This window comes from Pygocentrus nattereri, chromosome 27 (genome assembly GCF_015220715.1).
Source record: "Pygocentrus nattereri isolate fPygNat1 chromosome 27, fPygNat1.pri, whole genome shotgun sequence".
NCBI classification, from domain to species: Eukaryota; Metazoa; Chordata; class Actinopteri; order Characiformes; family Serrasalmidae; genus Pygocentrus; species Pygocentrus nattereri.
Window position 1 is genome coordinate 27,462,567 of NC_051237.1, and position 72,089 is coordinate 27,534,655.

A 72,089-nucleotide genomic window follows, 5' to 3' on the forward strand; every position below is an offset into this window, starting at 1 on the left:
CAGTGGTTCAGATGTAAACAGAGAGACTCAGAGGGTTTGGTGTGAAACGGTTCAGACGTCTTTACAGTGGTGGTGATGGGAACCAGGCGTCGCCATGACTACAACACAGATATAGACACTTTATTTACCATCCAGAACCACCAGAGAACCTACACGAGTCTTCTGAGTTCATATGGAATGTTGATGATGATAAAACAGTGGAAAATCTGGAATAATGAGTTTTCTTTGGGGACTATTTTGCCGCACAGCGCCCTGCATGTCTCCCTCCACCATGAATACACTTCATCACATTAGGCCGTGTATTCACAACCATGTTCCATGTAATAACTTTCTGTGAAGTAGCTTTTAGAGGCATTAAAGGTGAAGTCCACTGATTTGTTTTTAAATGTATGTATAATTAACAGGATACAATGTAAACAGAGCCGTTCAGAGCGGTTTGGTGTGAGATGCTCCGTTCTAGAGAAACTTAGAGTCAGAACCGTTCACAGTGGTGGTGATAGGAACCAGACGTCCCCCTCTAAAAGCTCCTCACAGAAACTGGTTCGTTAAATAACCTGTCGAGTCGAGGAGTCGAGGTCGACATCCACTGTGACGATCTTAAAGGTTCCACTCTGGTGACTTCATGAAGGTAAAAACTCAGGCCCATTCTGCCCCTCGCCCCTACTGCTTAGCCCCGCCCCTCTGAGGGACCGCATGCAATCAAAAATCCCGATAACCACTGTACTGTCTTAGTTTAATGTGGTTTCACTGTATTTTGCTCCTTTTCTTCATAACAAGCATAAAAAATCGCTAGTACTATGCTGATGTCTCAGTAGCTAGCTAGCTAACTTTCCCGTTCCACCTTAAATAGTCCAGCAGTTACATTCTGGTGCATCAGGTGTCAGAATTGCTGCTCCATTTAAGGTGGAACCAGAATATTCGAACCTGAATCTGGAGAATCTCCGACTTCAGCTTCACATCACTGAAGAATTAGGGGGGTGATAATAAATAACTGCCCCCTCTTTGAAGGCATATAACTTCCTAAATGTAACTAAAGCCCAGCAGTGAGGAGCTGAACTTTCCCCTCCTCTGCTGTCCCTGCAGACGGGCAGGGTCGCCTACAGAGCAGCGCTAGTAGCTGATAATGAAGTGATGCTCTTTTATTAGAGGGGCTCATTTCAGAGGGAAGATCTCAACCACTGCCCTGTAGCTCAGGAACAAGGGGCAGCACTCAAACAAGGGGTAGGGGTAAGAAGGAGAAATGGGACTTGGCCTCAATCACCTGGATGTGATTTACCATCTAACATGTTTCTTCTCACCTACACATAATATGATCGTCTTTATTGATCAGGCTGAATATAGTAGTTTGAAAACTCAGTTCTGCTCTGATATCATTTCTATATCATTTATGGCATTTGGCAGACGCTCGCATCCAGAGTGACTTACAGTTTGGTGAAGGTGGTGTTAGGAGTCTTGCCCAAGGACTCGTATTGGTATAGTGTAGGGTGTTTAGCCAGGCGGGGACTGAACAGCTGGATTGATCAACTGCCCCATCATTTTTTTCAGCTGTTTAATCAGCCTTTTTAAGGTCAGTCCATTAAGTCACATTCTCCAGATGTTTCAATGGTCATTCATTGCTTAACTATGATTTGAGCGCCATGATCTGCGAATGAGTCACAAACATGAAAGAACCTCTTAAGATGTGTGACTGTTTACTCTGCTGACCTCAATTAGCAAAGCTCCGTCGTGCATGAAACACACCGCTCATTACTTCACAGACTGTCAGAGAGGAAGAGTGAAGGAGATGAAGATGAGTTCTGCCTTTTGAGAAGCTTTAAAGTTGTTCTACTGTTTAGATTTTCCTCACATATGATATAATAAACTACAATCAGTCCATTAATCTACATGCTTATTAAATTATTTAATATCTAGTATGAATTATTCAGCATTTATTACAAATAATTCACAACCCCAATTCCAGTGAAGTTGGGACTTTGTGTAAAACATAAATAAAAACAGAATACGATGATTTGCAAATCCTTTTCAACCGATATTCAACTGAATCCACTACAAAGACGAGATATTTAATGTTCAAACGGATAAACTTTATTGTTTTTTGTAAATATTCACTCATTTTGAATTTGATGCCTGCAACACGTTCCAGAGAAGTTGGGACAGGGGCGTGTTTCCCACTGTGTTACATCACCTTTCCTTTAACACTCAATAAGCGTTTGGGAACTGAGGACACTGATTGTTGAAGCTTTGCAGGTGGAATTCTTTCCCATTCCTGCTTGATGTCCAGCTTCAGCTGCTCAGCAGTCCGGGGGTCTCCGCTGTCGTATTTTGAGCTTCATAATGCGCCACACATTTTCAATGGGAGACGGTCTGGACTGCAGGCAGGTCAGTCTAGTACCCGCACTCTTTTACTACGACGCCACGCTGTTGGAACACGTGCAGAATGTGGCTCGGCATCGTCTTGCTGAAATAAGCAGGACGTCCCTGAAAAAGACGCTGCTTGGATGGCAGCAGATGTTGCTCCAACACCTGTATGGACCTTTCAGCATTAATGGGGTCTTCTCAGATGTGCAGGTTACCCCTGCCATGGGCACTAACACCCCCCCCCCCACACACCATCAGAGATGCTGGCTTTTGAACTTTGTGCTGAAAATAATCCAGACAGTCCTTTTCCTCTTTGGCCCGGAGGACACGGCGTCCATGATTTCCAGAAACAGTGTGAAATGTGGACGCGTCAGACCACAGGACACTTTTCCACTCTGCGTCAGTCCATCTCAGATGAGCTCGGCCCAGAGAAGCCGGCGGCGTTTCTGGGTGGTGTTGATATCTGGCTTCGCTTTGCATGGCAGAGTTTTAACCTGCACTTGTAGACGGAGCGACGAACTGAGTTCACTGACAGTGGTTTTCCGAAGTGTTCCTGAGCCCATGTGGGAATATCCGTTACAGAATGATGTGGGTTTTTAATGCAGTGCCGCCTGAGGGGTCGAAGGTCACGGGCATTCAGTGTTGGTTTCCTGCCTCGCCGCTTACCTGCAGAGATTTCTCCAGATTCTCTGAATCTTTTGATGATATTATGGACTGTAGATGATGAAATCCCTAAATTCCTGCAGTTACACGTTGAGAAACGTTGATCTTAAACTGTTGGACTATTTGCTCATGCAGTTGTTCACTAAGTGGTGAACCTCGCCCGTCCTTGCTTGTGAACGACTGAGCCTTTCAGGGATGCTCCCTTTATACCCAATCATGACCCTCACCTGTTTCCAATTAACCTGTTCACCTGTGGAATGTTCCAAACAGGTGTTTTTACAGCATTCCTCAACTTTCCTAGTCTTTTGTTGCCCCTGTCCCAACTTCTTTGGAACGCGTTGCAGTCACCAATCTCAAAATGAGTGAATATTTGCGAAAAACAATAAAGTTTATCCGTTTGAACATTAAATATCTCGTCTTTGAAGTGTGTTCAACTGAATATCGGTTGAAAAGGATTTGCAAATCATCGTATTCTGTTTTTATTTATGTTTTACACAACGTCCCAACTTCACTGGAGTTGGGGTTGTATAGTAGATACTGAATATATGAAGTATTCCGCATTTACTATGAACTATCCAGTATCAACTATGAATAATTCAATGTTTATTATAAAATATTCAGTATCTTCTATGAATTATTCAGTGACATGGTTGTATTAATTGATGGAGTTCTTACATATTTCACAAGTTCAAAGTGGAACACCAACCAAAAATATCCAGACAAGAGTGGCTTTGGCATCAGACACTGACCACTGATGAAGGACTAGAGGATGGAGAACACAAACCGTGCATCAACGGATGAGCTGCAGTCTCTAACTGTACACCAGCAAGGTGGAGCTACATGGGAGGGGTTCTTGATGAAGTGGGGAGTGTACGTTTCCAAGACAACACATCCTGAGGAATGAAAGGAAAGTGTCAGTGTGGGAATATGGGTGCAGCAGATTATTGACACAGGCATATGTTGATAATGTGGTTTTGACGCAACCATAATTAGAGGCGCCATCGAGAATGCAGATCAAATAAACTGGCCAAGATGCATGAACTATGAATCATATGAACACACACACACACACACACACACACAGATAATATGCACAAGTATCTATATGTAATAAAATGTTCCACAAATATATATATAGATACGAGGTTTGGAGTTTTTTGATACATACTTTACTGTATGTTTTAACGTTTCTTTTGGTCTGTTCATCATGAAATTTACACACAATGTAAAGAACAACAGTATATATACATATACATATGTGTACAGTGGTGGACAGTAACTGAGTAAATGTAATTGGTTTCTGTATTTTAGTATTTTTGGTGTATCTGTACTGAAGTTTCTCCGTTCTGGGCGTCTTTCTCCTTTCACTCCACTACATTTCAGAGTCTAATATCCGACTTTTTCCTCCTACATTTTGAGAAATCTGTCGTTCCTTTTGGTTTCTGTGTGTATAAAAACGTAACGTGTCAAAACGAAAGAAGCGCAAAGCCAGAGCACCAATCAGGGCCCAGCGGTCACTTTGTTTAGAGCTGGTTTTGACCTGTTGGTCAGACCGACCCAGTGCAGCACGCGGTTCAACGTCAGCGCAGCAGCGTAAAACTTTGGGAGAGTCTGTTCAACATAAATGATGAACTAACCTAACTTTGTGTAAATAGAGCTCAATATAGAAATATGTCCACATATGCAGTCGAGACTGACGCGGCTTTTTTCTGAATTTCTACAAACACCATTTCATTTTATAGTAAATGAGTTTGGGCTGGTTTATGTTTATGAACAGACGCCTACAGATCAACATAGTAAAGGAGCTCATCTGTGATCCTGAGTTTAAAGCCAGGTTTTATTCAACTTAAACTTGGAACTAAGTTGTAAATAAATCTGAAACTGAAACTTTGCTTGTGTGTAAAAAGTGATTTCAGAGCCACTCGGTTCTCCCTGATGGAAACTGTTTACCTTCAGTGTTTTGTGCTTCTGATCATTTTAATAGACGTCAGCGTCACTAATTAATGACGTTCTATTAAAAGACTGGTTTACCAAGAGAGACGCTGGAGGACTTTCACCTGAAATGAGTTCATGAAGCCAGTCTGGTTATAAAAATGATAACAGGACATCAGAGCCAGAATTCCTCTTTTAGTACTTTTACTTTATACTTAAGTACATTTGAAGGGAAATACTTTAGTACTTTTACTCCAGTGGAGGTCTAAAGGGAGGAACTTCTACTTTTACTGGAGGAATATTTTACCTTGGGGGTCTCGACTTTAACTCAGGTACATGGTTTTTGTACCTCATCCACCTCTGTTCAGCAGTGCTTTTATATAGTTCAGTTGGTGTTTTGATGGTGGTGATGGAAAGTTCACGTTGTTTTAAAATCTCCTACAGGTGTCCTACAGAGATCTGATGACCATAAAGGCCATTACACATGATTTACAACATTTTCTTACTCGTCAGACCTTTCAGAGACCCCTCATACTCTGTGAATGGAGCCACTGCCATCCTGGAAGAGAGTCAGGATAGAAAAGTTTTGGCCCTGTAACCACAAATTCCACTGACCTCACCCTTAACCTGGCCAGTGTGACTGTAAGACCTTCAACTGTATAACCTAGTTGCACTTTTTCACCCTGTCCTTTCTTTCAAACCGTATATATTAGTGTTTTGGTCGCAATAGGTTTTTTCCATCTCTGCAATATTTCTCGTCTTCGCCTCCTGCTCTCCACTGAAGATACTGAAACTCTGGTAATGCTTTCATATCATCCTGTTTACACTACTGCAGCTCCCTTCTCAGTGGTGTTCCTTACAAAACTCAGCTGCTAGAATTCGCTCTCACTCCAAAAAAATCAGCTCACACCACCTTAGTTCTGCATCCTTTACACTGCTTACCTGTCTGCTCGTCCTGTTAACATACAAATCTAGCCCCATCCATAGATATACAAGCCTAGATGCTGCATTGAGTCCATTTTGGGGAGGTCAACGTCGCTGCTGGACCGCATTCAGCATCATTACAGAGCGGCAGTTTAAGAACGATGCTGTCCAAAATTCCAACATTTCAGGAATATTACTCTCAGAAAGCAGGATAGGATTATATAACGGAGGGAACGCAGGGAACGTGAAATTCACACACAATGTATAACCTGCATTATCTGTCAAAAACTGAAAAACGAGGAGATACGAGGTTTTGTTCGGACAACAGAGATACGTAAGTACATGTGATAAGAAAATGCCCCATATGTATTAGCATCTATACTTTAATCCTTTAGTTGGTCCTGTTTTTCTCTGGTTTTGCTTCAAAGTCAAGACATATTTTGCTGTGAAAATGTACAAAAGAAGAACATATTTTATTATTATTATTATATTATTATTTTTATTAGTAGTAGTAGTAGTAGTACTAATAGTTGTAGTAGTAGGAGTAGTAGTATTTGTAGTAGTAGTAGTAGTAGTAGTAGTAGTAGTAGTGGTATTAATATTATTATTATTATTATTAGTAGTAGTAGTAGTAGTAGTATTAGTAGGAGTAGTAGGAGTAGGAGTAGTAGTATTAGTAGGAGTAGTAGTAGTATTAGTAGGAGTAGTAGGAGTAGTAGTAGAAGTAGTATTAGTAGGAGTAGTAGGAGTAGGAGTAGTAGTATTAGTAGGAGTAGTAGTAGTATTAGTAGGAGTAGTAGGAGTAGTAGTAGAAGTAGTATTAGTAGGAGTAGTAGGAGTAGTAGTATTAGTAGGAGTAGTAGGAGTAGGAGTAGTAGTATTAGTAGGAGTAGTATTAGTAGTAGTAGGAGTAGTAGTATTATTAGGAGTATTAGTAGAAGTAGTAATAGTAGTAGTAGAAGTAGTATTAGTAGGAGTAGGAGCAGCAGTAGTAGTAGTATTAGTAGGAGCAGCAGTAGTAGTATTAGTAGGAGTAGTAGTATTAGTAGAAGTAGTATTAGTAGGAGTATTAGTAGGAGTAGTATTAGTAGGAGTAGTAGTATTAGTAGAAGTAGTATTAGTAGGAGTATTAGTAGGAGTAGTATTAGTAGGAGTAGTAGTATTAGTAGAAGTAGTATTAGTAGGAGTATTAGTAGGAGTAGTATTAGTAGGAGTAGTAGTATTAGTAGAAGTAGTATTAGTAGGAGTAGTAGTATTAGTAGAAGTAGTATTAGTAGGAGTATTAGTAGGAGTAGTATTAGTAGGAGTAGTAGTATTAGTAGAAGTAGTATTAGTAGGAGTATTAGTAGGAGTAGTATTAGTAGGAGTAGTAGTATTAGTAGAAGTAGTATTAGTAGGAGTAGTAGGAGCAGCAGCAGTAGTATTAGTAGGAGCAGCAGTAGTAGTATTAGTAGGAGTAGTAGTATTAGTAGAAGTAGTAGGAGCAGTAGTAGTAGTATTAGTAGTATTAATAGTAGTATTAGTATTAGTATTAGTATTAGTATTGGAATCATACTATAATCTACAGTCTTCACCACTCTATGCCCTTCCCAGCCACACCTCTCTCTGCATCACGGTCCCTTCATAAGGGCCAGGCCAGGTCTCTGCCCCTTCAGTCCTTCACTTGATAAATGACTTTACTTTCTTCATCACCACACCAGGACTCTCCCATTCACTCCCAAACTCCCACTTCACTCGGCTACTGAGCTGTGACTTCATCCTCAGAACGCTTGGAGAATATTATTCCGTATCCGAGATTATTCAGCTTCTTCCAGATGGAGCTCAGATTGTCCTGGATAATCCTGATCTTCACGGCATCAGGTAAAATATATCCTCACCTCACTGGGATGTTTACACTGCTTTTTATTTTATTTTATTTTATTCCATGTTAACAGCAACAACAGCAATAATAATAATAATAATAATAATAATAATAATAATAATAATAAATGAAAGGAAGAGCATTCTAAACCTATACTCGAAAAAGTGTTACTAGAGTAAAAGTTTCTTTTCACAAAACATCTTAAGCAGAAGTACCAAAATAGCAGCTCAACAAGGTCCCCAAGTATTGTGTTCCTTCATAGAACTTCATAGAACTTCCATCTGCGTAGGAACTACAAGGCTGGAATTGTCCTCTTGTTCCAAATTTCCAAACTTTCCATTCCAGCTTAAGTGGTGCAGTGACAGAATGCAATAGCTGCACCGTTTAAGGTGGAACAGAAAATTCCAATAAGAAGCTGGAAGTTGTAGGGAAGGAAGCTGTATAGGAATGGAAGATTATACGATTCTATTCTTCCGTTTTCAGATCCTAAAACATTACCAGTTCTCCAGGATCATTTTACTTCAGTAAGGCAAGGCAAGTTTATTTATATAGCACCTTTCTTACACAACGGTCATTCAAAGTGCTTTACAAATGAAAAAATACAGAAAAATGTAATTAATGTAAATAAAATAAAATTTATGTAAATTAAAAAAATTTTAAAACCTTAAAACAATAGATTTAAAGGAAGTTAATCAAATTTAAAAGAAGGAGATCAAAAATTAGAATAAAAATAAGAAACATGATTAAAACAATAGATATAAAGAAGTTAAATGAATGAGGCCGTTACAGGATAACAGTGGATTAAACTGAGCTAAAGGCTCAAACAGGAAGGTCTTCATTCTGGATTTAAAAGTGTGGAGTGTTGGGGCTCTTCTGATGCTCTGGCAACTGGTTCCATTTCAGAGCAGCGTAGCTAAATGCCGCCTCTCCGTGTTTAGTTTTTACCTTAGGCTGCACTAACTGACAGGAGTAAGGAGTAAATCATCACTGTCCGAAGAAAAACAAGTATCTCCAAAATTGTATCTTGACAGAAAAGGGCTAAAACACCCTTAACGTTCAATGTAAGTTAATGTAAAGAGATTTTGGGGCATTTCTATCAGACCAATCCTCACGAAATTATCACACAATGTGAGGGATAACTGCCACGTTCACATGATGCAGGAAAAAACCCGAGATGCATGTTTTTCTTTGGACAGCGATGAAATGGAACTACTCACCTCTGATATTAAGAGTTTTATTAAGGAGGCTTCTTTAAAAGCTGTCCTCCTCTCATTTCTGTGTTTGGGCCTGCAGTTATCTCCAAAACGGTGACTTTACAGGAGAAGGAAAAAACATACTTTACTTTTAATGTAAGTCAATGGAACCAGACGTCTTTCCAAGTCATTTTGGATCATTTCTTTTAGTCAATTCTTCATGAAATTCACACACAATGTAAAGAACAACAGGAATGTTCAAATTATGTCAAAAACCGAAAACCATCAGAGATGGAGATACGAGGTTTTCTTCCGACAGCAGTGATTTACTCCTCAATGAAGAGCAAAAGGAAGATAGTAATGACTGAATAAATCATTGAGGATGCAATTTCCAGAGAAAAAACTTGTGAATGTGGAAATTTCCTTGGTTACCACTAGATGACTTAATTGTATTTATATGTAAATACACTGACCGGTCACTTCATGTAGTCTACAACCTTGTTTCTACGCTCACTGTCCACTTTATCAGCTCCACTTACTGTATAGCTGCGTTTTTAAACACCTCAGTGTCGCTGCTGGACTGAGAATAGTCCACCAACCAAAAATATCCAGCCAATAGCGTCCTGTGGGCAGCGTCCTGTGACCACTGATGAAGGACTAGAGGATGACCAACACAAACTGTGCAGCAGCAGATGAGCTGTCGTCTCTGACTTTACACCTACAAGGTGGACCGACAAGATAGGAGTGTCTAATAGAGTGGACAGTGAGTGGACACAGTGTTTAAAAACTCCAGCAGCACTGCTGTGTCTGATCCACTCGCACCAGCACAACACATACTAACACACCACCACCACGTCAGTGTTACTGCAGTGCTGAGAATGACCCACCACCCAAACAGTACCTGCTCTGTGAGGGTCCATGGGGGTCCTGACCACTGAAGAACAGGGTAACAGAGTATCAGAGAAACAGATGGACTACAGTCTGTAACTGTAGAACTACAGAGTGCAGCTATACGGTCAGTGGAGCTGATAAAGTGGACATGTCACTCTTATTAAATGCATCCTGTATTCAAAATGCCACAGAATGTTTAAACTTGATCACATAATCTCAATTTTAGTACAAAAACCTAAAATTTGTTATTACTGGCATTACTGACATAAATGGTTCAAGTGCACTTCACATTTATTATGCATTTATTTTGTGATCTGAGGAGTTGCCTGTGTGTCTTTAACTCAGCTTAGCAGCAATTGACAGCAATTATCTTGTGATTTGTGATGATTCCAGTGTCAGAGAGTGAAATTATAATAACAACTAGAAACGGCAAACATTCACCCCTTTTCTGTAGAGGTCACTGATGTCTGTCAGATAGTGTTCATCACTGTCCGCTGTTAACAGGGTCTCCTGGAGGTGTTAGCCCACTGATGACCACACGATCGGTCACTACAACCACGACCGAGGCCATCCCCAAATACGCCTTTTACCTGGGCATGGAGATCACCAACCGCGTGTTCAACCACTCCCTCCGCGACCCCGAATCAGCGTATTATAAGAGCATGTATGCGCAGGTCAGCGGTGCGGTAAGTGCTCTGATCTTTTTAGTCTTTTGTCTACAGAAGTCAATAAATGCAGCACTGCATGCTTTTCAGTGATTTGTAGCACAGCAGTATCAAATTCAAGGCATCCAATAATATAAATATCACCTTTTGTTAATTATCCTCCTCCAGTTTTAGCTGCAATATAATCATTTTACTTCCATTGTTTACACAAAGCAAAACCATTGCAGCCTTTCCAGGGTTTGTTCTTATGTCAGTAGCTCCTACATTCATTACTTAAAGCCATGACTTTGTTGCTATGGAAAGCTCAGTGTAGTTGATGCACGGCTTCTGCTGAGAACAGTGTGGTTTTAACTTGCGTTAGTGGAGGCCGCAGCAAACAGTTTCGTGAAAGTGTTCGTGAGCTGATCCTCTCTGACTGGAGCTCGCACGTTCTCCCCGTGTCTGCGTGGGGTTCCTCCGGGTTCTCCGGTTTCCTCCCCACAGTCCAAAGACATGCAGTCAGGCCATTTGGACCTGCTAAATTGCCCCTAGGAGTGAATGTGTCTGTCTGTCTGCCCTGTGATGGACTGGTAACCTGTCCAGAGTGTATCCTGCCTTCCGCCCAGTGACAGCTGGGACAGGCTCCAGCTCCCCCCGCGACCCAGACGGAGAAGAATATGTGTGTGTGTTCCTGAGCCCATGTGGTGCTTATCAACACAGGAAAATGTGGGCAGTGTTTCTAAAGGAGTGAAGGTCACAGGCATTCAGCCGTGGTTTTCCACCTTGACCTTTACGCACAGAGACTCCCTGAAACTTTTTATTAATTTATTTATTTTTACCCAATATTCTCCCCAATTTAGTCCAATTGCACCTGCTAGTTAGGAGTCCCCCAAATCACATGGTACTACCAATGCTGGGAGGGTGAAGGCAGTACAGGCTTCCTCCGAGACCTGTGAAACCAGCCACCGCTTCTTTTAAACTGCCGCTCATGCAACGTCACGGGACAGCCGGACACGCTCGGAGGAAAGCGCCAGAGCTGGACGAAGTACACAAACCCCGTCCTCGAGTTAAAGTCGAGACCCCCAGGGTAAAATATTCCTCCAGTAAAAGTAGAAGTTCCTCCCTTTAGACCTCCACTTGAGTAAAAGTACTAAAGTATTTCCCTTCAAATGTACTTCAGTATAAAGTAAAAGTACTAAAAGAGTAATTCTGGCTCTGATGTCCTGTTATCATTTTTATAACCAGACTGGCTTCATGAACTCATTTCAGGTGAAAGTCCTCCAGCGTCTCTCTTGGTAAACCAGTCTTTTAATAGAAGGTCATTAATTAGTGACGCTGACGACTATTAAAATGATCAGAAGCACAAAACACTGAAGGTAAACAGTTTCCATCAGGGAGAACCGAGTGGCTCTGAAATCACTTTTTACACACAAGCAAAGTTTCAGTTTCAGATTTATTTACAACTTAGTTCCAAGTTTAAGTTGAATAAAAACTGGCTTTAAACTCAGGATCACAGATGAGCTCCTTTACTATGTTGATCTGTAGGCGTCTGTTCATAAACATAAACCAGCCCAAACTCATTTACTATAAAATGAAATGGTGTTTGTAGAAATTCAGAAAAAAGCCGCGTCAGTCTCGACTGCATATGTGGACATATTTCTATATTGAGCTCTATTTACACAAAGTTAGGTTAGTTCATCATTTATGTTGAACAGACTCTCCCAAAGTTTTACGCTGCTGCGCTGACGTTGAACCGCGTGCTGCACTGGGTCGCTATGACCAACAGGTCAAAACCAGCTCTAAACAAAGTGACCGCTGGGCCCTGATTGGTGCTCTGGCTTTGCGCTTCTTTCGTTTTGACGTGTTACGTTTTTATACACACAGAAACCAAAAGGAACGACAGATTTCTCAAAATGTAGGAGGAAAAAGTCGGATATTAGACTCTGAAATGTAGTGGAGTGAAAGGAAAAAGACGCCCAGAACGGAGAAACTTCAGTACAGATACACCAAAAATACTAAAGTACAGAAACTAATTACATTTACTCAGTTACTCAGTTACTGTCCAGTACTGGAGAGCGCCAACCACCAGATCGGTTACGTCAGCTAACAGACGCCTGCACTGACTAGTATTACACTGAGTGATGGGGGGAGAAGGGGGGTCATCCTACCCACCCAGACAGAGTGAGGCCAATTGTACGACTGCAGCATCACCAGGGATTGAACTTGTAATCTGATGACAGAGCCAAGGCTTAGATGGCTGTGCCACTCGGGAGCCACTCCCGGAAACTTTTAACGATATTTTGCCCTGTAGAGGGTGAAATGCCCGAAATCCTTGCAATCATTTATTGAGGAACATTGTTCTTAAACTGTTAGATTAAGCCAACGTGGTGAGCCTTGACCTATCCTCGCTCGTTACGGACTCTCCTGGAAGCTCCTTTTATATCGAGGCATGATTGCATCGCCTGTTTCAGACACTTTTTTATTTTAACGTCTCACAACATTCCTAGTCTTAAGGGGGGAGTCCACATTTTTTTTCAGAATCTCTAAATAATTCAGTGTTTGAGGTGTAAACAGAGTGGTTTAGAGTGCTTTGGTGTGAATTGGTTGATTGTAGAGACTGTAGAAATTTTCTTTGCAATGGTGTTGATAGAAACCAGGGGTCACCATATAGACATTTTATGTACTATCCAAAACCACCAGGGAACCTACGTGTGTCTTCTGAGTTTTTTTTATGGAATGTTGATCATGGAAAAATAGTGCTTAATCTGAAGAAACAAAAAATTTCTTTGGGGACAATTTTGCCTTACGACACCCTGCAGCTTTTAGAGGTGGACGCCTGGTTCCTATCACCACCACACTTTAAACAGTTCTGACTAGAACAAAGGATTTCACACCAAATCACTCTTAACGACTCTGTTTACATCTTAACCATTTAATTATACAGAACTTTGGAGAAGTCAAAAGGTGTTCCTATTTAAATTCTTCTTGTCCCAACTTTTTTGGAACATGTTGCAGACATAAGTTCTGGAATCAGTGTGTATTTTCAAAAACAATGAAGTTGACGAGGTAAAACATTACTAATGGTTAGGTTTAGACACAGATCGAAGTGCATATTATTTCCGACAGAGGTTTATAGATTGAGAAATTTTACTTTGGCCACAAATTGAGCGCAAATCACATTAAAACCAAATCCTATGAAGCAAACATTTGCCTGCCAGTTACCTGCTGATGTCTGCTTTTGATTGAAGCTGGGTGGGCTGCTCTACCTGGTTACTGACTGGAAAAGCTCTGGACCATCAAAACTTTCCCATGACGTTCCTTGTCTGAAATGTTCTCCTCTTCATTAGAAGAATCTCTAAATGTAAATCTGTTCTGCCTTCACAGCTAGCGGACGTCTATAACTGCTCCACCTGTTACACACAGCCATTTTACAAAGGGGTGGCAGCCATGACCTTCAGGTACCAACTTAACCCTTGATTTCCAGCTAAAAGTGCTGACCATAGGTGAACTGAACTTAATCACCATTCCTAACTGATTGTTCTGATTTCTTTGGTCCCTTTACAGAAATGGGTCTGTGATCGCAAACTCTACCATCATCTTCCAAACCGTGTTCATCAACGCTATCGTGGTCAAGAATCTCTTCGTAGCTGAAATCCCTTCCAGTAGTGAGATAAATGGCCTCAAAATCAACTCGAAATTCACAGAGGGTAGGCATGCATGGACAGGCAATTCACTTGAATCAATACATGTCAAATCCCTGAAGTAACTCTATACTAGCGTCCATTTGTCCAAAGTTTACTCTATTATGAGTATTAAATATCAAAGTGTTGAAGACTTAATGTGTGGAGATATAGAGGGCCAAATCTACTCCTGTGCATAATATTCATACATATATATATACACACACACATACACCGGTCAGGCATAACATTCTGACCACCTCCTTGTTTCTGCGCTCATTGTCCACTTTATCAGCTCCACTTACTGTATAAGTTAAGTGATACTTTTTTGATCCCACAACGGGGAAATTCCACCTCTGCATTTAACCCATCCATGAAGTGAAACACCACATACACACTAGTGAACACACACACTAGGGGGCAGTGAGCAGTGGGCAGCCCTATCCACGGCGCCCGGGGAGCAGTTGGGGGTTAGGTGTCTTGCTCAAGGACACCTCAGTCATGGACTGTCGGCCCTGGGGATCGAACCGTCAACCTTCCGGTCACAGGGCCAGATCCCTAACCTCCAGCCCACAACTGCCCCAGTATGGCTGCACTTTGTAGTTCTACAGTTACAGACTGTAGTCCATCTGTTTCTCTGATACTCTGTTACCCTGTTCTTCAGTGGTCATGCGTTTACATCTACAAGGTGGACTGACAAGGTAGGAGTGTCTAATAGAGTGGACAGCAAGTGGACGCTGCCCACAGGACACTGTTGGCTGGATCTTTTTGGTTGGTGGACTGTTCTCAGTCCAGCAGTGACACTGAGGTGTTTAAAAACTCCAGCAGCACTGCGGTGTCTGATCCACTCAAACCAGCACAACACACACTAACACACCACCACCACATCAGTGTTACTGCAGTGCTGAGAATGACCCACCACCCAAACAGTACCTGCTCTGTGAGGGTCCATGGGGGTCCTGACCACTGAAGAACAGGGTAACAGAGTATCAGAGAAACAGATGGACTACAGTCTGTAACTGTAGAACTACAGAGAGCAGCTATACGGTCAGTGGAGCTGATAAAGTGGACAGTGAGCGTAGAAACAAGGAGGTGGACAGAACGTTACGCCTGATTGGTGTATACCTTGTATTTTTGGTAGGCCAGCACATCTACCCATAAAGAATAATCCCTACAAACGTCATTCATCTAGCATCAGTAGTTCTACAGTAATGACCAATCAAATTTGCACTGTTTTCCTCACCTGCTTTTAAAGAGGACATTGTTTTTCGTGGTACTTTTAAGCCAATCTGGGATAGTCAGTTTGCAATTTGAGGTGGAATTACCCTCAAACTTACATCAGCTTAGAATAAATCTTCATTATCACTTTGGAAATGTAATAACAATAAAATCAATCACTCCACAGAGTTAAGCACACCCATACCAGCTGCATTGCCAACCACTGGCTACACCACCACTACACCTCTCACGAGATCAACCTCGATGACTTCAAAACACACCAACACCACCACGTTCTCTTCAGCTCCAACCAGCAAGAGCTCCAGCTACACTTCGTCTCCACTTACCCATACATCCACACACCCGGGGAGAGTCAACTCCACCACAACCAACCCCTCTTCCAACACCACCAGAAGCCACATCACCAGCAGTACCAGCAACTCCCAAAACCTTTCCTCCACCACCGCCAGACCCAGAAGAACTGAACCCATTCTGCTGCCCACCTCCACCGCTCCAGTGAGTGTAGGTGGGGACAGCCACTACAGAGGGGTCCCAGGGTGGGCGATTGCTTTACTCGTGCTGGCCTGCATCATCCTCTTGCTCCTCATCATCCTCCTCATCATCACGGTTAGCATGATTTTTGATTGAGCAACTTCTGATTTTTCAACATTTTTGCATAATCCAGTGTTTCAGATGTGAACAGAGTCAATCAGAGTGGTTTGGTGTGAAATGGTTGATTGTATAGACTCAGAATTCTTTACAATGAAGGTGATTTGTAGCTACTTTTAGCTACAATGAATAACCGACTCTAAATGTAGGTATTGTGATATAAACCGAGTCTGTTCTACAGTTTCTCATTAGACTGAATGAATAACCGACTCTAAATGTAGGTATTGTGATATAAACCGAGTCCGTTCTACAGTTTCTCGTTAGACTGAATGAATAACCGGCTCTGAATGTAGGTATTGTGATATAAACCGAGTCCGTTCTACAGTTTCTCGTTAGACTGAATGAATAACCGACTCTAAATGTAGGTATTGTGATATAAACCGAGTCCGTTCTACAGTTTCTCGTTAGACTGAATGAATAACCGGCTCTAAATGTAGGTATTGTGATATAAACCGAGTCCGTTCTACAGTTTCTCGTTAGACTGAATGAATAACCGGCTCTGAATGTAGGTATTGTGATATAAACCGAGTCCGTTCTACAGTTTCTCGTTAGACTGAATGAATAACCGGCTCTGAATGTAGGTATTGTGATATAAACCGAGTCCGTTCTACAGTTTCTCGTTAGACTGAATGAATAACCGACTCTAAATGTAGGTATTGTGATATAAACCGAGTCCGTTCTACAGTTTCTCGTTAGACTGAATGAATAACCGGCTCTAAATGTAGGTATTGTGATATAAACCGAGTCCGTTCTACAGTTTCTCATTAGACTGAATGAATAACCGACTCTAAATGTAGGTGTTGTGATATAAACCGAGTCCGTTCTACAGTTTCTCGTTAGGCTGAATGAATAACCGACTCTAAATGTAGGTGTTGTGATATAAACCGAGTCTGTTCTACAGTTTCTCGTTAGACTGAATGAATAACCGACTCTAAATGTAGGTATTGTGATATAAACCGAGTCCGTTCTACAGTTTCTCATTAGACTGAATGAATAACCGACTCTAAATGTAGGTATTGTGATATAAACCGAGTCCGTTCTACAGTTTCTCATTAGACTGAATGAATAACCGGCTCTAAATGTAGGTATTGTGATATAAACCGAGTCCGTTCTACAGTTTCTCGTTAGACTGAATGAATAACCGGCTCTAAATGTAGGTATTGTGATATAAACCGAGTCCGTTCTACAGTTTCTCATTAGACTGAATGAATAACCGGCTCTAAATGTAGGTATTGTGATATAAACCGAGTCCGTTCTACAGTTTCTCGTTAGACTGAATGAATAACCGGCTCTAAATGTAGGTATTGTGATATAAACCGAGTCCGTTCTACAGTTTCTCGTTAGGCTGAATGAATAACCGACTCTAAATGTAGGTATTGTGATATAAACCGAGTCCGTTCTACAGTTTCTCATTAGACTGAATGAATAACCGACTCTAAATGTAGGTATTGTGATATAAACCGAGTCCGTTCTACAGTTTCTCATTAGACTGAATGAATAACCGACTCTAAATGTAGGTATTGTGATATAAACCGAGTCCGTTCTACAGTTTCTCATTAGACTGAATGAATAACCGACTCTAAATGTAGGTATTGTGATATAAACCGAGTCCGTTCTACAGTTTCTCATTAGACTGAATGAATAACCGACTCTAAATGTAGGTATTGTGATATAAACCGAGTCCGTTCTACAGTTTCTCATTAGACTGAATGAATAACCGACTCTAAATGTAGGTATTGTGATATAAACCGAGTCCGTTCTACAGTTTCTCATTAGACTGAATGAATAACCGACTCTAAATGTAGGTATTGTGATATAAACCGAGTCCGTTCTACAGTTTCTCATTAGACTGAATGAATAACCGACTCTAAATGTAGGTATTGTGATATAAACCGAGTCCGTTCTACAGTTTCTCATTAGACTGAATGAATAACCGACTCTAAATGTAGGTATTGTGATATAAACCGAGTCCGTTCTACAGTTTCTCATTAGACTGAATGAATAACCGACTCTAAATGTAGGTATTGTGATATAAACCGAGTCCGTTCTACAGTTTCTCATTAGACTGAATGAATAACCGACTCTAAATGTAGGTATTGTGATATAAACCGAGTCCGTTCTACAGTTTCTCATTAGGCTGAATGAATAACCGACTCTAAATGTAGGTATTGTGATATAAACCGAGTCCGTTCTACAGTTTCTCATTAGACTGAATGAATAACCGACTCTAAATGTAGGTATTGTGATATAAACCGAGTCCGTTCTACAGTTTCTCATTAGACTGAATGAATAACCGACTCTAAATGTAGGTATTGTGATATAAACCGAGTCCGTTCTACAGTTTCTCATTAGGCTGAATGAATAACCGGCTCTAAATGTAGGTATTGTGATATAAACCGAGTCCGTTCTACAGTTTCTCATTAGGCTGAATGAATAACCGGCTCTAAATGTAGGTATTGTGATATAAACCGAGTCCGTTCTACAGTTTCTCATTAGACTGAATGAATAACCGGCTCTAAATGTAGGTATTGTGATATAAACCGAGTCCGTTCTACAGTTTCTCATTAGACTGAATGAATAACCGGCTCTAAATGTAGGTATTGTGATATAAACCGAGTCCGTTCTACAGTTTCTCATTAGACTGAATGAATAACCGGCTCTAAATGTAGGTATTGTGATATAAACCGAGTCCGTTCTACAGTTTCTCGTTAGACTGAATGAATAACCGGCTCTAAATGTAGGTATTGTGATATAAACCGAGTCCGTTCTACAGTTTCTCATTAGACTGAATGAATAACCGGCTCTAAATGTAGGTATTGTGATATAAACCGAGTCCGTTCTACAGTTTCTCATTAGACTGAATGAATAACCGACTCTAAATGTAGGTATTGTGATATAAACCGAGTCCGTTCTACAGTTTCTCGTTAGACTGAATGAATAACCGACTCTAAATGTAGGTATTGTGATATAAACCGAGTCCGTTCTACAGTTTCTCATTAGACTGAATGAATAACCGACTCGAAATGTAGGTATTGTGATATAAACCGAGTCCGTTCTACAGTTTCTCATTAGACTGAATGAATAACCGACTCTAAATGTAGGTATTGTGATATAAACCGAGTCCGTTCTACAGTTTCTCATTAGACTGAATGAATAACCGACTCTAAATGTAGGTATTGTGATATAAACCGAGTCCGTTCTACAGTTTCTCATTAGACTGAATGAATAACCGACTCTAAATGTAGGTATTGTGATATAAACCGAGTCCGTTCTACAGTTTCTCATTAGACTGAATGAATAACCGACTCTAAATGTAGGTATTGTGATATAAACCGAGTCCGTTCTACAGTTTCTCATTAGACTGAATGAATAACCGACTCTAAATGTAGGTATTGTGATATAAACCGAGTCCGTTCTACAGTTTCTCATTAGACTGAATGAATAACCGACTCTAAATGTAGGTCTTGTGATATAAACCGAGTCCGTTCTACAGTTTCTCATTAGACTGAATGAATAACCGACTCTAAATGTAGGTATTGTGATATAAACCGAGTCCGTTCTACAGTTTCTCATTAGACTGAATGAATAACCGACTCTAAATGTAGGTATTGTGATATAAACCGAGTCCGTTCTACAGTTTCTCATTAGACTGAATGAATAACCGACTCTAAATGTAGGTATTGTGATATAAACCGAGTCCGTTCTACAGTTTCTCATTAGACTGAATGAATAACCGACTCTAAATGTAGGTATTGTGATATAAACCGAGTCCGTTCTACAGTTTCTCATTAGACTGAATGAATAACCGACTCTAAATGTAGGTGTTGTGATATAAACCGAGTCCGTTCTACAGTTTCTCGTTAGGCTGAATGAATAACCGACTCTAAATGTAGGTGTTGTGATATAAACCGAGTCCGTTCTACAGTTTCTCGTTAGACTGAATGAATAACCGACTCTAAATGTAGGTATTGTGATATAAACCGAGTCCGTTCTACAGTTTCTCATTAGACTGAATGAATAACCGACTCTAAATGTAGGTATTGTGATATAAACCGAGTCCGTTCTACAGTTTCTCATTAGACTGAATGAATAACCGGCTCTAAATGTAGGTATTGTGATATAAACCGAGTCCGTTCTACAGTTTCTCGTTAGACTGAATGAATAACCGGCTCTAAATGTAGGTATTGTGATATAAACCGAGTCCGTTCTACAGTTTCTCGTTAGACTGAATGAATAACCGGCTCTAAATGTAGGTATTGTGATATAAACCGAGTCCGTTCTACAGTTTCTCATTAGACTGAATGAATAACCGGCTCTAAATGTAGGTATTGTGATATAAACCGAGTCCGTTCTACAGTTTCTCGTTAGACTGAATGAATAACCGGCTCTAAATGTAGGTATTGTGATATAAACCGAGTCCGTTCTACAGTTTCTCGTTAGGCTGAATGAATAACCGACTCTAAATGTAGGTATTGTGATATAAACCGAGTCCGTTCTACAGTTTCTCATTAGACTGAATGAATAACCGACTCTAAATGTAGGTATTGTGATATAAACCGAGTCCGTTCTACAGTTTCTCATTAGACTGAATGAATAACCGACTCTAAATGTAGGTATTGTGATATAAACCGAGTCCGTTCTACAGTTTCTCATTAGACTGAATGAATAACCGACTCTAAATGTAGGTATTGTGATATAAACCGAGTCCGTTCTACAGTTTCTCATTAGACTGAATGAATAACCGACTCTAAATGTAGGTATTGTGATATAAACCGAGTCCGTTCTACAGTTTCTCATTAGACTGAATGAATAACCGACTCTAAATGTAGGTATTGTGATATAAACCGAGTCCGTTCTACAGTTTCTCATTAGACTGAATGAATAACCGACTCTAAATGTAGGTATTGTGATATAAACCGAGTCCGTTCTACAGTTTCTCATTAGACTGAATGAATAACCGACTCTAAATGTAGGTATTGTGATATAAACCGAGTCCGTTCTACAGTTTCTCATTAGACTGAATGAATAACCGACTCTAAATGTAGGTATTGTGATATAAACCGAGTCCGTTCTACAGTTTCTCATTAGACTGAATGAATAACCGACTCTAAATGTAGGTATTGTGATATAAACCGAGTCCGTTCTACAGTTTCTCATTAGACTGAATGAATAACCGACTCTAAATGTAGGTATTGTGATATAAACCGAGTCCGTTCTACAGTTTCTCATTAGGCTGAATGAATAACCGACTCTAAATGTAGGTATTGTGATATAAACCGAGTCCGTTCTACAGTTTCTCATTAGACTGAATGAATAACCGACTCTAAATGTAGGTATTGTGATATAAACCGAGTCCGTTCTACAGTTTCTCATTAGACTGAATGAATAACCGACTCTAAATGTAGGTATTGTGATATAAACCGAGTCCGTTCTACAGTTTCTCATTAGGCTGAATGAATAACCGGCTCTAAATGTAGGTATTGTGATATAAACCGAGTCCGTTCTACAGTTTCTCATTAGGCTGAATGAATAACCGGCTCTAAATGTAGGTATTGTGATATAAACCGAGTCCGTTCTACAGTTTCTCATTAGACTGAATGAATAACCGGCTCTAAATGTAGGTATTGTGATATAAACCGAGTCCGTTCTACAGTTTCTCATTAGACTGATGAATAACCGGCTCTAAATGTAGGTATTGTGATATAAACCGAGTCCGTTCTACAGTTTCTCATTAGACTGAATGAATAACCGGCTCTAAATGTAGGTATTGTGATATAAACCGAGTCCGTTCTACAGTTTCTCGTTAGACTGAATGAATAACCGGCTCTAAATGTAGGTATTGTGATATAAACCGAGTCCGTTCTACAGTTTCTCATTAGACTGAATGAATAACCGGCTCTAAATGTAGGTATTGTGATATAAACCGAGTCCGTTCTACAGTTTCTCATTAGACTGAATGAATAACCGGCTCTAAATGTAGGTATTGTGATATAAACCGAGTCCGTTCTACAGTTTCTCGTTAGACTGAATGAATAACCGACTCTAAATGTAGGTATTGTGATATAAACCGAGTCCGTTCTACAGTTTCTCGTTAGACTGAATGAATAACCGACTCGAAATGTAGGTATTGTGATATAAACCGAGTCCGTTCTACAGTTTCTCATTAGACTGAATGAATAACCGACTCTAAATGTAGGTATTGTGATATAAACCGAGTCCGTTCTACAGTTTCTCATTAGACTGAATGAATAACCGACTCTAAATGTAGGTATTGTGATATAAACCGAGTCCGTTCTACAGTTTCTCATTAGACTGAATGAATAACCGACTCTAAATGTAGGTATTGTGATATAAACCGAGTCCGTTCTACAGTTTCTCATTAGACTGAATGAATAACCGACTCTAAATGTAGGTATTGTGATATAAACCGAGTCCGTTCTACAGTTTCTCATTAGACTGAATGAATAACCGACTCTAAATGTAGGTATTGTGATATAAACCGAGTCCGTTCTACAGTTTCTCATTAGACTGAATGAATAACCGACTCTAAATGTAGGTATTGTGATATAAACCGAGTCCGTTCTACAGTTTCTCATTAGACTGAATGAATAACCGACTCTAAATGTAGGTATTGTGATATAAACCGAGTCCGTTCTACAGTTTCTCATTAGACTGAATGAATAACCGACTCTAAATGTAGGTATTGTGATATAAACCGAGTCCGTTCTACAGTTTCTCATTAGACTGAATGAATAACCGACTCTAAATGTAGGTATTGTGATATAAACCGAGTCCGTTCTACAGTTTCTCATTAGACTGAATGAATAACCGACTCTAAATGTAGGTATTGTGATATAAACCGAGTCCGTTCTACAGTTTCTCATTAGACTGAATGAATAACCGACTCTAAATGTAGGTATTGTGATATAAACCGAGTCCGTTCTACAGTTTCTCATTAGACTGAATGAATAACCGACTCTAAATGTAGGTATTGTGATATAAACCGAGTCCGTTCTACAGTTTCTCATTAGACTGAATGAATAACCGACTCTAAATGTAGGTATTGTGATATAAACCGAGTCCGTTCTACAGTTTCTCATTAGGCTGAATGAATAACCGACTCTAAATGTAGGTATTGTGATATAAACCGAGTCCGTTCTACAGTTTCTCATTAGACTGAATGAATAACCGACTCTAAATGTAGGTATTGTGATATAAACCGAGTCCGTTCTACAGTTTCTCATTAGACTGAATGAATAACCGGCTCTAAATGTAGGTATTGTGATATAAACCGAGTCCGTTCTACAGTTTCTCATTAGGCTGAATGAATAACCGGCTCTAAATGTAGGTATTGTGATATAAACCGAGTCCGTTCTACAGTTTCTCATTAGGCTGAATGAATAACCGGCTCTAAATGTAGGTATTGTGATATAAACCGAGTCCGTTCTACAGTTTCTCATTAGACTGAATGAATAACCGGCTCTAAATGTAGGTATTGTGATATAAACCGAGTCCGTTCTACAGTTTCTCATTAGACTGAATGAATAACCGACTCTAAATGTAGGTATTGTGATATAAACCGAGTCCGTTCTACAGTTTCTCATTAGACTGAATGAATAACCGGCTCTAAATGTAGGTATTGTGATATAAACCGAGTCCGTTCTACAGTTTCTCGTTAGACTGAATGAATAACCGGCTCTAAATGTAGGTATTGTGATATAAACCGAGTCCGTTCTACAGTTTCTCATTAGACTGAATGAATAACCGGCTCTAAATGTAGGTATTGTGATATAAACCGAGTCCGTTCTACAGTTTCTCATTAGACTGAATGAATAACCGGCTCTAAATGTAGGTATTGTGATATAAACCGAGTCCGTTCTACAGTTTCTCGTTAGACTGAATGAATAACCGGCTCTAAATGTAGGTATTGTGATATAAACCGAGTCCGTTCTACAGTTTCTCGTTAGGCTGAATGAATAACCGACTCTAAATGTAGGTATTGTGATATAAACCGAGTCCGTTCTACATTTTCTCATTAGACTGAATGAATAACCGACTCTAAATGTAGGTATTGTGATATAAACCGAGTCCGTTCTACAGTTTCTCATTAGACTGAATGAATAACCGACTCTAAATGTAGGTATTGTGATATAAACCGAGTCCGTTCTACAGTTTCTCATTAGACTGAATGAATAACCGACTCTAAATGTAGGTATTGTGATATAAACCGAGTCCGTTCTACAGTTTCTCATTAGACTGAATGAATAACCGACTCTAAATGTAGGTATTGTGATATAAACCGAGTCCTTTCTACAGTTTCTCATTAGACTGAATTAATAACCGACTCTAAATGTAGGTATTGTGATATAAACCGAGTCCGTTCTACAGTTTCTCATTAGACTGAATGAATAACCGACTCTAAATGTAGGTATTGTGATATAAACCGAGTCCGTTCTACAGTTTCTCATTAGACTGAATGAATAACCGACTCTAAATGTAGGTATTGTGATATAAAACCGAGTCCGTTCTACAGTTTCTCATTAGACTGAATGAATAACCGACTCTAAATGTAGGTGTTGTGATATAAACCGAGTCCGTTCTACAGTTTCTCGTTAGGCTGAATGAATAACCGACTCTAAATGTAGGTGTTGTGATATAAACCGAGTCCGTTCTACAGTTTCTCGTTAGACTGAATGAATAACCGACTCTAAATGTAGGTATTGTGATATAAACCGAGTCCGTTCTACAGTTTCTCATTAGACTGAATGAATAACCGACTCTAAATGTAGGTATTGTGATATAAACCGAGTCCGTTCTACAGTTTCTCATTAGACTGAATGAATAACCGGCTCTAAATGTAGGTATTGTGATATAAACCGAGTCGTTCTACAGTTTCTCGTTAGACTGAATGAATAACCGGCTCTAAATGTAGGTATTGTGATATAAACCGAGTCCGTTCTACAGTTTCTCGTTAGACTGAATGAATAACCGGCTCTAAATGTAGGTATTGTGATATAAACCGAGTCCGTTCTACAGTTTCTCATTAGACTGAATGAATAACCGGCTCTAAATGTAGGTATTGTGATATAAACCGAGTCCGTTCTACAGTTTCTCGTTAGACTGAATGAATAACCGGCTCTAAATGTAGGTATTGTGATATAAACCGAGTCCGTTCTACAGTTTCTCGTTAGGCTGAATGAATAACCGACTCTAAATGTAGGTATTGTGATATAAACCGAGTCCGTTCTACAGTTTCTCATTAGACTGAATGAATAACCGACTCTAAATGTAGGTATTGTGATATAAACCGAGTCCGTTCTACAGTTTCTCATTAGACTGAATGAATAACCGACTCTAAATGTAGGTATTGTGATATAAACCGAGTCCGTTCTACAGTTTCTCATTAGACTGAATGAATAACCGACTCTAAATGTAGGTATTGTGATATAAACCGAGTCCGTTCTACAGTTTCTCATTAGACTGAATGAATAACCGACTCTAAATGTAGGTATTGTGATATAAACCGAGTCCGTTCTACAGTTTCTCATTAGACTGAATGAATAACCGACTCTAAATGTCGTTATTGTGATATAAACCGAGTCCGTTCTACAGTTTCTCATTAGACTGAATGAATAACCGACTCTAAATGTAGGTATTGTGATATAAACCGAGTCCGTTCTACAGTTTCTCATTAGACTGAATGAATAACCGACTCTAAATGTAGGTATTGTGATATAAACCGAGTCCGTTCTACAGTTTCTCATTAGACTGAATGAATAACCGACTCTAAATGTAGGTATTGTGATATAAACCGAGTCCGTTCTACAGTTTCTCATTAGACTGAATGAATAACCGACTCTAAATGTAGGTATTGTGATATAAACCGAGTCCGTTCTACAGTTTCTCATTAGGCTGAATGAATAACCGACTCTAAATGTAGGTATTGTGATATAAACCGAGTCCGTTCTACAGTTTCTCATTAGACTGAATGAATAACCGACTCTAAATGTAGGTATTGTGATATAAACCGAGTCCGTTCTACAGTTTCTCATTAGACTGAATGAATAACCGACTCTAAATGTAGGTATTGTGATATAAACCGAGTCCGTTCTACAGTTTCTCATTAGGCTGAATGAATAACCGGCTCTAAATGTAGGTATTGTGATATAAACCGAGTCCGTTCTACAGTTTCTCATTAGGCTGAATGAATAACCGGCTCTAAATGTAGGTATTGTGATATAAACCGAGTCCGTTCTACAGTTTCTCATTAGACTGAATGAATAACCGGCTCTAAATGTAGGTATTGTGATATAAACCGAGTCCGTTCTACAGTTTCTCATTAGACTGAATGAATAACCGGCTCTAAATGTAGGTATTGTGATATAAACCGAGTCCGTTCTACAGTTTCTCATTAGACTGAATGAATAACCGGCTCTAAATGTAGGTATTGTGATATAAACCGAGTCCGTTCTACAGTTTCTCGTTAGACTGAATGAATAACCGTCTCTAAATGTAGGTATTGTGATATAAACCGAGTCCGTTCTACAGTTTCTCATTAGACTGAATGAATAACCGGCTCTAAATGTAGGTATTGTGATATAAACCGAGTCCGTTCTACAGTTTCTCATTAGACTGAATGAATAACCGGCTCTAAATGTAGGTATTGTGATATAAACCGAGTCCGTTCTACAGTTTCTCGTTAGACTGAATGAATAACCGACTCTAAATGTAGGTATTGTGATATAAACCGAGTCCGTTCTACAGTTTCTCGTTAGACTGAATGAATAACCGACTCGAAATGTAGGTATTGTGATATAAACCGAGTCCGTTCTACAGTTTCTCATTAGACTGAATGAATAACCGACTCTAAATGTAGGTATTGTGATATAAACCGAGTCCGTTCTACAGTTTCTCATTAGACTGAATGAATAACCGACTCTAAATGTAGGTATTGTGATATAAACCGAGTCCGTTCTACAGTTTCTCATTAGACTGAATGAATAACCGACTCTAAATGTAGGTATTGTGATATAAACCGAGTCCGTTCTACAGTTTCTCATTAGACTGAATGAATAACCGACTCTAAATGTAGGTATTGTGATATAAACCGAGTCCGTTCTACAGTTTCTCATTAGACTGAATGAATAACCGACTCTAAATGTAGGTATTGTGATATAAACCGAGTCCGTTCTACAGTTTCTCATTAGACTGAATGAATAACCGACTCTAAATGTAGGTATTGTGATATAAACCGAGTCCGTTCTACAGTTTCTCATTAGACTGAATGAATAACCGACTCTAAATGTAGGTATTGTGATATAAACCGAGTCCGTTCTACAGTTTCTCATTAGACTGAATGAATAACCGACTCTAAATGTAGGTATTGTGATATAAACCGAGTCCGTTCTACAGTTTCTCATTAGACTGAATGAATAACCGACTCTAAATGTAGGTATTGTGATATAAACCGAGTCCGTTCTACAGTTTCTCATTAGACTGAATGAATAACCGACTCTAAATGTAGGTATTGTGATATAAACCGAGTCCGTTCTACAGTTTCTCATTAGACTGAATGAATAACCGACTCTAAATGTAGGTATTGTGATATAAACCGAGTCCGTTCTACAGTTTCTCATTAGACTGAATGAATAACCGACTCTAAATGTAGGTATTGTGATATAAACCGAGTCCGTTCTACAGTTTCTCATTAGACTGAATGAATAACCGACTCTAAATGTAGGTATTGTGATATAAACCGAGTCCGTTCTACAGTTTCTCATTAGGCTGAATGAATAACCGACTCTAAATGTAGGTATTGTGATATAAACCGAGTCCGTTCTACAGTTTCTCATTAGACTGAATGAATAACCGACTCTAAATGTAGGTATTGTGATATAAACCGAGTCCGTTCTACAGTTTCTCATTAGACTGAATGAATAACCGGCTCTAAATGTAGGTATTGTGATATAAACCGAGTCCGTTCTACAGTTTCTCATTAGGCTGAATGAATAACCGGCTCTAAATGTAGGTATTGTGATATAAACCGAGTCCGTTCTACAGTTTCTCATTAGGCTGAATGAATAACCGGCTCTAAATGTAGGTATTGTGATATAAACCGAGTCCGTTCTACAGTTTCTCATTAGACTGAATGAATAACCGGCTCTAAATGTAGGTATTGTGATATAAACCGAGTCCGTTCTACAGTTTCTCATTAGACTGAATGAATAACCGACTCTAAATGTAGGTATTGTGATATAAACCGAGTCCGTTCTACAGTTTCTCATTAGACTGAATGAATAACCGGCTCTAAATGTAGGTATTGTGATATAAACCGAGTCCGTTCTACAGTTTCTCGTTAGACTGAATGAATAACCGGCTCTAAATGTAGGTATTGTGATATAAACCGAGTCCGTTCTACAGTTTCTCATTAGACTGAATGAATAACCGGCTCTAAATGTAGGTATTGTGATATAAACCGAGTCCGTTCTACAGTTTCTCATTAGACTGAATGAATAACCGGCTCTAAATGTAGGTATTGTGATATAAACCGAGTCCGTTCTACAGTTTCTCGTTAGACTGAATGAATAACCGGCTCTAAATGTAGGTATTGTGATATAAACCGAGTCCGTTCTACAGTTTCTCGTTAGGCTGAATGAATAACCGACTCTAAATGTAGGTATTGTGATATAAACCGAGTCCGTTCTACAGTTTCTCATTAGACTGAATGAATAACCGACTCTAAATGTAGGTATTGTGATATAAACCGAGTCCGTTCTACAGTTTCTCATTAGACTGAATGAATAACCGACTCTAAATGTAGGTATTGTGATATAAACCGAGTCCGTTCTACAGTTTCTCATTAGACTGAATGAATAACCGACTCTAAATGTAGGTATTGTGATATAAACCGAGTCCGTTCTACAGTTTCTCATTAGACTGAATGAATAACCGACTCTAAATGTAGGTATTGTGATATAAACCGAGTCCGTTCTACAGTTTCTCATTAGACTGAATGAATAACCGACTCTAAATGTAGGTATTGTGATATAAACCGAGTCCGTTCTACAGTTTCTCATTAGACTGAATGAATAACCGACTCTAAATGTAGGTATTGTGATATAAACCGAGTCCGTTCTACAGTTTCTCATTAGACTGAATGAATAACCGACTCTAAATGTAGGTATTGTGATATAAACCGAGTCCGTTCTACAGTTTCTCATTAGACTGAATGAATAACCGACTCTAAATGTAGGTATTGTGATATAAACCGAGTCCGTTCTACAGTTTCTCATTAGACTGAATGAATAACCGACTCTAAATGTAGGTATTGTGATATAAACCGAGTCCGTTCTACAGTTTCTCATTAGACTGAATGAATAACCGACTCTAAATGTAGGTATTGTGATATAAACCGAGTCCGTTCTACAGTTTCTCATTAGGCTGAATGAATAACCGACTCTAAATGTAGGTATTGTGATATAAACCGAGTCCGTTCTACAGTTTCTCATTAGACTGAATGAATAACCGACTCTAAATGTAGGTATTGTGATATAAACCGAGTCCATTCTACAGTTTCTCATTAGACTGAATGAATAACCGACTCTAAATGTAGGTATTGTGATATAAACCGAGTCCGTTCTACAGTTTCTCATTAGACTGAATGAATAACCGGCTCTAAATGTAGGTATTGTGATATAAACCGAGTCCGTTCTACAGTTTCTCATTAGACTGAATGAATAACCGACTCTAAATGTAGGTATTGTGATATAAACCGAGTCCGTTCTACAGTTTCTCATTAGACTGAACGAATAACCGACTCTAAATGTAGGTATTGTGATATAAACCGAGTCCGTTCTACAGTTTCTCGTTAGGCTGAACGAATAACCGGCTCTAAATGTAGGTATTGTGATATAAACCGAGTCCGTTCTACAGTTTCTCGTTAGACTGAACGAATAACCGGCTCTAAATGTAGGTATTGTGATATAAACCGAGTCCGTTCTACAGTTTCTCATTAGACTGAATGAATAACCGACTCTAAATGTAGGTATTGTGATATAAACCGAGTCCGTTCTACAGTTTCTCATTAGACTGAATGAATAACCGACTCTAAATGTAGGTATTGTGATATAAACCGAGTCCGTTCTACAGTTTCTCATTAGACTGAATGAATAACCGACTCTAAATGTAGGTATTGTGATATAAACCGAGTCCGTTCTACAGTTTCTCATTAGACTGAATGAATAACCGGCTCTAAATGTAGGTATTGTGATATAAACCGAGTCTGTTCTACAGTTTCTCATTAGGCTGAATGAATAACCGACTCTAAATGTAGGTATTGTGATATAAACCGAGTCCGTTCTACAGTTTCTCATTAGACTGAATGAATAACCGGCTCTAAATGTAGGTATTGTGATATAAACCGAGTCTGTTCTACAGTTTCTCGTTAGGTTTTAAGGCAGATTAGAGAGTGAATTTAACCCATCTTCATAGATGCCCTACCACAGATACCTAAATGTGAGCCAGTCTATCTACTGTTGTAATTTGCTCTCTCTCTCTTTCTCTCCAGCTTATCCGATGGTGCTGTGCTGGTGATGACAAGCCAGAACCTGAAGACCCACCAGAGCCCCAGCACACTCCCTACGAGAGAACCACATTCAAAGAGCCACTTTCTACTCCCAGCTACAGCCCACTGACCCCACAGAAGAGCCCCGTCCTCTCACCCTTTGTAGGAAACAAACCTATTTAAACTATTTAAATTACAGTCTGTCAGAGCGACTGTGTGGATCATATGAACATTATAGAGCTTTTTAAATGAAACAGTAGAAGCCGTATCGCCCCCTACGCTTCCTGTAGTGTATTACAGTCTGTCAGAGCGACTGTGTGGATCATATGAACATTATAGAGCTTTTTAAATGAAGCAGTAGAAGCCGTATCGCCCCCTACGCTTCCTGTAGTGTATTACAGTCTGTCAGAGCGACTGTGTGGATCATATGAACATTATAGAGCTTTTTAAATGAAACAGTAGAAGCCGTATCGCCCCCTACGCTTCCTGTAGTGTATTACAGTCTGTCAGAGCGACTGTGTGGATCATATGAACATTATAGAGCTTTTTAAATGAAGCAGTAGAAGCCGTATCGCCCCCTACGCTTCCTGTAGTGTATTACAGTCTGTCAGAGCGACTGTGTGGATCATATGAACATTATAGAGCTTTTTAAATGAAACAGTAGAAGCCGTATCGCCCCCTACGCTTCCTGTAGTGTATTACAGTCTGTCAGAGCGACTGTGTGGATCATATGAACATTATAGAGCTTTTTAAATGAAGCAGTAGAAGCCGTATCGCCCCCTACGCTTCCTGTAGTGTATTACAGTCTGTCAGAGCGACTGTGTGGATCATATGAACATTATAGAGCTTTTTAAATGAAACAGTAGAAGCCGTATCGCCCCCTACGCTTCCTGTAGTGTATTACAGTCTGTCAGAGTGACTGTGTAGATCATATGAACATTATAGAGCTTTTTAAATGAAACAGTAGAAGCCGTATCGCCCCCTACGCTTCCTGTAGTGTATTACAGTCTGTCAGAGCGACTGTGTGGATCATATGAACATTATAGAGCTTTTTAAATGAAACAGTAGAAGCCGTATCGCCCCCTACGCTTCCTGTAGTGTATTACAGTCTGTCAGAGCGACTGTGTGGATCATATGAACATTATAGAGCTTTTTAAATGAAACAGTAGAAGCCGTATCGCCCCCAACGCTTCCTGTAGTGTATTACAGTCTGTCAGAGTGACTGTGTGGATCATATGAACATTATAGAGCTTTTTAAATGAAACAGTAGAAGCCGTATCGCCCCCTACGCTTCCTGTAGTGTATTACAGTCTGTCAGAGCGACTGTGTGGATCATATGAACATTATAGAGCTTTTTAAATGAAGCAGTAGAAGCCGTATCGCCCCCTACGCTTCCTGTAGTGTATTACAGTCTGTCAGAGCGACTGTGTGGATCATATGAACATTATAGAGCTTTTTAAATGAAACAGTAGAAGCCGTATCGCCCCCTGCGCTTCCTGTAGTGTATTACAGTCTGTCAGAGCGACTGTGTGGATCATATGAACATTATAGAGCTTTTTAAATGAAACAGTAGAAGCCGTATCGCCCCCTACGCTTCCTGTAGTGTATTACAGTCTGTCAGAGCGACTGTGTGGATCATATGAACATTATAGAGCTTTTTAAATGAAACAGTAGAAGCCGTATCGCCCCCTACGCTTCCTGTAGTGTATTACAGTCTGTCAGAGCGACTGTGTGGATCATATGAACATTATAGAGCTTTTTAAATGAAACAGTAGAAGCCGTATCGCCCCCTACGCTTCCTGTAGTGTATTACAGTCTGTCAGAGCGACTGTGTGGATCATATGAACATTATAGAGCTTTTTAAATGAAGCAGTAGAAGCCGTATCGCCCCCTACGCTTCCTGTAGTGTATTACAGTCTGTCAGAGCGACTGTGTGGATCATATGAACATTATAGAGCTTTTTAAATGAAACAGTAGAAGCCGTATCGCCCCCTACGCTTCCTGTAGTGTATTACAGTCTGTCAGAGCGACTGTGTGGATCATATGAACATTATAGAGCTTTTTAAATGAAGCAGTAGAAGCCGTATCGCCCCCTACGCTTCCTGTAGTGTATTACAGTCTGTCAGAGCTGTCCCATGAAGAAACTGCATTCACACTAGTAATCTCCTTTCACCCTGAATGAAAGTAAAGGTGACTGCTGCAGAGAGTTTTGTGATTAGTTTGATAAGACGAGCCAAAGAATCCCGTTATAGAAGCTCAATGCATTAAAGTTTCTGTGAGGGGAAAACAAGGTTATCAGTTCTCAGAGCTGGCTGAGGAACACCAATCTAAAGCTGGATTTAGATCATCAACAAACTGTGCAGAATAATAGAGAGGAGAGAAAGCACTGCTTGTGTGGTGTATAATAGAAAAAGTCAGATCTAATTATTGACTAAAGTGACAAACAAATATAAGCCAGTGTGCTTAGAAGCCACAGGCCCATCGATTTTCTGTTCACTGTACACACAGCTGTAGAAAACAATGTTCAAGACTTGATAACAAAAATTATATAAACAGTACTGTGCGAAAGTCTTAAGCACCAAGGCACATTTTCAGAATCTATTTAATTGTGTAGTTTGTGTTAACATTTGAATAAACAAATATATATATATATAAAATGAACAGTGATGTTCTGGATGTTGGTGTGTGTGTTTCCCCATCTCCAAGCGTCTCCTCCTCGAGGAAGTCCAGTATTATATGTAGTTAAAAAGCTCCTGGTTTGACCAATCAGTGCTCAATAAATTGAGCTCATGATGTAATTGATGATATTAACGAGTCTCTGTGGCGGCTGTGAAGGTGTCCAGGAAAAATATGGAGCCGAGAAATTCTTGTTCCTGTTTATTGTTTTTCTGTTTATCTGAATTATGAATACGACTTTATTCTAATGTATATTGTGATAAACTCACTGCTGAGGTCAAAAGTTTAAACATTCGCTCAGACGCCTTAAACTTTCCCACAGCGCTGTATATATATATATATGATAACTTTTAGTGCATATATTATTTTTTTTTTTTATAAGAAATCCATTTCATTTCCACAAACAAGAGCATCAAAAGGAGAACCCATCCTCCTCTGGTCTAGACAGCAAAACAACAACAAACCCAGAGCGATGAGTACTTAGAATTAGATAACAGAGGAGATGATTTTACAATTAATATACGATTTGGAAAAGAAATGAGCACAGAAGTATTTATATTACTGTAGAATTTATTGAGTTGAATATGTTTCATATATTTCATTATATTTGATATATATATATATCGTTGCTGTGTCACTGTTCAAAGAAAAACAAGTATCTCCAAAATGGGAACTAAGGGCAAAAACACTCTTACCTTTTAATCTAAGTGGATGTAAAGAGATTTTATTCTAGATTTTGGGGCATTTCTATTGTTCCAGTCATCATGAATTTATTCAATTCCGTGTTAAAATGACGTAATTTCCCACTGACTGTTACTGACCCGTTATCTGTGTCTGGCCTTCGTCTGTTTCACCAGGAGGACCCAGCGAAGCCGAAAGTGAACCGAACAGGGATGTACGTGGTGAACCCAGAGACATGATGAAGTAGGACCACAGTGCAGTCAGAGAGGTCAGTGAGTGATCCCTTCACAAGCATGAACAAAAGCACTGACCGAACACAAAAGGCAGACCTGCTCCACCTGTGCTGACTTCTTTAAGGCCGAACGCTTTAGCTATGAAACAATCAGTGAGTCTGTGAGCAGAGCAAGTCCATTCACTCTGAACAAACACTTCAGATCATAACAATACACATCCATGGATCTCGCAGGACCGGGGTAAGGCACATTAAGCACAGCAGCGCATTCAGCCAGGCTTGGGCTGCTGTTTATCTAACACTTACTCCGTCCTGTTAAACAATCTCTCTTTCTTGCAGGCAAACAGATAATGTTTGGCTTTCATTGACTCGGGATTAGAGGCTGATTTTGTCTCTTTCCACCCACAATAAATTCCCTCTTCAGCTCATGTGTCAGCTGCAGTGGGCCTGATTCACAGCTATCGCAGGGAGAGGCTCGCTTTTACACAAAAACTTATATAACTGGAGGGACGCCCTCACACCAGCTTCAGCGCTAGATCAGGACCTCATGGTCCTGCATGACATTTGGCCATTTATAAGTCACAGAATTTGGCCACTAGTTGTGCCAGTTATTAATGAAATACTTGCTATAGTTTTATTTTTATATTAAAATTTATTTTAATTTATATTCAATTTTTATTTTTAATTTGTATTTATATTCAAATTCCTCCCACTTGTGCAGTAATCTTACCTCATTTGTACCCATTTGAATGGCCACATCTGTATATGCATTTTGATTAGAAGTCATTATTGTTGTTATTTCCACCCGTTCAGTTCATGTTACATAATTATTTATATCGTCGCTGTCAGAGCAAAACCTCCAAAATGGTAACTTTCTTTGGTAAAAACCTCCTTAACTTGTACTGTAAGTTACTGCAATAAGATTTTTTTCTGTTACTCCATTCGTCCTGAAATTTTAACACAATGGGGAGAAGCTGGAAAAATAAAACTATGCAAAAAATAAAAAATAAATAAATAAATAAAAAGACAAGTCTTTTCAAGGTTTTTGCACAACAGAGACAAAATGCAATTACCTCACTAGTTACATAACTCGATTTACATACTGTATTTGCAAGTTTGAGACCCTTTGTTCTGTTTGTTTCCACGTCAAACACAGTGTCACTGATGTGAAGCACCACTTCAGAGGAACTTTTCGGCCCCCTAAAAAATGCATGGGCTCCTTGCATCACCACATTTACCTTAGCAGAATTCATCACAGCATTGCATTGCACTGCATCTTGGTTACTGAAGCAAAACTCTAAAATGACTTGTGTTTGTCTGGTATCGGTCAAATGCAAGCAAATATAACACAGTTTATGTAGCCTACTGGATTTCACTTGATGAACATAATAAACATCAAATAATCCTAAAATTTTCAGTTTGCTGATCACCATCAAAAAAGGAACCTTTAACGCTGACTTGTATTAAATATACAAACATATATAGCTAACATATATACAGATATAGCATATATGTTGGTCATGCATTTTATCAATCACAGAGTGTGACCTAAAGGTATTTTTTGCAAATAAGTATCAAACAAAATGTGTCCTATTTAAAATCACTGGCGAGGTTAATGGGCTACATTTTATTGAAGTTTTTTTGGTTAAAAAATACTGCCAGTAGCTCCTAGCAGTACTACCGTTGATCACTGGTTGAAAACCACTTTACTTATTTATCCAGCTGTAGATCATAGACTAACTCAAGAGATAATGGAGATATTCTGGTTTTTATTTGTGTTTTCTCCTGGTCAGACGATAAAAGACTTCTTTGCCTTCTAAACTTTTACATTTCAATGGTCGATAAAATGTAAAATAACGTAAATCAATCGTCGCACTACTGACTTATGAGGCAAAAACACTAGATCTGCAGTAGAATATGGCATTTTTGTTTAGACAGCTCAGCTGCATCATTTCCATTTGACAACTGCAGGTACTACAGCATAAGTTTCCTTTCTGTTAACCGCTCCAGTAAATCGCTGCTGTCGGAAGAAAACCTTGTATCTCCTTTTTTGTCGTTTTTCAGTTTTTGACATGATTTGAAAATACCTGTTGTTCTGCACATTGTGTGTAAATTTCAGGAAGGATGGTCCAAAAGAAATAAACCAAAATTACTTGGAAACACGTTTGGTTCCATTGACTTACATTAAAAGTGAAGTAAGTTTTTTCCTTCTCCTGTAAAGTTAACATTTTGGAGATGCGAGGTTTTCGTCCGACAACAGCGACATCCTCCCCACCTTTAGCTCTGAAAAAGATCAGGCTTAATTGTGATTCACATCACATGTGGTACATGAGGTGGACTGAAATAGTGTAACTCAGTCCAGCAGCAGAGATAAATAAGTGGACATGAAGTGCCGTTGCAGTGATTGTCTAACTGGAGTTTAAGGGTCTCACGGCTTCAGGGAAGAAGCCGTTCCTCAGTCTGGTTGTTTTACTCTTAATGCTCCGCAGCCTCCTACCTGAGGGGAGCGGGACAAAGAGTGTGTGGCTGGGTGGGTGGGGTCCTTCATGATGCCAGTGGCCCTTTTCCTGCATCTGGAGGTGTAAATGTCCATGGTGGTGGGAAGACTGACTCCACCAGTCCTCTGTGCAGCCGTCACCACCCTCCGCAGAGCTTTCCTCTCCGCCACAGAGCAGCTTCCGTGCCACACGGTGACGCTGGAGCACAGAACGCTCTCCACCACACATCTGAGTGAAAAAACACTTCCTCACGTTTCCTGTCCTTTTTCAATTCATCCAGACTTTTAAAAGCCTGATTCACATTTTCTTCTTTGGCGAAATCCTCATTCAAATTAAAAACAAGTTTTTCACAGCCTGTGATTGGACTAAACCACTGAATGTTTAAGAGGGTCACTGGAGGGTTGACACAGTGGAAGATGCTTTGCTGCTGACACTTTCTCTAAAACTAATCTTTATTAATGGTTATTATGTCATGAATGGAGGGTTTCAATTATAAAAGAATCTAAAAATCACGTACAAAAACAGGCAAATACCTCCAGCACCCCTGTCTTTACAGTAACCCTGATTATGAGAGCCAATAGTGCCCCCTTGGGGAGAATCTTCAGTCTGCTAAATGTGAGTGAGTCAAGTCCATGAAGTGTTTCACATGAAGAAGTGAAGAAGTGTAAAGTTTTGGTTTTTTTTCATTTCTGCGAAACAGCACACGACAATAACTTCTGACATCATTATAAAAAATAACGGCTGTCACAAAGTGGTACAGATTAAAAGATTAGAATTCACACTTTCCACACAACTTCTAAGAAGAGGTGTTTCACGGCATGAACACCACGGGGGACCTAGGAGGCTTAACTTGGAATATACGATGGACATGCTGACTATTTTGGGCTAATTTGAGCCTGACGACCAGAGCGTCTGAAAAACATCTGCGAGTTTGTAACGTAGTCCGCTATCGAAATTCACATAAAAGACCTTTTCATCCTAAAACGTCAGTATCTGCAGATTAGATGCATGGACTTCCTATGTGGAGACGTAAGCGTTCAGCTGGTTCCCGTCTCTAAACCCTTCATTCTCCGCAGAGAAGAGACTCAACCGTGATGAAAATATCAGAGTGTTTATTTATTTTACAGTATCCAGTTATGTGGCGCCTGTGGCCTACGGGTCCTTGCCGTGTTACTGAGCACCCATCACGGTACTATTATAGTGAGAGAGAAAGCTGGGGATGGGCTTATACAATCAAAACTCTCCCTCAAACTCTATTCACACGGCCTTGAGTGACTCAGAATGACCAAACTGTCCACGTGACTCATTTTACAGCATGTAAGTGCTATTTGGCACAGCACATTAGCAAATGTCAATACTGACATGAAATACAATGAAATACAACTACACTTAAAAGCAAAGCTGTCAGAGGTACTTGAGCAACTGAAGAGCCACTTGTGCTTCCTTAAATAACCTTGAAATGAATATAAAAACATTATGTTTTAAGCATAATGTAAAGGTTCTGGACCTACTCTCATACCTTAGAACCATTCAGGAGCCTTTATTTTTAAGAGTGCACAGTAATCAAGCTGCCTGAGCTAAAGAGCTGAACCCACCCTGTGGGAGATGAAGAGATCTTTACGGAAGGTATGAGAGTTGTTTTATTATTTCAACTCACAAACTAAGCTTTTTTTATCTTCTTTTGTCAGACTGTGTGGAGCTGAGGGTTGTTTGGATTCCTGAGGACTGTAAAACGTTGTGGATGCCCATCACCCTTTGACCTTCGACGCCTCCTTTTCAACACCACTGCCTCCAGACCAAGAAAAAGGGAAATGTACAATTGTGAGGAAACATCTGTGAACCCTTTGGAAATGATCTGGAGTTAGTGCATGATTGGTTCCTAAAATGTGACCTGATGGTCATCTAAATCGTAACAACAGATAAAGCTGCTCTTATTTAATAAACAACATATTTTATATTGCCGTGTGTGTTAAACAAGTGGTTTAAACGGTCAAGGTGATTGATGGAAGAGTATGTGAGCTCTTACGTTTAGCGATCTTTTATCCGCAATAACCTCAAATACTTTCAACATGCTTTGGCCTATTGCTCCAAATTGGGGGTGCCAAAACCTTTTGTCTTGGGGGTTTAAAGTGCAATGCTTAAGTGGGCCCAGGACCCAAAAAACATGGGTGATGAGGGGTGGGGGTGATGAGGGATGTGGGGAGGGGGGAGGGGGGATGCGGTGTGAGGACGTGGAGGTCGGCAAGGCAATGCAAGTTTACTTATATAGCACCTTGTCATTCAAAGTGCTTTGAAATGTAAATGACAGAAACGTGATGGCGAACGAAAATTAGATGATTAAAACGGTTGAAACTGATTTAAAAAGAGAAGAAATAAATCATAAATTAAAAATCGAATTAAAAAATGAATGAGGATGAGATCGATGAGGAGAGAAGTGCAGCAGTGATTTCATTTCTACATCTTATTCGTATATTTATCATGCTATGGGGTAAACATCAGGCAGGCCAAACCAAACATCCTCAAGGGCCGACCTTGGGCAGCTGCGCTCTAAACTTTCAGCTCATGTTCATTTTTGCTTCTGGTTTGCATTGCGTGGTTTAGATCACCTCACAGCACAGTGAGCCCAGTACTACGACTTTGTCTCATGAAATTTCTTGAGCTTAAGCTACAGCAGGCCAGAACTCTTTTGAGGTTTACATCAAAGACTGATGGCCTTTTGTTCTACTAATATAACCACAAATAAAATTCAGTTCTCTCAGTGATGGCCCTGAGGCAGCCCCACACCATTATACTACCACCACCATGTTTCACAGCTAGAATGAGGTTTTGATGCTGTTTTATTTCGTCCAGACACACTACGCTGCACTGGTAATGGTGTTATGTTCACACATTACGGTCTTCTGAAAGGTCTGTTTCATTGGAACATATCGCCCAAATAGAGTTGTCCTGTGAAAAGCAGGGACGAAAAAAGTGCTTTTAAGACAGAACAAATCAAGCTCACACTTAAGTTGATTGGAACACCACCAAAGACCCCACGGTCCAAGAGGCTATCATCCTACAGGTTCACACATTTTCCATCAGTGAACTTGAATCATCTGTCAAATAAAAAGGTTGTCCGTGCAAAATGTTGACTGTCCTTGTTTATTTGAATACTTATGATGACCAATTCACAGTTTAATAGCCATTCGTGCAGATAATTCCGAAGGGTTCACCAATGTTTCCTCACAGCTCTTTGTAGAGGGTTCTCAGTGCTATGTATAAGTATTGTAGTCATTAGTTAGAAGCTAGTTGAAGCCTAGTATTTATTACTGAAGTATTTACAATGTGTGGACCTGGATATAGCTAAAGAAGCTTTTATTTACATGAAAAAGTCACGCACGCTGGAAAATAAAGGGCTTGTTGGATCGACGTTCAATAACAGTGGTGCGCAAATCCAGACCTGGAGATTTACCGCGCTGGAGCGTTTGGTTCCCACACTTCTGGCTCTAATATTCATAATAATATGAAGTGCTTCATCATTACCTGGAGCAGGTGAGCTAGATCCACTCTGCAGGACAGTAGCTCACCAGGACTAGAGCCCAGCTACAGCAGAACCACTTTTACTTTTTTCCCTGAAGAACCTTTCAAGCCCAAAACAGTTGGCTTCAAATAACAACACAAATGTTCTTTCATTGAAGGAACCTTTATTTTTAAGAGTGCAGTGATAATTAAGCTGTCTTAGGGGTTTTCTCAAAGTGCTCCCTACTCTTAGCAAAAAGGGTTCTATGGAGAGCCCAAAGAGGTTCTGTTCCATTTTAAAAAGGTTCTCACCAGGTTCCATCCAAAAGAATAACCATTTAAACCACGCAGAGGATCATTTATGCACTTGAAGTGATTCTTTGAGTGTTCATGGCTCCATGTATAACTACTGTCTTTACTGAGGAACCCTTAAGGAACCGCTTTTTAGGGTGATTTAGTTCTAACCCTTGCTAGAAGAACTGATTTTGGGATTTACGCTCACATTCTTCGAGTGGGGCTTTCTCAAATTATAAGCTACCATGTGCAGTGGGGATTTATTGTAGATCAGCTTGTATCATTTGATTGGACACTAATAACTTTGTACTGTAAAACATGAAAAATACACATATATTGTATTGTAATATCTACTTGTGAGGCATCTGTGGGAAAATAAATGATGTTCTTGGGATAAATACAAAACAAGCATTTGCGTGGTGTCATTTCCCATAATTCCTATGGTTTAAAAGTGTGAAGAAGTTAAAGTAAGTAGGATTCAGCGAATTCTTTTACATGTGCAGAGATTTATGAAGGAGTGGCAGTGGGTTATGTTCCAAATCACACATGTATTTTGAGTCACCTATATACTTTAGAGTGATTCATACATCAGCTAATGCATAAGCATTAATGTTAGTGTAAGCTATGCAGTAATGTTTAACTAGCAGTGGGTCAAAGTGCAGCATCTGCACAAATTATGATTTTGGCCAAAATGAACATTTTTGAAAATGGAAATTTTTGTCAAGCCCGTTAGAAGAAAGGTAATTACAGAAAAGAACTATACTTCAACCTTGAGAGCTAGTAGTGTCCTTTCAACTGTCTGATTTATATAAATATTCAAATCTAATTATGTAAATGATAAAAAAAAAAAATAAAAAAATAAAAAAAAAATCGCAGAACAGTGTAAATCTTCATCGGCAGGTTTGAGTCTGTCAGGTTTGACTGTTTTACTGTCAAAAAGTGATAAAAACATGTAAAAATGTCCTTTTGTCCTGCCAAATAAGACTGGACACACAATAATAAGTCTGGCATCACTGCATAATAAGATGCCTTAACGGTTCAGATGTAAACAGAATCGGTTCAGAGCGGTTTGGTGTGAAACGCTCCGTTCTAGAGAAACAGAGTCAGAACCGTTCCCAGTGGTCGTGATGGGAACCAGAAGTCCCTCTAAAAGCTCCTCACAGTGGTGGTGATGGGAACCAGACGTCCCTCTAAAAGCTCCTCACAGTGGTGTTGATAGGAACCAGACGTCCCTCTAAAAGCTCCTACAGAAAGTTCCTACATGAACTGGTTCTGAATTCACTGCCTGATGACTGAGACGCTGTTTTATGAGAGTTTAGAGAACTTCAACTCCATTCATGGTGGAGGGAGACATGCAGGGCGCTGTGCGGCAAAATAGTCCCCAAAGAAAACTCATTATTCCAGATTTTCCACTGTTTTCCATCATCAACATTCCATATAAGCTCAGAAGACTCGTGTAGGTTCTCTGGAGGTTCTGGATGGTAAATAAAGTCTACTATATCTGTGTTGTAGTCATGGCGACGCCTGGTTCCCATCACCACCACTGTAAAGACGTCTGAACCGCTTCACACCAAACCCTCTGTTTACATCTCACGCACTGAATTTGTGAAAAATCGAATGAAATTCCCCTGAAAAGATACATGAAGCTACTCTAAGCTCAGTGATTAAGAAAACATCTTGGGAGGCAACCTGAGGAAATCCAAGAAAACACAAAGTCTTCCTTGTTGGTGTGCTGGTTTCGTAAAAGCCACGGCGCCAGCAATCAGCAGGTAAGTATGAAAACACTCGCACATGCTAAAGCATCGGCTCTCTGGGAGCCCACAGTCCTTAAAGAACCTTGTACAGAGCAGTGTATCAGGTCTAGTGGGATTAATGCAGTTTAAATGGCCACAGAATACAAACTCCGAGTCGCACCCTCACGTGTTCCCACATCCAAACTAATCTATACGTCCTTTCTTATCTAGGCCTGACATTAAAGTGGCATTACTTACATTAACTGAATGAAATTCCACTTGAAAATCGGTAATCGGCCTTGAAAAAAATACTCTTATCTCTGTTTGAAGGATAATCTATTTCCTGACCACAACATACTGCGTATCACAGGCAGCATCCAGCTGGAAAATGTTTCTGCATTATGTAAAACACCGGCTGCACCAATGGAATCGCTGCCAGAGGTCCAAACTAACAACTATTGCATAATAAGCCCTCTGTGCAGGTACGTGCACGCGGCTTTTTAGAATCAAACTAGCGAATCACAGGCAAATCCACTCCAAACTATCGTTACTACAAACACGATTATTCCTGCACAGAGATGTGTACGCTCAGTCCTCGATAAGGTTCATTTACATAGTGATTAAACAGCTATGCATTGAGGAACGGAGAACAATGAGCACTAAAATGTCAGGAACACAATGCTGGGTGTAACCAAACACTGTCCCACTGTTACCAGGGGACTGTTTCTCACATATTCTCCCACAGGTGGTGAAAATATTAGGAAATCATAAATATAGAGCAGCTGCTGCATTCAAATAAAAACGCGACAAGTCCTGCAGCTGCACCCTTTTAACCATCTCCGGGGTTTGGACAGTTCCAGCAGTTCAGCCTCTGCACTGTTAGAAGGTTCTGTGCAGGTATATTTTCCATTCATTGAGGTACAAACTGTCTGACTATGTCAATGTTCCCTCAAAGGGTACAACAGTGCTATTACAGACTAGCTGTGCACCTTAAGATTTTTTTTTCCAGGTGAAAAGTACATGAACCTTCTCATAACTGAACGTTTTAAAACATAAGAGTAAATTAAAAAGCCTGGAGACGAGACGGAGTCACTCAGTCACTCATCATCTCAGCCACTTATCCTCCTGGGTCATGAGGGTTGCTGAAGCCCCTACCAACGCTGACTGGGCAGGAGGCAGGAAACACCCTGGACAGGCCTCCAGTCCATCACAGGGCTAACACACACAGATACACATTCACACACACACACACACACACACACACACACACACACACACACACACACACACACACACACACACAATTAGGGCCAATTTAGCATCTGCCATTGGCCTGCATGTCTTTGGAATATGGGAGGAATCTGGAGCTGTTGCTGAAGACCACTCAGCTTATCAGTGCTCAGTTCTAAAGCCAGTATTCATGATGGTTTAGGGGGCATTAGTGCTCATGGCCTGGGTGACGTGCTCATCTGTGAAGGCTCCATTAAAGCTGAATGATATAAACATGTTTTATCAACATCTGCTGCTGTCCAGACGACGTCTTTTTCAGGGAAGGTCTTGATTATTTCAGCAAGACGATGTCAAACCACATTCTGCATGTATTACAGCAGCACTGCTCCGTATTAAAAGAGTCCGGGTGTTAAACTGACCTGCCTGCAGTCCAGACCGGTCACCACTGAGAACATTTGGCGCATTATTAAATTAAAAATATGTTAAATGAGCCCCTGAAACTGTTTAGCAGCTGAAATCCTGAATCAAACAAGAACAGGAGAACATTTCACTGTCAGAGCTGCAGCAGCGTCTCCTCAGTCCCCAAACACTGACAGAGCTGTTAAAGACGAGGTGATGGACTCAGCGGTGAACAGACCCCGTCCCAACTTTACTGGAGCATGTTGTTGGCATCAAATTCAAAATGGTCATATATTTTTCAAAAACAATCAAATTTCTTAATTTCAGCATTTGATCTGTTGTCTTTGTTGTATTTTCCTTTAAAATATAGTTTACATGATTTGCACATCATCGCATCCCTATTTTTGTTTACATTCTGCACAGCGTCCCAACTTTTTTGGAAATGGCGTTGTGTCTTTGAGCATAATCAGTTTAAGTTAAAACTCATTTTACACAATATGCTTTAATTTAGGTGATACATCATTTTTAATGTGATAGCAACCATACTCAAAATCCTGCTGGTGTGGGTTCATGCATCTCTTTTAATGATGCACAAAAAAGTGCTAATAGCGCCCCCATGTGTGGAATCTGAATTCATAAAAACTAATTCTGTATAGATCACAAAATGTATATTACTATACATTATTATATATTACTATAAGGTGACAAACTGTTCCACTTATTGGGATTACCATGCATTTTAATGCAGATTTTATTTTAGTACGTTGTTTAATTTTACAATATTAGCATATTTCCCAGCACCAGTGCTACAGACTCAAAAAGTTGGCCACTTCTTCATTTCACTTAAAGCGACAGGACGTTATTTTTAAGGTAAGATGGGCTGGAGAAAGTGAAATTTAAGGACGAGTGAAGACATTTTCGTTTTTCCATGGCTGTTTATTCATCCATTTCTCTTACAGTGGGAGGAATGCACATGAAAAATAAATATGTGAAGCTCTTGCATATCAATTTTTATTTTTCCTCGGGGAAGTATGACGTATCTGAGTAAATCAGTCCTACAGGTTCCGGCACACGGCGGCAGATCAGCTTGTTTTTTATATACACAGTGATCTGATGTCAGGGCAGTGATATGAGTGATTAGTTGAGTGATTAATGAGTATGAAAGATTAGATGGGTTGCATGTTCGGTTCCAAAGAATCTCATCTAAGCTTCTGAGGTTTTTAAAATTTTCCCCGGGGCTCAAACTAAGCCTGACTAGGTCAAACACTTTGCAGAAACGCACTCTGGCATAAGTGATTTTCAATAAAACACAAAGCAAGTCATTTTCTGATTGACAGGAATGTTCACACAAACAGTAACAATCAGCAGCTCATTAATCACCGAGTACAGTACCTGTACAGGTAAAAGTCCTGACAAGGCTCAGGGGGCTGTGCCTGCTTCTATCTTTAGCTACGTTTCTGCGTCACAAGGTAATCACAACCAACAAAGCTCTTATTTGAGCCTCATTAATCATCCGCATTTCCAAAGAAGCTCGTCTCTGTGAGAAGGAATCCTTTAAGGACACACAGAGAGAAGCACATGCCCACGCTTTAGTGCAAGGCTGTATAAGATGAACTGTTTCAAATGAATGTTTCATTTTTTAAGTGTTTTAATATTTCTGAACATAAAGATATTCATACGCCAGAATTTCTTCATCTTTTCTAGCGTTTAGTAGATAGAAATACATGCACCTTCACATAAAACAGGATTTTTTTCTTTTTTGGAATATTCACCAAAATGATGCCAAAAACACAAAACGCTAGAAGCTCTAACAGGAAACGTGGCAGCAGAGGTGATGTTGGAAGGAATGTTTCTAATTCAGTTTTTACTTAACATTAATTATTTGTTATTTTTCTTGTTTATTTCACAGCGTACAACACACTTTCTTTACATGAACTTGACCCATTTTTATGAAATATTTAGCAATATTCATAGAAACATAATGTAATTTACTGTTAAAGACATTAAAATGCCTTGCGGGAAACAGGACATTGACACACTTACAGAAACACATACACACACTTATATATACAGCACTGTGCGAAAGTCTGAGGCCCCCATAACACGTTTTCAAAATCAGTTTATTTGTGTAGTTTGTGTTTATTTGCTGAGAAAAGTGTTAATATTTCAATAAACAAAATGTATAGAATACTAATTAATAATGCTTATATATATATATATAGTGATGTTCTGGATGTGAGTGTGTGTGTTTACCCATCTCCAAGCCTCTCCTCCTGGAGGAAGTCCAGTATTATATGTAGTTAAAAAGCAGCTCCTGGTTTGACCAATCAGTGCTCAGTAAATTGAGCTCATGATGTAATTGATGATATTAACGAGTCTCTGTGGCGGCTGTGAAGGTGTCCAGGAAAAATATGGACCCGAGAAATTCTTGTTACTTTTTATTGTTTTTCTGTTTATTTGAATTATGAATACGACTTTATTCTAATGTATATTGTGATAAACTCACTGCTGAGGTCAAAAGTTTAAACACTCGCTCAGATATTTCTCTATTTGTTTTTGTATTTTAGTCCCGTTATTTAACCCACACATATATTTATGTATGTTTATTTATTTATTTTCTCACTTTTGTTTTCATGAAGCTGTGCTCTGATACGTGTGCGCGCATGTAGGTGTACGTATGTTTTTAAATGTACTGTCCGACACCCATCCGGGGGGACGTGGTGAGGGAAAGGGGATGTTGTGTTCTTACGTTATATGAATGCCAACATACAAGTTAAAAGACAATAAAACAACCGTTCACAAAAAAAAGAAATAAAATCTTAAACATTTTTTTCTTAACTTCATTCATTAACTTCAAAAGTTTAGAGAAATTGTTATTATTCAAATAAGAATATTCTCTTAATGGTTTTCTGAAGAATAGTTTGAAGCACATGTGATGTAAATGTTATGATTATAGTACTTCATTATTAGCACAAAGCTCCTGAACTTCTCATCCGTCATTTTTCCAAACTTCTGCTTTCAGCCACCAAACCTCATACATTTAACTCCTTATTCTGTAAGATCCTCTGAAGTAACTGCATTTTCCAAAGGATACATCGAACCAATCATAGCGCACCTTTCACTAAACCCCTCCCCTAAATGCTCAAACGCAGCCTAGCAACCGTAACTAGTAAACAACTCAGACAAGCTTTCAGAATAAAAGAAAGCACCGTCACACTGTGTGGGGTACACTCTCAGAAATAAAGCTACTAGACCGGGTCGGTTCCCCTCTCATCACTGGGGTGGGACCCTCAAGGCTCCATCTCAGCGCCTTCAGTCAGGGAACATAACTGAACCCTAAGCTGGACTGACTCCACACACCCCGCCTCGCCTCGCCTCCAGGCTTTTACTCTACTGCTCTGTTTTAAAACATTCGGTTATGAAAAGGAACAAATACCAACTTTTCACCTGGAGAACCTGATTTAAGCTCCACAATCAGACCTTAGAACCACTGGAGAACCTCTGAGGGAACATTGACACTGCTTGTACCTTGTTGTACAGAACCTTCATTTCTAACAGTGTAATTTCAGATCAAACAGCTGATGTTCGAGGAGTTCAGACGGAGACTGAAGTCACGCCTTTCCTAAACTAAAGACACAAAAGGAGAGAATCTCTCACAGTACTTTTACATTTAATACTTAAGTAAATTTAAAAGCAAGTACTTTTGCACTTTAATGCGAGTAAAAATATACATAAATAGAGCATTTGTACATTTCCTGGAGTGATATTTCACCACCAGTCTCGACTTTCACTCATGTACTTTATCCTCCGCGGTTCAGAATGGAACTCAGGAATAGAACCACAGGGACGCTGTATCACAGCTCCATAATGAGCCCCTTGGCGCCGCGGCTGATTGTAGAACAGGGTGTAGTGTGAATGTAATGGGACGTCATGTGCGTCAGTGTTTTATCAGCTCCTGGCTTATCAGGACAGCCTGTCTATATATGAACCTGGAAACCCAAAATAGGGCCATTGGAGAAGCAGCACAGGTTTTTTTTTTGTTGTTGGATTTCGGTCCGGTTTCTGGTCACTTGGGATTAATTTTTCGCTTCTGTTAAATAATGCTGTGACTTTCAATACTGATACTGAAAACCTCAGTATCGTTGAAATGTTGAGTATTATCCAATACTAATACTAATATTGAAACCTTGAGTATTGGCTGATACTGGTATTGAAACCTTGAGTATTGGCTGATACTGATATTGAAACCTTGAGTATTGGCTGATACTGGTATTGAAACCTTGAGTATTGGCTGATACTGGTATTGAAACCTTGAGTATTGGCTGATACTGGTATTGAAATCTTGCGCATTGGCTGATACTGATATTGAAACCTTGAGTATTGGCTGATACTGGTATTGAAACCTTGAGTATTGGCTGATACTGATATTGAAACCTTGAGTATTGGCTGATACTGGTATTGAAACCTTGAGTATTGGCTGATACTGGTATTGAAATCTTGAGTATTGGCTGATACTGGTATTGAAACCTTGAGTATTGGCTGATACTGGTATTGAAACCTTGAGTATTGGCTGATACTGGTATTGAAATCTTGCGCATTGGCTGATACTGATATTGAAACCTTGAGTATTGGCTGATACTGGTATTGAAACCTTGAGTATTGGCTGATACTGGTATTGAAACCTTGAGTATTGGCTGATACTGGTATTGAAATCTTGCGCATTGGCTGATACTGATATTGAAACCTTGAGTATTGGCTGATACTGGTATTGAAACCTTGAGTATTGGCTGATACTGATATTGAAACCTTGAGTATTGGCTGATACTGGTATTGAAATCTTGAGTATTGGCTGATACTCATATTGAAACCTTGAGTATTGGCTGATACTGGTATTGAAATCTTGAGTATTGGCTGATACTCATATTGAAACCTTGAGTATTGGCTGATACTGATATTGAAACCTTGAGTATTGGCTGATACTGGTATTGAAATCTTGAGTATTGGCTGATACTCATATTGAAACCTTGAGTATTGGCTGATACTGATATTGAAACCTTGAGTATTGGCTGATACTGGTATTGAAATCTTGCGTACTGTCCAGTACAAATACTGACCTGGAACCGTGAGTATCGTTCCAATACTGATACTACTTTGAAACTTTAAGTTTAGGCTGATAATGACACTGAAACCTTTAGTATCATCCAGTATTAATACTGACATGAAACCATGAGTATCGTGCAATACTGATCATGATATTGAAACCTTGAGTGTAAGTGCCAATTTTAATGGTATTTGAAATGTGTGTTACCTCTAGGCGCCTGTAGGTGGCAGTAGCGATTGAGATTTGGTTAATTACTGTTTGTTTGAGGATTATGTCAATAGGCACGTTCAGGAGACAAGACATGCAGTTCGAGGTGACGGAGCCTCACCTTTTCTGACCGCAGTTTTAGGATTTAGGAATTAGAAACATGAATATAAATACCTAGTTTTCAGTTTATAAGCATTTTTAATCGTTTTGTTCAGATTTCTTGACTTTAATTTTTGAAGAAATAAAGCTTTCCTGTGGAAATCTAAAACGCGAGTTGGAATGTGACTCAAAACTGCATGTGTGGATCTTCAAAAAGTCAGAAAAGAGCTCCTAATGGATGAAGAAACCCCGTGGATGTCCTGAAGAGTGGATTCAGTCATCTATGTGCAAGTATTGACCACAAGTTTGGATTTTTGTCGAAGGAACAAGTAAGAAATGTGTCTGGCTTTGCTAATGGAGTTAGCCAATGACTCAGCTAAATTGTCAATACTGCTGTCTGCTAATGCTAGTTCTGAGGAATATGGAAACTTCCCTTATGGAAAATGACTACATATGACGATTATTGGGATTGTGTTTGTGGAAAAGAGGAATATCTGAGGATTTAATATGTATGAACAAAGTGATGCTGTTGTTCGTCCTAAGAGGACGTTAAAGCTAACTGCTAAAGGCATTGAACAAAAGCTTAGCATGACATTGGCAAATAGAAAATCCAAGTTTGCACACCTCTGTCGAATAATGAAGGATATTGATGTCCTAATGGAAGATGAAAATAATGCTCAAACAGTTTCCCGGAAATTGTCAACAGAGTTTACAGAAGTGAACATGGAATTTTGCAGTCTGAATGAAACGGTAAAAGAATATATGTCTGAAGAGGATATGATTAAAGACCAGAAAACCTGGTATGAATCTATGACCAAACATCTTAATGGGTTTGTGAAGGATGTTGAGAGATGGTTAAAAAGAGCTGCTGAGCAAGCTAAAGAAGCAAGACAGTATGATTCTGAAGTAAGCCCTGCAGATAGTGCTTCAATGGTCAGTTTATCACACAAGTTGGGTAAATCTCCTCATAGCAGAGCAGCTTCAGTTGTGTCTTCAATTGCCTCATCCACAAAGCTTAAGTACGAGGCTGAAAGAGCAGCTTTGATTGCACAGGCTACTGCATTGAAACGAAAACAAGAAATTGACAGAGAAGTGGCCCAGTTGCAAGCAAAGAAAGAGGAGCTAGAATTGCAAACAGCTATTGATGCAGCAAATGCTAAAATTGAGGTGCTTGGTTTACATGAGTCTGATGTGCAAGAGCAAGAACAGGGGAGGTCTCGTGTGGTGAGGAATTTGCATGCTGAAGCGGCATTCTCTGATGATTATGAGAAGGGTGAGGAAGATGATGTGGCTTTTCTTCTACAGCGACCAACAAGGCATTCTCCTCAGCCAAGGTCACATTGCGGTGTGACTAGAAGGCAAAACGCACACAGTAATGTTGTATCTCCCCCACGCTCACATGCTGACAGTGGTTCTCATGTTGGTGGAAGACTACGTGATATACAGATTAGGGACCTGCTTGGTGTTATGAAACATCAGAATGATATAACTGAACTGCTTGTGAAACAGCAAAGGTTGTCATCCTTACCATCAGTGGACATTCCTGTTTTTAGTGGAGACCCAACTGAATACAGATTTTTTACTAAAGCTTTTGAGCATGGAATTGAAGACAGAACCTCCAGTAGTAAAGATCGTTTATTCTTTCTGGAGCAGTACACAAGCGGTCAACCCAAAGTGCTGGTACGAAGTTGTCAGCACATACATCCTGACTTAGGGTACAAAGAGGCTAAAAAGCTATTGCACCAGCATTATGGTAACGAATACACCATTGCTGTGGCATATGTGGAGAAGGCATTAAAGTGGCCTGTCTTAAAATCAGAAGACGGAGCATCTTTGACTGAATTGGCTGTTTTTCTTACAAGCTGCCTGAATACAGTGGAAGGAATGGAGTTTAAAGAAGAAATGGACAGTCCAACTAACATACGTGCAATAATAGCAAAACTCCCTTTCAGGCTGAGAGAAAGATGGAGGGGATTCGCGTGTGACATGCAGGAAAGGACTGGTGTCAGAGCCAGGTTTGAAAATTTGGTGTACTTTGTGGAGAGACAGGCAAGAATAGCTACTGATCCATTATTTGGCAACATCCAAGAGCCTGTGAGTTCAAAAGACAAAGGTATAGCTAAACCTGGCCACCCACAAAGGTTCAAAGAAAAGAAAAGCACATTTGCCACAATTGCTGAACTCGTGACTGACACTAAACAGTCAATAAGCAAGGCAAAGGACTTGAGTTCCTCCAGTGATAAATGTCATTTCTGTCAAAAAGAACACAAGTTGGCATCTTGTAAGTCCATTGTGCAGAAACCTCACAAAGAGAGGCTGCAATTTCTGAAGTCCAAAGGCTTATGCTTTGGTTGCCTGTTACCTGGGCATATGAGCAAAGCTTGTGAGCAGAAAATAACATGTAAGAAGTGCTCATTGAAACATCCTACTATTCTGCACATAGCCAGCAAGCTTACTGGCCAAGCCGAGAATAACAAGACAGTGACTGACAGCAGTCCACCATCATTGGATAAGGAAACATGTGGTTGCACCGGGGCCGGAGATGCAAAATGCGCCCTTGCTGTGGTCCCAGTGAAAGTTAAGTCTGAGAAAGGAACACATGTTGTGCAGACCTACGCATTTTTAGATTCAGGTAGTTCAGCTTGTTTCTGTTCTGAAGACCTGATGCGTGATCTCAATGTGACTGGAAGAAAGACCAACATCTTACTTCGCACTATGGGACAAGAAAGACCTGTTAGCACGCATGCTGTCACAGGACTGGAGATTTGTGGGTTGGAAGGTGATTCCTATGTGCCACTTCCTCAGGTGTATTCACAAAAGGAGATTCCTGTCAAGGACGACTGCATTCCTAGACAAGAAGATGTGGATAAATGGCCACACCTGAAGGAAATTCATGTCAGGAAGATTGAGGCTGGCATAGGATTATTAATAGGAACCAATGTGCCGAAGGCTTTGGAGCCATGGAAAGTTGTGAATAGTGCAGGTAATGGGCCTTATGCTATCAGAACTGTCCTTGGGTGGGTTGTAAATGGTCCTCTGCAGAAGAAGGACGAGGAATGGCCAGAAGTATCAGTGAACAGAATTTCCGTGGCGTGTCTTGATGATCTCATAAACCATCAAATGAAGCTTGACTTTCCTGAAGCTCAGCAAGCAGAGAAAATGGAAATGTCTGTAGAAGACAAACGATTCATGGATTCTGTGTCTAAGTCAGTACAGTTGATCGATGGACACTTTAGCATTGGTCTTCCCCTGAAAGCAGTGGATGCCAAGTTTCCGAACAACCGTGTGATAGCTGTGCAAAGGGCAGAACACCTGCGAAGGAAATTCATGAGAAATGAGCAGTTCCGTCAGGATTATGTCAAGTTCATGAGTGACATGCTTGAGAAGGGCTATGCAGAGAAAATTCCCGAAGATGAGGTCCACAACGACGAAGATGAAACAAGGACGTGGTACATCCCACATCACGGGGTCTACCACCCTACCAAGCATAAGATCAGGGTAGTCTTCGACTGTGCAGCCAAGTTCCAAGGAATTTCCCTGAACTCACAGCTACTTCAAGGGCCAGACCTAACCAACTCCTTGATTGGTGTCTTATTGAGGTTCAGGCAAGAACCAGTAGCCTTCATGTCAGATATAGAAGGCATGTTCCATCAGGTAGGGGTCCCTGCCAAAGATGTGAACCTTTTGAGATTTCTGTGGTGGCCACAGGGGGACCACAGACAAGAATTAGAGGAACATAGGATGGTTGTGCATTTATTTGGGGCTACCTCATCCCCAAGTTGTGCTAACTATGCACTCAAGCAGTGCGCTGAGCACTTCCAAGATCAGTTCAGTGCAGAGGCATCCAAAACAGTGATGCGACACTTCTATGTCGATGACTGAAGTTCAAAGTTACCATTAAGCGGAAAGTGCTCACAAGACGAGGTTTGTTGTCCATGGTTAGTTCCATCTACGACCCTCTGGGGATTCTCTCTCCCATAATCCTCCCAGTGAAAGGTATACTGCAGGAATTGAGTATGAGAAAACATGGATGGGATGATGATATGCCAGAACCCCTAGTGAAGCAGTGGGAACAATGGATAACTCACCTGCACAAGTTGTCAGAACTGGAAGTGAGGCGATGCGTTAAGACGCATGACTTTGGAGCAGTCACAGAAGCAAGACTGCATCATTTCACCGATGCTAGTGAGCGAGGTTATGGCACTTGTACTTACCTGGTCTTGAAAAATGAGAAGTATGAAGAACAGTGTTCTTTCATAATGGGAAAGGCAAGAGTTGCGCCTCTAAAACCAGTCACGATACCTAGGCTGGAGCTCACTGCAGCGACAGTAGCTGCAAAGATGGACAACATGATACGGGCCGAGCTAGATATTGACTTGGAGGAATCGGTATTCTGGACTGATAGTACCACAGTTCTTAGGTACATCCAGAATGAATCAGCAAGGTTTCGTACGTTTGTTGCCAACCGGATTACATCAATCAGAGAACAGTCCAAGGTAAGCCAATGGAGATATGTGGAATCCTTCAACAATCCAGCGGACCACGCTTCCAGGGGTTGCACAGTGGAAGCATTCCTGAAGGCCAATATCTGGTTATCGGGGCCGGAATTCCTGCTGCGGCCTGAGGATGCATGGCCTATCTCTCCAAACAGTTTCAATCAGTCTCTGGTGAAAGATCCTGAAGTGAAGGAAGCTGCGTTATTCACTGTGGTCACTGAAAATGCAGAGGATGTAGTCCTAAAGTTCATTGAGCATTATTCAGATTGGCATCGTCTGAAGCGAGCGGTTGCGTGGATGATCAAGCTTAAGAATACCATGAAGCTTCTAAGTCAAAAACGAAAGGAATTTGCATCAAGTGATGGTCTGGGAAAGGATAAGAAGAATGTGCAAAGAAGGATGGCTGAATTGACGGCTTCTTTGTGTGTTGGTTGTCCGTCCTTGGATGACATCGTAGATGCTGAGTCAGAGATTGTACGAATTAGCCAACGACGTGCATTCTCTAAAGAGATAGCTGCATTGAAAAAAAGGAAAATGGTCTCAAAAAGCAGCCCCCTCTACAGGTTGTCACCTGTCCTGCAGGACAACATTGTGAGAGTGGGTGGCAGACTGAATAGAGCCAGTATGCCTGAAGAGTCAAAGTACCCGGCTATCTTGTCAAGGGGTATGCACATTACATCGCTTATCCTAAGAGCAGTCCATAAAGACGTTGGACACAGTGGTCGCAATTACGTGCTGTCGAAACTGAGGGAAAGGTATTGGTTACCTAGGCCTCATGCTGTCATTAGGAACATGCTGTCTCAGTGCGTCATCTGTAGACGCCAGCACGGAACTGCAAGCAGTCAGATTATGGCTGACCTTCCAAAAGACAGAGTCTTACCCGATGAGCCGCCGTTTACTAATGTCGGTGTCGATTATTTTGGCCCATTTGAAATCAAGAGAGGCCGTACCATTTTGAAGAGATATGGAGTGCTTTTTACGTGTCTTGCAGTAAGAGCAGTTCATCTCGAGGTTGCAAGTTCGCTTGATACGGACTCCTGTATTCATGCCCTACGAAGATTTGTTGCTAGAAGGGGTCAAGTCAAAGTGATCAGATCGGACAACGGCACAAACTTCATCGGTGCAGAACGTGAGCTGCGACAGGCAGTACAGGAGTTAAATAAGGAACAGATTGAAGCTGAAATGGCACAAAGGAACATTAAGTGGATCTTTAACCCCCCAACAGCATCCCACCATGGCGGGGTGTGGGAACGCCAGATAAGATCAGTGCGGAAGATTCTGAATTCTGTCATGAAGCAGCAGACTTTGGATGAGGAGGGTCTGCAAACACTTGTGTGCGAGGTTGAGGCCGTCATCAATAGTCGCCCTCTCACGAAAGTGTCGGATGATCCTAACGACTTGGAGGCAATTACCCCGAACCATCTTCTCTTGATGAAGGCTAAACCTGTAATACCTCCAGGTATTTTCAATGCCAAGGATATCTACTCAAGACGCAGATGGCGCCAGGTTCAGTACATGGCAGAGTTATTTTGGAAACGCTGGACTAAGGAGTATTTGCCAGACCTGCAGCTAAGGCAAAAGTGGCTGCACCCGAGGCGTAATGTTGCAGTTGGTGACATTGTGCTGCTGATTGATGATTCTGCTCCCAGAAGCTCCTGGATCATGGGTCGAGTCATTGAGACCATCCAGGATAGTAAGGGGAGAGTTCGCCAGGTCCGACTGAAGACCAGCACGAATCTTCTCCTGAGACCGGTCACTAAGTTGTGTCTCTTACTTGAAGCGGATATGTAGCATATTGCTTGCTGTATGAGACAGTGGTAAAGACTGATCTCCAGCGGTGAGTCATGTGCTTGAACCTCTGACTCCATGTTTCAGTTTATGAAAACATATCGGACAATTGTACAATATTTGGTTGTTTTGAGCTGTTTAAGAGGTTGTTTACTGCTATCATGTCTTTAGGAATTATATAGTTTAGTGTTTATGGTAATTGTTTGTTTATTTACAAGACAATTAGGGGCCGGATATGTAAGTGCCAATTTTAATGGTATTTGAAATGTGTGTTACCTCTAGGCGCCTGTAGGTGGCAGTAGCGATTGAGATTTGGTTAATTACTGTTTGTTTGAGGATTATGTCAATAGGCACGTTCAGGAGACAAGACATGCAGTTCGAGGTGACGGAGCCTCACCTTTTCTGACCGCAGTTTTAGGATTTAGGAATTAGAAACATGAATATAAATACCTAGTTTTCAGTTTATAAGCATTTTTAATCGTTTTGTTCAGATTTCTTGTCTTTAATTTTTGAAGAAATAAAGCTTTCCTGTGGAAATCTAAAACGCGAGTTGGAATGTGACTCAAAACTGCATGTGTGGATCTTCATTGAGTATTGGCTGATACTGATAATGAAGCTGATATTGAAGCTTTGAATATTCGCTGATACTGAAGCTTTGAGTATAGGCTGATACTGATATTGAAACCTTGAGTATCGCCCAGTACTAATACTGACATGAAACTGTGAGTATTGTCCGATACTGATACTGATATTGAAACCTTGAATATTGTCCAGTACAAATACTGACCTGAAACTGTATTTTTCCAATAATGATACTATTTTGAAACCTTGAGTATAGGCTGATACTGAAACCTTGAGTATCATCCAGTTCTACTAATGATATGAAATCATAAGTATCGTCCAATACTGATACTGAAACCTTGAGTATCATCCAGTTCTACTAATGATACGAAACCATGAGTATCATCCAATACTGATATTGAAACCTTGAGTATTGTCCAGTAATAATACTGATATGAAACCATGAGAATCATCCAATACTGATATTGAAACCTTGAGTATTGTCCAGTAATAATACTGATATGAAACCATGAGAATCATCCAATACTGATATTGAAACCTTGAGTATTGTCCAGTAATAATACTGATATGAAACCATGAGTATCATCCAATACTGATATTGAAACCTTGAGTATTGTCCAGTAATAATACTGATATGAAACCATGAGTATCATCCAATACTGATATTGAAACCTTGAGTATTGTCCAGTAATAATACTGATATGAAACCATGAGAATCATCCAATACGGATACTGATATGAAACCTTGAGCATTGACTGATACTGATATCGATATTAAAATGTTGAGGATTGTTGAGGTCCATATTGATAGCGATACTGGGACCTTAATTATTGGCTAATACCAATCCAATATTTCTTCTTTAAATATTAAGCAAATAAGAGGAAAGTCTGTGCATTTGTTGGTCGTCTGGGCAACCACACAGGGCAGTAATTTCCAGCCACACAAGACTAGACTCCTATAAAGCTGAAACCAAAAGCCTCATGAACCATTGAGATGTATAATGATATTGGAAGCCCATCAGTTTTGGCACATATTTACTTTAAGAAAATATCAGCATCAGACAGATGTTTAAATTTGGTATTTACACTATTTACAATTGGTATTTATTGATGTGAATGTTATTTATTGAGCTGAATGTTTAGGTGACACCGGATTACTGCGCCAAAATATCTGCATATTTTCATTTAACTGCATTTGTATAAAAATAAATTTAGCCCCAATTTCTAAATCAAATGAACGTTTATTTTTTGGCTACAACACACACCAATCAGGCGTAACGTTCTGACCACCTTCTTGTTTCTTCGCTCATTGTCCACTTTATCAGCTCCACTGACCGTATAGCTGGACTCTGTAGTTCTACAGTTACAGACTGTAGTCCATCTGTTTCTCTGATACTCTGTTACACTGTTCATGGACCCTCACAGAGCAGGTACTGTTTGGGTGGTGGGTCATTCTCAGCACTGCAGTAACACTGACGTGGTGGTGGTGGTGTGTTAGTGTGTGTTGTGCTGGTCTGAGTGGATCAGACACAGCAGCGCTGCTGGAGTTTTTGAACACTGTGTCCACTCACTGTCCACTCTATGCGTTGTGGGTCCACCCTGTAGATGTAAAGCCAGAGACAGTAGCTCATCTCTTGCTGTCCAGTATGAGCCAATCATCCTCCAGTCCTTCATCAGTGGTCACAGGACCCTGCCCACAGGAGGCTGTTGGCTGGATATTTTTGGTTGGTGGACTATTCTCAGTCCAGCAGCGACACTGAGATGTTTAAAAACTCCAGCAGCACTGCTGTGTCTGATCACTCAGACCACCACAACACACCCTAACACAGCACCACCACCAGCATCGTTCGAGCATACAGACCGCTCATCAGACGTGCCAAACCAGACTAGAATCAAGGAGCTATCTCTGCTCTTCAGGACTGTTTTGAGCATACTGATGGGGAGATGTTCAGAGAAGCAGCAACTTCTGGTGACTCCATCAACCTGGAGGAGTACACAGAATCAGTGACTGGCTACATCAGCAAGTGCATTGATGATGTTACTGTCTCCAAACCCGTCACAACTCACCCCAACCAGAAACCATGGATGACTGCAGAGGCACGCATGTTGCTGAGAACCCACAACAAGGCTTTCAAGTCAGGGAAGAAGGCAAGCCTCAGCATAGCTAGAGCCAAGCTCTCCCGGGCCATCAGAGAGGCTAAGCGTGCCTACTCAAAGAAAATCCATGAACATTTTCAAAACACTGCAGACACATGGCGCATGTGGCAGGGCATCCAGGCCATCACCAACTACAAGACATCTCCACCTGCTTGTGACAGTGATGCCTCCCTTCCAGACATGCTTAACAACTTCTACGCTCGGTTTGAGGCACAGAACGGCACGACGGTGGGGAACACCACACCTCCTCCAAGTGAACAGGTACTGTGTCTGTCCACTGCTGATGTGTGGAGAACTCTACACAGAGTCAACCCACGAAAAGCACCAGGGTCCGACAGCATACCAGGCAGAGTGCTCAGAGAATTCGCCGCACAGCTGGCTGATGTTCTCACGGACATCTTCAACATCTCTCTGAGCACTGCAGTCGTTCCAGCGTGCTTCACAATCATCATCATCCCTGTGCCGAAGAAGTCTCCAGTGTCCTGCCTCAATGACTACCGTCCTGTTACTCACTCCCATCATCATGAAGTGCTTGGAGAGGCTTGTCATGAGGCACATTAAAGACCAGCTTCCTCCTTCACTGGACCCAAAGGAATTTGCATATCACCCCAACTGCTCAACAGACGACGCCATCTCTACCACACTCCACCTGGCTCTCACCCACCTGGGCATGAGGACACCTACGTCAGAATGCTGTTCATAGACTTCAGTTCAGTGTTCAACACCATCATCCCTCAGCAGCTGATTGGAAAACTGAGCCTGCTGGGCCTGACCACCTCCGTCTGTAACTGGATCCTGGATTTCCTATCTGAGAGACCTCAGTTAGTCAGGATAGGAAATACCATCTCCAGCACCACCACACTGAGCACCTCAGTCCACTGCTGTTCACTCTACTGACTCACGACTGAACTGCAAAGTGCAGCTCAAACCACATCATCAGGTTTGCTGATGACACGACTGTGTCTGATCAGCGAGAACGACGAGTCAGCGTACAGAGAGGAGGTGCAGCAGCTAACGGACTGGAGCAGAACCAACAAGCTGTCTCTGAATGTGGACAAAACTAAGGAGATGGTTGTTGACTTCCAAAGAGTGCGAGGTGTCCACCTCCCACTGAACATCACTGGCTCTGCTGTGGAAATCGTCAGGAGCAGCAAGTTCCTCGGTGTCCACATCACAGAGAACCTCACCTGGTCCCTCAACACCAACTCCATAGCCAAGAGAGCCCAGCAGCGCCTCTAGTTCCTGCGGAGACTGAAGAAGGCTCATCTCCCCCCTCCCATCCTCACCATGTTCTACAGGGGGACTGTGGAGAGCATCCTGAGCAGCTGCATCATCACCTGGTTTGGGAATTGCACCACCTCCAACGGGAATGACCCCACAGTGTATAGTGAGGACATCTCAGAAGATCATCAGGGTCTCTCTCCCCTCCATCGTGGACATCTACACCACACGTGTCCGGAAAGCCACCAGCATCGTGGACGACCCCGTCCATCCCTCACACAGACTTTACTCACTGCTGCCATCTGGCAGGAGGTACCGGAGCATCCATGCCACCACTGCCAGACTCTGCAACAGCTTTATTCCTCAAGCAATCAGGTTCTTAAACTCTCAAGCACTAAACTGAAAGCCCCCCTCACACACACACAGACACATGCACACACACACACACAGACACATGCACACACACACACTCTCCTCTTTTGGTGCTCTTTTGCACTGGAACATTTCTGCTAATACAGTGTTTACACTTCGTTTACTCAAGTACAGTTTATATGCTACAGGAACTGCTGTGCTCACGTATGTTACTTAACTGCATTTACTCACAGATCACAGCATGTTAAATAATCTTTGCACCTTATTTCACACCCCTACCTCATGCTCAGAAATGAGTGCTGTGTCGGTGCTGCACTGTCTGCTCTGCTTACTGAGTCTAATGCCTGTTTTATGTATCATATTTATTGTATTGTTTCTAGTGTAATTGTTTTTGCACACTGACGTCTGCACGCTGCACTGTGTACTGCTTATTTTGTCTCATGTTGCACCGTGTTGTTCCTTGGAGGAACATGATTTCACTCCACTGTGTCCTTGTACATAGATGGAATGACACTAAAAGCCTCTTGCCTTGACACTGTGAGGGTCCATGGGGGTCCTGACCACTGAAGAACAGGGTAACAGAGTATCAGAGAAACAGATGGACTACAGTCTGTAACTGTAGAACTACAGAGGGGAACTTTATGGTCAGTGGAGATGATAAAGTGGACAAGGAGGCCCCACAATTCCCATGTCTGTATATTTCTGGCAATAAAGCCTGGCATTATTTTGAGCAGAGATCGCTTCCCATTTAAGACTGTGATTGGTCAGGATGCTCACAGAAACACCCTGTGATTGGTCAGAGTGCTCATTTGCGTATGGCAGCCAATATCACGATGGCTATTCATAATAATATATAATATATAATAATATAATCTGATCTCCTCTCTAAAACAGTCCTGCTGCCAGTTGTTTTATTGATGACACCCAGTTATTGAAAAATGAAACCGTGTGAAATGGACAACTCTAGTGTATTTACATATTGAAAACAGCGTAGACACAATATGCCTCAGCAGGTACATCAATGTGGCTTTATGGCTCCACACTTACATTATAATAGCAGATAACACAAAGTGGACGCACCGTGTCATTCACAATGTTTCTGCGGTTTCTTCTGCTGCCATCTAGTGACAACCGAGCTGCAGTGCAGCACAGCCACAGGTAGAATGACGGCAGAATGTACAGAGTGAAGAACCCAGGTTTAAACACAGATACATAAAAGGACTGCAAACAGCATGAGAGGATGATGTTACACTGCACCAGTTCCTGATTTACAATAGTGACAAACAGTGCCTGTGTCAGTAGTGCTTTGGAATCAAGTGAGGCAATTTATTTTTCTCAGACCCTGAAATGTTTAAAAAAATAAAGCATGCTTTGTGTCTATGAATTCTGTGAAACACGATAAAGCAGAGCTCAAAATACAGCAGCCTTGATTCCACGTGACAAAAGATATGCAGCAAGTTGATAATATCGTGAAACAATATAAACACACCGCCACCTGAGGGATACGAAGCGAAGAAAATCAGATCCTCAGTCTCTGTTTTCATAGTTTACACGGATTTGATGGAAACTTCTATTTAAAAACCAATCACTGTGTCTCAGTTCGGGCACCGTACTCAGGCACGCTGCGGCATTTAGTTCCTGGGCTGTCTTAATGTAGCACTCTCTCAAATTGACAACCTCAATTTTGGCCACTGAAAATCTATCCAGTCTTTATCTTACATGCTTCTTGGCACTAACTGATATATTGGAATGATTTACTGGAAATCACACAAATAACACTGAGTAGCTTATTATGTGTGAGTAATAAACATGTTTACCTGTCATTCTGAAAGTTGACACTGCAAACACAGGCATTTGGTAGATCCTGCTGGTGTGGGTTCATGGCTGCCTCTTCACTACATGATGAACACTAAAGCAGAATCTCGCGTGCTCACAGCGACCCCTGCTGGAGAAACTTCAGACGGCTAGACAGGAGTTCCAAAAGCACGTCCACACGGCTTACGTACTTAAAAAAACAATAGTTTGGTGTTTTTTGAGGCAATCTGGAAGTCAGCTACAGATGCCAATTTCATAATTTGATTTTTTCCAATAATTATTTAATATCTGTAATATTTAACATTATTTAGCAAGCTGTTTAATATTTATCGTTCTCTCAGTTCCTTTTTTCAACATGGTATTTATCGTCTTTGCAGCACAGTCAGCATCATCACGTCAATTCAAAAGTATAAAAAATGGCAAATGAGTTTTTGGTTTCAGTTTTGGGCTGAACGTGTCCTGAATTCTGGTTTCAATTGCAGGACTTTTTACTTCGGTGACTCACTACTAAACTGTTTTACACTAAATGGGAATGACGAATCACCACGAAGTACCTCATGTTATTTAATCACATCTAGGTTAAGAATTGGCCGACTAATGTTAGCCATAATTCATCATGGCTGGTTATTATGCTAATATTTTAAACATCTGAGCTGCCTGAGGTAAACCAGCCAATGAAAACACCAGCAGGAATACAGATATTGTGCGAAATCTAAGCATGAATACGTGTAAAATCCAAGTGCAGAAAAATAAAGTGCCACCAACACACAACAAAGTTTAAAAATTTCCTCTGAAGGCTCCGCCCTCTTCCTCTATGAATGGCACCCTTTTCACCGGTTCTACTACAACATCCAGGAACCAACAGTACACTGTATCCCGATGCATTTACCAGTGGCTATTCCTTACGTGCAGTAAAAGTGGATGGTACACCCAGGAGTACTCGATTTGAGACAGAGTGATTAGAACACGGCTTAAGACCACATGATGCACTAAAATCCTCTACAGGAATCTTTCTGGAGAGCACAAGAACCAAAATGTTAGTGGAACACAGGCCAGATCGCAGTAATCACTCATACACTCTCTACAGTTCAAGTATTCAGACTACAGCGTGAGATTCATACAGTTAGATGATGGTGCTTGATTTAGATTACATTACATTTAAGGCAAAACAAAACTTTACAAGTCATATATTACAATATTTACCAGTATATACTGACATAATGGACATGACGGTGTAGTGTTTCATGTTCAGGAATCACTGTTGGGGGCGTTGAAGTTCAGGACAGTTTCCCCAAAGCACTGACCTCAATGTTGTGAAAACTGTATAGCAGTTAAAGAGGTCATAGTCTACATAATTCTTGCTTTGTTTGTCCCCTGAGGTCCAGTTCTGAAGTTTGTGTGGTTTAATGTGTGGTTCATCCTGTCTAACCATTTCTAACCTCTCTTTAACGCTTAGAATTCAACAGGCTGTTTTTGTTACTGCGCCTTTAAGACTAAGATATGTAAATGAGCTCTGTTCTGATTGGCAGCTCTGTACTGTGTCTCATTCAAATAAGCCCAGGGGTGTGAGACTTTATAAAAAATAAATAAAAAATAAATTTAAAAAAGAGGCAAATTCAGCCTCTCCTTTTAGATCCTTCGGAAGGCTGCAATGTGTCTTTTACTTCCCAAAAGCCACGAACAGCACAACGTTTAATCAATTTTCCCAAATCTTCCACATTGTTATGGACGGAACAACTCCATATCACTTTCAGGGGAATGGGCAGGGCTTAACTGCTACAGGTGAACCGGGCAGGCATTTGAAAATGTGTTCATGGTTGTGATGTCACAACCATGATAGGTTCAAAACATTTCTGCATATGTGGTCAGAGAAGTCAATGAGTTTGGTTACATGCACTCAATAATCCGATAACTGCAGAAAATCAGATTTAGTCAGTAATATGACGCGTTTACGTGTACTTGAGTAATCAGACAATGGGGGAAATTCCAGGTCTACGCGAGTCAGACAGGGATCAGATTCCTGCTTTGCAACCAGCCAATAAACTCACAGAAGAAGAGGAGGTCATAAACGTAACGTAAAGCTCAAACTCAATGCTGTGGCTGGTTTTTTTAACCCATTGCGCCACTTTAGTTGAAAATATGAACATACATCGTCTAGAAAATGAAGAATATTTAAATCCTTCATTTCGTCAAGCGTGTATTCCACTTATTTCCGGTGCCGCAGTCCGTTTTCACACACGCTCAGACTGAGAAATACGAAAGAAATCAGAGTGAGAGTTTACGGCACGGAGAAATCTGATTACTGGGCTAAAATCCAGCCTCTTTATCGGACTTACTCGATTTCTAGACCTGTCTCTGATCTGAGAAATCCCCACAAATACATGACCATTCGAATAATCAGACATCTGCAGAAATCTGGATTGATTTATTGAGTATGTGTAAACAAACTCAATGTTATATTTAACAGTTTTTACAAAGTGGATCAAACTAATAAAAAAGCCAGGAGCCTTTTTTTCTATGATATGGCCCCATTAAGGTCTTGAGGTCACCATGCTTTGATAAAACTGACTCGAATCACAATGTCTCACTTAACCGGACACTGCCTGTTGCTTAATTGTGGCGTGGTAGTTATGAATAAAGTCAACTGTTACTGACAGTCACTTGGCAGGAGAGACAGTTTACCTCCGTCACCTGATGTGGTTATGAGCTGAGTTGAGTCCCTTTCACTGTTCTTTCTGCAGCAGAGAATGCTCTGTTGGGTGTAGTGATATATACAGCCTGGTTCACTTCTCTGATGAATTCTCCTGAATTACAACCCCTCACAGTGACCCTATCTGATTCTCCTCTCTGACTGGAGGAGAGGGATCACCTGACCCTGGGTCAGACCTCCGCTATAGAGTCAATGGGCTCCACCTGAGGTTCGGTAGGAGGGGTGGGGACTTCTTCTATTACTGCTGCTGGTGCTGGTTCAGGCTCCACCTCCGTCACCACCACCTCCGCCTGCTGAAGTTGAACAGATCTATTAGGCATCTGGCGTAAAGAATGAGGGATGCTGATAACACTGTTGATTACATTAGTTTAAGATCTAAGAGAAATCAGAGTCAGAATCAGAGAGTCTTTCAAAGATTCCAAAATGTTTTAATGAAGACTTGAACTTGGAAGCCTTCAGAAAAAAAAATGCACAAAAATGGTTGTTTCTGAGAAGATTATTGACTTGTGATGACATTATTACTTTCACTCTGTACCGTATTTTCATATATAATTAACTGTATATGAGTATCAATAGTCTTCTCAGACCTTGATCATGTACACTATATTTCCAAAAGTTTTCACTCCCCCATCCAAATCACTGAGTTCAGGTGTTCCAGTCACTTCCATGGCCACAGGTGTATAAAGCCGAGCCCCTCGGCCTGCAGACTGCTTCTACAGACATTAGTGAAAGAATGGGTCGCTCTCAGGAGCTCAGTGAATTCCAGCGTGGTACCGTGATCGGACGCCACCTGTGCAGCAAGTCCAGTCGTGAAATTTCCTCACTACTAAATATTCCACAGTCCACTGTCAGTGGGATTATAACAAAGTGGAAGCGATTGGGAACGTCAGCAACTCAGCCACAAAGTGGTCGGCCACGTAAAATGACAGAGCGGTCAGCGGATGCTGAGGGGCATAGTGCGCAGAGGTCACCGACTTTCTGCAGAGTCAATCACTACAGACCTCCAAACTTCATGTGGCCTTCAGATCAGCTCAAGAACAGCGTAGAGAGCTTCATGGAATGGGTTTCCATGGCCGAGCAGCTGCATCCAAGCCTTACATCACCAAGCGCAATGCAAAGCGTGGAATGCAGTGGTGTAAAGCGCCGCCACTGGACTCTTTGGTGGAGGGGGGATCATGGTGTGGGGGTGTTTTTCAGGAGTTGGGCTCGGCCCCTTAGTTCCAGTGAAAGGAACTCTTAAAGCTTCAGCACCAAGAGAATTTTGACAATTTCACGCTCCCAACTTTGTGGGAAAAGTTTGGGGACGGCCCCTTCCTGCTCCAACATGACTGAGCACCAGTGCACAAAGCAGGTCCATAAAGACACGGATGAGCCAGTTTGGTGTGGAAGAACTTGACTGGCCTGCACAGAGTCCTGACCTCAACCCCATAGAACACCTTTGGGATGAATTAGAGTGGAGACTGTGAGCCAGGCCTTCTCGTCCAACATCAGTGTCTGACCTCACAAATGTGCTTCTGGAAGAACGGTCAGAAATTCCCATAAACACTCCTAACCCTTGTGGAAAGCCTTCCCAGAAGAGCTGAAGCTGTTAAAGCTGCAAAGGGTGGGCCGACATCATATTAAACCCTATGGATTAAGAATGGGATGTCACTCAAGTTCATGTGTGTGTGAAGCCAGACGAGCGAATACTTTTGGAAATATAGTGTACGTTTTCCCTACTGTATTACACGTATATTTACAGTGATCTACAGGGTTTGCACTACATGGTTGCTTTTCTAGAGTCAGTGATGGTCAGCAATCTGTATCTATTAGGGTTGCCAGGTTTTTGACTTTTCAGCTCCGTTATCCTGTTGAGTGGATGTAAAAATGTCCAGATGTAACAGTATTAATGCTTCATCTGTTTAATTAGCAGCCTGTTAAATGTGTTTATTCATCAAGACAAAAATCTCATTTTTCTAACATTCTTGGTAATAAAACTGGTTCTGAAGGATTCACAAGTCTAGAGAGTAGCTTCAGGTCCTGGCCTAAGACTCAGTCTCGGTTTTAGAGTTTCTAGAAAGATGTTTTCTGTAAAGCACAGCACTGAAGCGAACCTGAACTGGAGCGATCTCAGGCGTGGGTGCAGCTGCAGGACGTTCCACACGCTGACCTACTCCAAGCAGCTATGGACAGAAAATCAGCCGTTAGCTCATAAAGGACATAAATACGGGCTTTAAAATGTATAGGAAGCTTAGACTAATAGATTGGCAAAAAAATCAAATGTACGCAATTTTCCACTTTGTCCAGATGTGGTTAATCAGCCATTTGACTCCCATTTGACTGCACACACTTCACACACACTACCTCATGTTACAGATCACCGCCACAACTTCTGTTGTTTTACTTATATGCATACAGTCGTGTGCAAAAGTTTGGGCACCCCCGGTCAATCAACGTTTTGCTGATTTTCTAATTGGTAATAAGTACCCCTACATGAAAGGATACTAAGTGGCCTTTTTCTGCAAATGTTGGTGCACATTTTAAATTTATTTGCTGAATTTAACATGTTGAGAAAAAAAAAAACATTATATCAAATGTGCCAAAAGATTTCTGCAAATAAAAATGAATAAATTCATTCATTAATCTCTTAATCCAGATAGTGTCGCGGTAGCATTTGAGAAAGCTGAGAATCCCAAACGACCCTGCGCCCCTGCAACTTCCTCCAGCTCATTCTGGGGGACCTCGGGCCGCTCCCAGGTCCAACTTGGAGATATAATCCCTATCTCCCCAGGGTCTTGTCCCAGGAAGCTGTGACTGGTACACCTCCACTGTGAGGCGTCCACGGGGCATTTAGATCAGACACCCGAATGACATCAACTGGCCCCTTTCAATGTGGAGGAGTAGCGGCTCCTCCTGGATGACCGGTGAGGGTGAGGATGTCGACTGACCAATAAACAGAGAGCGTCGCCTTATGGCTCAGCTCCCTCTTCACCACTACAGCCCGGTACAGTGACCGCATTACTGCTGTCCCAGCCTGCGGCCGATCTCACCATCCCTCTTCCCATCACTCGTGAGCAAGACCCCGATACTTAAACCCCTCCACCTGGGGCAGGTCCTCTCCCCTAACCTGGAGGGGGCCTGCCATCCATTTCTTGGCTAGTAAACAGCAGTTGTGCATTAAAATGTGCAGAAGTGAGTTCTCTGTAGAGGATGTGTTAAAATATTTCCCCTTAGAAAATCAACAACACATGGAATTGGAACAGAAGTGGTCAAACATTTGTCCACTGTTGTCGGACAAAAACCTTGCATCTTGATTTTTGTTGTTTTCCAGTTTTTTTATATAATTTGAAAATATCTATTGTCCTTTATATTGTGTCAGACTTTTATGGTGGATGGGACAAAAGAAACGGCCCAAAATTGCTTAGAAATATTTCTGGTTCCATTGACTGACATTAAAAGTTAAGTAGGATTTTTCCTTCTCCTGCAGAGTTACCATTTTGGAGATGCAAGGTTTTGTTCCGACAACAGCGACATATGGCGCATGCACCCAAACGAGACTCGGCTCCGCATGTTTATAGCTCATAGTAGGTCATACTATCTCTGACGAAAGACGGATGCAGTTTTGGCAGGTCGAAGGAAGTTTTAGGGACGTATGTGAAAAACTTTTTAAAAGATTTTTCTCTAAAGAGAAATTTGGGTGACTATTGACTTCTAAGTGTCTCTTAACAACGTTAGAGCACTAAACTAAACCAAAGTGGAAGACCTAACACACTGGCTGATCTAGAATAAGTGCAAAATAGTACAAATTAGATTTACTAATCTACTAATTACTCGCAGTTACAGGATTAACAACATATGAGAATCATTTGGTACATGCATCTGCATCTAAACTGGTTTTATATCACTGAAAACTTTCATTCTAAACATCTGAATAGTTCTGAAGTTTCGTGAATCGCTGCTGACCTGCAGGCCTCCTTTGGCCAGAACTTTGAGTCCGAAGAGAATCGTCACAATGCAGATCACCAGCTCCACCACCAGGAACAGCACCAGCGTGGCCAGCAAGCCGTCAATCAAGAGCTAAACCCGCCCACAGATGGAGAAAGCAGAGGTCTGGTCAGGGAAATACACTTAAATAGCACTGCATATTCCTCAGTCACACCACAAACACGACGTGAAGTCAAATATCCACAAAATACATTTAAACACGGTGCTAGATACGAGTCTCGTCCACTGACCTATAGTGATGACCAATCACAGCCATAAAAGCATTCACATCATGTCAACGATCAATTACGCCGCTGTTTGACTGAGGCTTTGCTAAGTATACACATACAAACAGTACAGAGACCTCCCTTCATTTATTCCCAGTCAAAACAGCCATTAAGCACGTTACTCGTTTTCCAGGATCAGTAAGAAAGCCGAAAACATCGTTAACGGAAAATTACACAGAAACCCCAACAATTAAACACAAAATCGTTCTTTTCACTATTTATTGCGTCCGTTTTTTTTAGCTTTATTATAGCTTCTGGTCTTCTCAGGAGACTTTCAGCTCCTCAAAGAACCTGCAGACACGCCTCCAAAGCTCAGTCTGAGAAGCTGGTAGTATTTTCTGAGGTGATCAAACCCGTTCGGTGGTGAGGTCTGGACTCTGGGGCGGTCAGTCCATCGTCCAGCTTCTTTGTTTGATGTGTCCGTCTCCTTTTCTCAGTGAGGTTCTTCTTGATCAGCTACACGTCCTTTCAGACCCACAGCACTGAGTGGTCTTCTCACAGTGGAAGGATGGACAGAAACACCTGTGGATGTTTTCAGATCTGAAGCAGCTTGATCTTCTCCTCTCTCTCAGAGATCAAAGCTTTCAGCGCTGTTTATCTGATGGGGGCATTTCTGGTGATCTACCAGGTCTTCCAGGTGGTTGTTAGGAGCCCCATTTTCTCTGTAGCTTATTTTTGAACTCCAGTTTGGAAACTCCTGGTTTTTTCACTTAATCACTATTGACTTTCTTCTTTATTATGCAGGTGGATTATCCCCTGTCTTATCTGCACATCTTCTTTAAGGCGCACATGATAGAGAAACATCTGAGGTGAGTTCCGGGAGTTTGTGTGACTGTTAGTGTCTCTTTGGATCCACTGATGTTGGACGAGAGGGCCTGGCTTGCAATCTCCATTCTAGTTAATTCCAAAGGTGTTTGATGGGATTGAGATCAGGGCTCTGTGAGGACCAGTCAAGCTCTTCCACCACAAATGCAACCAGCCTTGTCTTTATGGACCTTGCACAGGGGCTCAGACATGCTGGAACAGAAAAGGGGCCAAAACTGACCAAAATGTCTGCTGAAGCATTAAGATTTCCCTTAACTGGAACTTGAAAAACAACCCCATATCATTATCCCTCCTCCACCAAACTTTTCTGTTGGCACAGTGCAGTCAGGCAGGTACCATTCTTCTGGCATTCACCAGACCCAGACTCGTCCATCAGACTGACAGATAGAGAAGCATGATTGGTCACTCCACAGTCCAGTGGCGACACTTCACTCCATCCAACACTTGGCATTGTGCATTTTGATCTCAGGCTTGTGTGCAGCTGCCCGACCAAGGAAACCCATTTGGTGAAGCTCCTAAAGCACAGCTCTTTTGCTGATGTTGCTTCCAATTTGGAACTCTTTATCGATGATTCAACAGAGGATAGACACTGTGCGCTTCAGCACTTGATGGCCCCCTCTGTGAGTTTAGTGACCTACCGCTTTAAGGCTGAGCTGTTGTTGCTCTGAGATGCTTCTATTCACAATAATAGCACTTACGGTTGTCTGGGGCAGATCTAGCAGGACATAAATTTCACACACTGACTTGTGGCACAGGTGGCGTCCTGTGACAGTGCCATGTTTTAAGTCACTGTGCTCTTCAGTTCGACGCTCTACTGCCAGTGTTTGTGTCTATGGAGACGGCAAGGCTGTGTGATTAATTTGATCCACCTGTTAACAATGGGTGAGGCTGAAACACCTTAACTCAATAATTAGGAGGGGTGTCCACATACTTTTGTCCATATAGTGTATGTGTTCTTGTAGTGCTATACTTGTGAGGACCCAATGTCCTCACTATGATTGAAATTTCTGCTCAAACGAGGACATTTTGCTGGTCCTCACGTGAGCATGTATCGTTTTCCACCACAATTACTTTTTTATTTGAAAACTAAAAGAGCAGAAAAACTGCCTTTTGGATAGTGAGGTTAAGGTTAGGTTTAGGTGTAGAGTTAATTAGCTACAGTAACACAAAAATCAATAGAAACCTATGGATGTCCTCATATGTATAGCATGACAAACCGGCAGGGCTCCGTACGCGTAGGTCTTTACTGTGTTAAAATTATGTTCCAAAGTCCAGATCTTTCGTTCTTTATTATTATTACTATCTTTATTATTATTAGTAGTCCACAGACAACACTTCCCTATAATTGGGTTATGGGGAAGCCAAAGTTACAGCACTGTGTGAAAGTTTCAGGCGTCTAAGCGAAAGTTTAATCAGTTTCCCTCAGCAGGGAGTTTATCACAATATACATTAGAATAAAGTCGTATTCATAATTCAGATAAACAGAAAAACAATAAACAGTAACAAGAATTTCTCGGCTCCATATTTTTCCTGGACACCTTCACAGCCGCCACAGAGACTCGTTAATATCATCAATTACATCATGAGCTCAATTTACTGAGCACTGATTGGTCAAACCAGGAGCTGCTTTTTAACTACATATAATACTGGGCTTCCTCGAGGAGGAGAGGCTTGGAGATGGGTAAACACACACACTCACATCCAGAACATCACTGTTTATTATATTTATATATATATATATATATATATATATATATATATATATATATATATATATACACATAAAAAATAATTATTAATTAATATTCTATTTCTAATTTTGTTTTCAAATATTAACACTTTTACACAAATAAACAGATTTTGTGCCTAAGACTTCTGCACAGTACTGTATATGGAGCTGTGACACATGAAATCAGAGATGGAACATCTCTAAACTGAAACCTACACAACAGCAGCCTTTTCAGGACATAATGTCATTCCATAGTTCATTTTCACTTCTCAATGTCCGTCTGGACAAACAAGCGGGGCAGCTAAACTTTTCTTAATTTATTTTTGACCTAGTTTCATTTTATCGCTTGCAACGTGCTCAGAAAGTCAGAAAGTGGATGGGAGCAGGTTTCTGGGAAAAGGCAGCTGTAAATGGTGGGTTTAAAGCAGTAAGGATGGCAGAAGGTGCACAAACTGAACAAATGAATCACTGATGAATATATTTAATGGTTTCTGTGTAGTTTTGGGTGAAATACGTGTTTTCTGCTTTCTTTCCTGGCCCTGAAAATGAAACAACTTTCACGCCACGGCCGTTTTGACTGGAAACGCAGTAAATGAGAAGGTCTCTGACAGTTCTGTGGATATTTTGTGCAGGTTTTAAAACACAGGCCCAAAGTGCAAAACCAGAAACACGACAACACAATATCAGTTAAACGCTAAAGAGCTTCATCAGCTTGACCCTCTGTTCTAACGTAGGGAGGATAAAGAATTTCAGCGCATAACTGGAGCGAACACGTTATTAGAAATACGATCAGAGGCCAGCTGGTCCAGACACTGATGAAGCTGAATAAAACACGACACACTGGATTTACTGCACACTCTAAATACTGAGGCAGCTGAACCATAAACTGCGCTTCCGATT

At 40.8% G+C, this 72,089-nt stretch overlaps 2 protein-coding genes across 8 annotated transcripts in view; one reads left to right on the forward strand and one right to left on the reverse strand.

The window, feature by feature from the left end:
• Positions 1–7,547: 7,547 nt before the first annotated feature.
• On the forward strand, positions 7,548–38,845 carry si:dkeyp-92c9.4 (location of vulva defective 1). The gene is made up of 8 exons (XM_037535549.1): positions 7,548–7,737; positions 10,327–10,508; positions 13,851–13,924; positions 14,031–14,173; positions 15,552–15,991; positions 30,600–30,758; positions 34,130–34,221; positions 38,372–38,845. The coding sequence occupies exons 1-7, from the start codon at positions 7,692–7,694 to the stop codon at positions 34,190–34,192; spliced, it is 1,107 nt and encodes a 368-aa protein (XP_037391446.1). The 5' UTR covers positions 7,548–7,691; the 3' UTR covers positions 34,193–34,221; positions 38,372–38,845.
• Positions 38,846–60,809: 21,964 nt separating this feature from the next.
• Positions 60,810–72,089, reverse strand: part of si:dkey-81h8.1 (uncharacterized protein LOC100034657 homolog) — a 30,912-nt gene continuing 19,632 nt past the window's right edge. For 6 of the 7 annotated variants that reach the window (XM_037535416.1, XM_037535419.1, XM_037535418.1 and 3 more), the window contains 3 exons: positions 68,328–68,441; positions 66,479–66,547; positions 60,810–64,678 (listed from right to left, as the gene is read on the reverse strand). In XM_037535416.1, the coding sequence (XP_037391313.1) occupies positions 64,556–64,678; positions 66,479–66,547; positions 68,328–68,441 (306 nt within the window). In that variant the 3' untranslated portion in view covers positions 60,810–64,555. The remainder of the gene's footprint in view (positions 64,679–66,478; positions 66,548–68,327; positions 68,442–72,089) is intronic. The other variant, XM_037535420.1, reaches the window with a different exon arrangement.

Coding starts and splice junctions, on each gene's coding strand:
- si:dkeyp-92c9.4 (XM_037535549.1), top strand. CDS start 7,692: ATGGAGCTCAGATTGTCCTGGATAATCCTGATCTTCACGGCATCAG. Junction 15,992..30,599: donor TCATCCTCCTCATCATCACG/GTTAGCATGATT, acceptor CTTTCTCTCCAG/CTTATCCGATGGTGCTGTGC. Junction 30,759..34,129: donor GCCCCGTCCTCTCACCCTTT/GTAGGAAACAAA, acceptor CTGTTTCACCAG/GAGGACCCAGCGAAGCCGAA.